Source organism: Haemorhous mexicanus, chromosome 19 (genome assembly GCF_027477595.1).
Source record: "Haemorhous mexicanus isolate bHaeMex1 chromosome 19, bHaeMex1.pri, whole genome shotgun sequence".
Classification (NCBI taxonomy): Eukaryota; Metazoa; Chordata; class Aves; order Passeriformes; family Fringillidae; genus Haemorhous; species Haemorhous mexicanus.
The window spans coordinates 5,992,465-6,061,916 of NC_082359.1; the positions used below are offsets into that span (position 1 = coordinate 5,992,465).

Below are 69,452 nucleotides of genomic sequence, written 5' to 3' on the forward strand. Positions count from 1 at the left end.
GGGCCGGGCCTCAGGGCGGGGGCCGGGCCGGGCCGGGCCGGGCCGGGCCGGGCCGGGCCGGGCCGGGCCGGGCCGGGCCGGGCCGGGCCGGGCCGGGCCGGGCCGGGCCGGGCCGGGCCGGGCCGAGCCGAGCCGAGCCGAGCCGAGCCGAGCCGAGCCGAGCCGAGCCGAGCCGAGCCGAGCCGAGCCGAGCCGAGCCGAGCCGAGCCGAGCCGAGCCGAGCCGAGCCGAGCGCACGCCCCGCCCCGCCGCGCACCGCCCCAGGAAGCGCAGGGTTTAGCGGCCGGCCCGCGCCGCGATGCATTGTGGGGCGCAGCAGCAGAGCCAAGATGGCGGCCAGCAGGAGGCTGATGAAGGTAACAGCGCCGGGCTGGGCCGCCGGGCGGGCGGCCCCGGCTCCCGCGGCCGCCCCTCCGCCCCGGCCCCCTCCGGCAGCGCGGGGCCGCCTCCCCCGCCGCCCCCCGGCGGGGCGGCCTCCTCCGCGCCCCTCGGCGGCGCCCCGCGCCCGAGCGGCCGGAGCGGGAGCAGCCGGCACTCGGGCCGCGGCCGTGAGGGGCCGCGCCGCCCCCCCGCCGCCGCCGCCGCTCCGCGCTCCGGCAGCGCCCCGCGGACCCGGCTGCCGCCCCGGGCTGGGCGGGGGCGCCGGGCGGGCGCCGCGGGCCTCCCCGACCCCCTCGCTCGGGGGGCTCCAGGGTGACTAAGCAAAGAGGAAGGGACGGGGGGAAGGAAACGCCGCCGCCCGGGGCCGGGGCATCCCCGGGGCGGCGGGAGAGCTCGGCGGCCCTGCCGGGGGAGGCCTCGGCGGGGAAGCGCCCTCTCCTCCCTCCCTCCCTGCGGGGGGAGGTTCGCCGCTCCCCCGCGCTCGCCCCGGTGAGGAACCGTCCCCAGGCGCCCAGGGATGAAATAATTTCGTTTTCGTTGTTTCGGAGAGTAACCTCTTCCTCGTATGAGTAAGAGGTTTATCACACAGAAACATGGACCTGGGTTCAGAAGTTTCTTCATTCGCTGCGGACGTGGTAATGTTTTTGTCTTCACTCTTATTTGTTCTGAACCGTGGATGATACTTGGAAATGGAAACTCGGCCCCGGCTGGGCTTTTACCAAGAGCGCGTATAGTTTATGGTTAAATACCACTCGGGATTATGTTTCTCGTTATTTTCTTTGGGGAGGAAGGTACTTCTTACAAGGAAAATAGTAACCGTTGCCCCCAAAGCACACAAATTTATTTTATGTGCTGTATGTAATTACCAATTAACATCCTAAACTGTAAGCAGCAAGGTTTGCCTAGGACACACTACATAATGGCATAAAATTTATTCACTCTGTCAGAATCCAGATTTGCATGCAAAGTGCCTGTGGGGAAATCAATGGACTTTACAGGCCAGTCCTGGGAAGTGGCGGGGAAAGACCCCGTAAATGTTGAGCAATGTTTCAGCCTTATTTAAAAACCTGCCCCTGTGGGGTGCATAGTAACCCTCCACTGGGATTTAACAGATTCTTGGATGATTCTGTTAAACTTAATTCTTTAATACCAGTTTTACAGCTGGCTTCAAGGCCATGGACCCCCAGTAGGGCTGGGATTTCACCCGGACGTGTTCATGGCGTGTCCTGAAGTTGCATTTCCTTGATGTGCAGATATGTGAATAACCATTATAACTTGGGTATTTTAGAGGAAACCAATAGCTCAGCAGTGCTTCTATAAGACTCATTTTGTTGATTTAAATACTCTATGGAGCATTTAAAAATGAAATATTAGATAGATTGTGTGCAGTATCATTCATATATATTAAAAATCAGTAGGTTTAAACCTTTAATTGTCCTTAAGGATCCTGGTGAGATGGAATTCATTTTTTACTTCATTTTTGATAGCTCTATATTTTCTCAGAGCTTTAGTATCATAATCACCATGTCTGTTGCTTTATGCTCAAATAAGGTTTCCCTCCATTTCAGACATAAAATTAAATGGTTGTTTACTGTTTTTGTAAGGCAGTTTTTCTTCCTGTTCTGAGATAATACATTAATTGTTCAAAAGCACATCCCAACTACTCTGATAGGAATAATATATATTTTCTCCTTTTTTTTTTGTTAATTTAAAATAGGAAATACAAATTTCAAAGGCAAGAAAAAATTGTTCTTAATGTTTTCAGTGCCTCTTGCTTTTTAGCCTCCTCTTCATTTTTACTATACTTCTGAAACATTAGAATTTCAGTCTTTCACTAAAATACACTAAAAAGGAGTTTTGATAATGTGACCTTATTTTCTCGAAAATTGGTGTGGCAGTTGTTTCTCAGAGGGAGTGGTGTGGGAATGCAGGAGACATTGATAACTTACCTCTTTTATTTTCACTTTTGTTTCTGTTGCCTAACATCTGTGGGTTGTTCATGTTTGTGTGGGTTTTATGCAGTTGAGGAGCTGTGGGCTGCTGTGTCCCACAGCTTGCAGAGGCTGTTAAATCAGCAGCTCCCTTCCTGCTCTGGGGAGTGGAGGCAGCCCAAGAGGCTCTGGCTTTGCCATTCATCTCGGCAGGAACAAAGTAGAGCCCTCGTAGGGATGATGTCATCGGGATTGCTGCAGCATGATGTGAAGGTCCAGCCTCACGTGTGTATCAGCCTAATATCACTGTTAAAGTCCCAGATTCACAGGTCCACTTTGATTTAAAGTCTTTCATTGTTGAAGTTTTGCAGTTGGGAAGAGTGTTTGGGGTGTCTTTGTTAGGGTCTTGGAATGATGAGTGATTATAACTAAAGGAAATGGGGCTTTTCACTGTGTCAGTCAATTACCTTTAAAATAATTTAGGATAAGCTTTAACTGTCTTTTCTTTGAGCTAAATAATCGAGCTTGTCTTTGATAAATGAGACTAAACCTTAAACCTTTTATAGTTATATAAAATTAAGCAATTCCTGTTTCCTTAAGGTCTTGCCAACATTTTGAAGTACTGCATTTTTTCTGGACTCAAGTCATGCATCATAGTTATTCATATTAATCACCATGGCTCAAAGAGACTGGATGCAGTACATCCATAATAGCTCACTGGCTGCCTGTAGAAAACTGGGAGTCGTGTCCACTGTCCAGGTGGGAATTGATGCCCTTTTCCATTTGGGGAAGCCATTTGCATCTTCAGTTCACAAGCCTCTGTGTGAAACAGGCATTACAAATTTTGGTACGTTGTACTTGTACCATTCAATTTTAAACATGAATTCAGGTTATAAAGACAACAAGATTGGCTTGTTATCTGAGGGTGTGTTTGAACAAATCACCTTCCCTAGGCCAAAGACCTTTTTTATGGCCTCTTTTGGCCAAGCTTTATCCCATCAAATAGTGCCACCTAACTGAAGTCTTCTCCCCTGATTCACAGCAGCTCCGTGGAGGTGTGCCCTTCCAGGAGTGCACTTAGTGTAGCAAAAACATGGAATAAACATGGCTAATGACTCATATTGCAGTGACATCTGAGGTGGAGGTTTGATCTGTGATCCACCATTACACCTTTTCAAAGAGCCCCAGTTCTTGAATCCTGACTCCTTGTGAAATGTGAGCGGTGGGATGAAGCAGGCTTTGTCAAGGATGTGGTGTTGTGGAGAGTCAGGGTTAAAACACACAAATATGGAGTGATGATATTTGGGAGAGGATCTAAGGCTTCTCTTTGAAAGGGGTACTGGGCTTCATGGCCCTTTCTCATAGAAAGGACCTTGTCTCCAGGCTGTGTGAGGAGAACATGGATCTCCCAGAGACGTGCCAGAGACTTCAAGGGAAGGCTTTGCACAGTTGCCACCTGCTACCATAAAAGAAGCCATTCCTCATGCTGGATCCATGGCTGAGTGCTGTGTGGAGAGGAAGTGAGGAGGTGCACAGGGAAGGCTGTTCTGGTGCTGGACACTCACAGTACTTGCAGGGGTAGTAGTGTGTGGAGCTGAGCAGCACCTCCCACAGGGTGTTTGGGTGCTCCTGGAGAAGGCTGTGCTGTCCCAGGTGTGGAGCTGGGCCCTTCCATGGTGACTGCCTGGGATGGAGCTCAGGCGTCTGTAAGATCCATGCTTTGGTTCCCTGGCTTTTAGATGTTCAAAAGCATCTTTAACAATAGAAATTGAAAACAGATTTAAAGAGTAAATAACTCTTCATGTAGGAAGTGAGGTATGTTGACAATTATTTTAATTTTATTGTTTTTACTCTGCTTCCATAGTTGCATACTCAAACATTTATGCAACTGTTGAACTCCTCCATGATAAAACATAAACATGGGACCACACCCAGGTAGGTGGCCTGCAATCTCCAGGATGCTGTGGTCCTGTAAACACTATAGTGCTCCTAAATAAAGGGATTTTAAACAACTTTGATACTTGAAAAATAATTCTAAATTGATCCAAACTTCAGTTCTTAGTAACAAGGAAAATATGGTTTTGAGTAACATCTGATTGTCCTTAGGCAGAAGTGAGAATATGGGTGCATTTTCACTTTTTGAAGCTGAGAATTGACAAAAGGATTTTAATCAAATTAAAATACTTTGCCAAAAAGTAGAATTGCTCAGTCAGTAAGACATGAGTATGCAGGGTTGTAATGTTGCAGAGGAAACTTAACTGCTGATTCTTAAAAGAACTAAATTCTATTTCTGTTTTTAGTTGGATTTGTGATGGAATTTTTTGTGTGGTAGAATCAGATTTTAAGGTGTTTTAAGACTTCTCTGTACTGTTAATCCAGAAAGTGAAACTGGCCAGTTCCTGATCAGTTTTTTGGAGCCTGTTTGACTTACAGGCATTTTTTAGAGAATGTATTCATAAACAGATAAATAAGTTGTAATAATGATTTAGGGTTCTTTCAGGAGGCCTTTGGTTTTATTTGTGAATTTAATAGTATTCTGGGCTTGATGCAGAACTTACTCAAGTCAATATGAGCTTTTACACTTATTCCCATGTTCTGGAATTGCACTCTTACAAGTATTTGCCTTCACTGCATTTTCCTGTCTGGCTTGGGTTTTTAGAGAAGTCCCAAAACTTGAAAGATGCGTGGACAAAACAGTTAAAGGTTTTTTAAAAGATTTAGTTACATTTTAAGCTGGTGCCACTTTTCTTTCTATTTTAAAACATTTAATTTTTGATTTGAACAGCCCAAATGATTACACAGTATTGAAAATGACAATTTTAAACCTTTAGTGGTTATATATGAGAAGTAGTATGTACTTTTATGGCCACCTTCAGCATTGTATGCTTGAAGATCAGGTACCACCTTTGAAACAGTGTTTTCTCCATTTCATGTGCTGTGTATAACACTTTGTCTGAACATTTCCAAATTACAAATATCATGTCTCAAGAGAGCCCCACGAATGTTCAGACATTTCAGTTTCTCAAGTAGATAAACCAATGCAGCAAGGTCACATGCAAGGTTGATAAAGGAGTGGGGAATGAAGATTGATTTAAATTCTTACTGCAGTCATCTAACCTTTAGTTACGCTCCTCCTGTGCTCCTTTAATTATGTTACTTGACAAAATTAAGGGGTGGAGGACAAGAAAAGGAATTAATCTATTTACTGTCTGCCTAGACTCATCAGTATTACTTTGAAATAAATATCTGGACTGTATCTTTTTACCTCAAAGTAGTTTTTGTCCCTTTGGAGTTGCTCAAGCCCGTGTTAAAGGTATTGTTAGCTTTTAATCTGTGCTGCTTGAAAGTATTTAGTAGCTCATTCACTTTTTTAACAGTACTTGTATACTGCAGTGTTTGCCTGCATAGCCCTGAGGCAGTTAGATCTTTATTATGGGTTTTGGCAGTTGCCAGAAGGAAAAAAAATCCAAAACAACCTCCCCTCACACCCTTAAATTGTGAGTGGTGAGGGTCCTACCACTCCTGAAAGCACGGCTCGTGGAGTGTTACACTGCCGTGGTGGGGGAAGAAGCTGTGTGTAAAGAGCTCCACCACGGAGCCGATTCATTTGGAGTGGCATACGAAGTCTGAAACACTCCTAGTATAAGAAAAGCAATTTCTAGTACAAATTTCAGTCTGTCTAAGGCCGTGGTTCAGGTGCATGCCCTGCTGAGGTGGCTGGATTGTCCCTGACCTCTGCAGCCCTGGCTGCGTGTGAGGCACGGAGCGGCTGCCGGCTTTATCCCCGGCTGTCCCTCGCACAGCTGTCAGCTCCTCCCGCAGGAGAAGGGCACAGGACAGGCCTGACACGCTCCAGTCATTACCACAGCTTTGGTTTTGGAAGTGGTTTCCTGCAAAGGCCTCACATGTCATTTTAAAGAGGAAGATGGCCTGAATAATTTTTGTCTAGTTCTTTAGTGCCTCTGTACTGTTTAATTCCCTCTCTCATATGGTGGGCTTGAGAAAAAGTGGCAAACCATTTGTATATTTATTTTAACTTTTCATTGATGGCATGCAAAGTTTTACCATTTTATGATTACCTCTATATGGGATTCTTGCATTTCTTACTTCACCATCCAATTTTTTAACCTGAATCTAACTATAAAATATAGGTGTTTAATTTTCCAGCAATGTGAAGCTACACTTTTCTATTTTGTTGTGTTAGTTTACTAACATACCTGAATTATAGAGTCATAGTCCTTCTTTTTTTTTTTTTCATCTGGACAATTGTTCTCTGGGCCAGCAGCAGTACAATGCTGTTGTCTGAACCTGGGACAAAAGCTCCTGGAAGCTGCAGTCCCTCTGGGCATAATGGGGGAGATTTGTCATGTGCATAATATTTTTACTATAGTAACTAGAAAATAGTCTAAACCCATTTTCCTTGCCTTCTTTTAGAATGAAGGCACTTGTGATGATGCACGTTTATTCATGCTTAAATACCTACTGCTTGATTAGTTTATGTTGTTTGATGTGTTGCATCTAGTATGGAATGGAATTTGTTCCTTTTGCACGCTGTGGGCAGTGCTTTGCCAGGACTTCCCAGGCCTGTATGTGATGGGAGTGAGCAGCAAACTCAGTTCAGAGCAGGTTCCTGCCCCCGTCGGGACAGAGGCAGTGCGGGACCTGCCCGGCTCTCCCTGAGCTGCTGCTTTATGCAGGAGCACTCAGAGTAAGGCACCGTGGGGATTTGCACTCTGAGTGATGGTAAAGCACCTCGTAGAGCTGCAATCATAAAGGTTATTTTCTTTGGAATATTTTGGTTTGCTCTCTATCCCTATAAATATGACTCATGGGATTATTGGGGGGGGGGGAGTGTATGTTTTCGTGCTCTAAGGAAATAGGATAATCCTCTTAGCTCTTTAAAAAAACCACCCAAACTGTCTGTGACATTGCATAAATGGAGCAGCAGTGGAATTTGGGGATTAATCCATGGGTCTAGACTAAAAAGTCAGTGTCATGAAGATAGTGTTAGGCGTGAGATCAGTATCCAAGCCTCCAGGGTTAAACTTTTGTGTTCAGAGTATGCTCTTGCTTCAGTAGGTGCAGTGGGTAGGAATATAAATGCTCATTTGCTGATACCTGGCTGTCGTGATTTTTGTTTCACATGCATTTGGAATTCTTGTTTTCCCTTTGGGTTTGAATTTTATCATGATGCTAAATTTATGCAAGAGGTTACTGCAAGTACTAAATCTGCCAGTCAAGTGCAGGAAGGTTTGATCCAAGATGAACATAGAGCTGTTTTGGAAGACAAACCACGGACAGCACCTGTAGCAGAAAAACTGATTGTGGTTGTTTTTCGTTGTGTAGTGTCTTTGCTTTTAATGGGTGGGTTTATGATAATTATATCCAGCCTAATTTTGCAAGACACCTGCATCCAGTGCAGAGCTGAGCACTGTCAGAGCACCCTAGTGCTGCTGTATAAGCAACATTTTTCCTAACCTATGCAGCCACCAGGCATGTGCTGCAGTTTTGAAAGCACTGGGAAACTTTTATGTTTTGCTGTGGATGATTTTTGAATTCATATTTCATTAAATTCTCTTTAAAGATAAAATGGCAGAGTTCAACCACAAAGGACTGTAATTGTTGTGGAGGAAGTAAAAGTGGAACCTTGAGGTGTTTCTTTTGAGGTCTTATGAAATACTCCAGGAAGCAGTCCCTATAGTAGGGCTTATATGTCATTTTAAATATAAAAATGCTGAAATAGTTATTTTGGTGCTACCTGGTTCATGAACTGATTAAAAATAGTTTGACTGCTGCAGAAAGATAACCTTGATCAAGACTGATACAGCTTTAAAGAGAGGAATCCAAATGTGTACTGTGAGCTTTGAGGTACTAAACAGAGAGAAAGCTAAATCTTTTCAAGTTACTGCTCTAAACAAGGCTTGATTGCTATTTTTCTGGGTTTGGATCAATTTAAGCTGTTCATGCAGGAATTTGCTCATTTTCAGTTGAAATAATTGGCCCGTTCATTGGTTTTATCCCTGTTTAAAACTATTATGAAATAATTCTTCCAAATCACTGCTCTCCTTCACACAAGTCCTAAGATGCACTGTATTTCTACACCTCACAGTATTGTTAATACTCTGTTACCGAAGGCACTGATTTACATTTGAAATAGAAAACCATTTTTAAATGTAGCCTTTTAATACTTCTGCTTCATTGTGTCTGTAATGATGTTAATAACAAGACAGTTTTGTGTTTTCCTTATATATCAGAAAACAAGAGTTTTACTATCTCGTCTCAGAGAGTTTTACTTTTTAGAGGTGCAAAATTTTATTTCTTATATGTGTGGGTTGCCACTCCACTAATTAAAGAAAACCACATTGACCTTTAAGCATTTTGAAAAATGAATGTGAGCATCTTGCTTAATCCAGTTATTAACTTAGGCTTAACACTTTGCTTTGCTTTTCAGGAGCTTGAAGAAATTCGCAAATGTGGAATGAAAAACTTCCGTAATATCCAGGTTGATGAAGCTAATTTATTGACCTGGCAAGGGCTTATTGTTCCTGTGAGTATAGACTATTCCTTATGAGCTTTAAAATAAAATGAGGATCATTTGTATCTCATAAATCCAGAGCTCAGTAGTGCTGCTGGTGACCATGAAATAATTCGTTATTGTAGGCCTGGGCTGACACATGGCTACTGGGCTGCTGGGAGAGGTGTTGGAAAGGGAAGCAGGGAAGTTTGGTTTTACATTAAGCCTAAAGTGCAAAATCTACATGATCATAGGAAAAAGAAAGGATGTATGAAATACATCCTTTTACTCCTTAATATGCTTTTTTTTTTATTTATTTACTAGGTTTATTACTAGGATAACACTGAGTATTGGGAAAAATTCAATGCAGAGAAAAGGTTTGGGTTTTCTGAAGTGAGCTCTTTAAAAGAAAGGAGTATCCTTGTTTAAGCATTAGTTAGTGCCAAAATAAACTCATTTTACCTAATTTTTTAAAAAAGCACTACAGTTTTCTTAGGGCATGTTTGATTGAAGTAGATAACCATTTTATTAGTCAAATAGAGAGGCATTTTTTCCTGAGGGGAAAACAGAAAATGTGATGTGTTGATTTCTTGGTTGAAAGTCACTTGGATTTTCACCTCTTGTATTTCCCACAGCTGTGGCCCATAGCAGTGGGAAATGGCTGCCTTGGTTCTGAGAGCTATTTTTAGTCTGCAGCAATAGGGGATGGGCCATGGGGGCAGCAGTTGTGGTTTTCTGTGGGTGGTGCCAAAAAGCCTCCCCAACCAGTCTAAGTCTGTCTTTTTATTATATGAGTAAGACTTTGAGACATCTCTGTTGCAGCGCCTCTGCCTCGTTAGTCAGAGGCTGCTCTGTGCTCACATGGCACAGGCTGAGGTAATGGCTGGGCGGTTACACTTCAAATGCTGTGGAATACATTCACTTGGCTGTTTACTTACGTGCCTGCAAGTGATTCCTTGGAGTGGCTGACACTACTGCAAACAAAGCAAGTGGGATCTGACACTGAAATTTGACAGAGCTGAGGAGCAACTCCCTTTAATCAGTCACTTTGTGTTCATGTCTAACAGTTTAGTGCTTTGATAACACTTTGAAGCAGTATAAGGTTCGTAAATATGACTAATAAAACAAAACAAACAAAATACTTGTTTACTCCTGTTAAGATTAGGAATGTGTGGTGTACAGCAGCTATTTTTAACAGTTTCTGCTCAACTGAGGATGAGCGTGGTGTTTGTTTTGCAGAGCTTTGAGGTATCACAAGTGTTTAAATGTTGGTGCAGTGAACTTGCTCCAGACCTGCCTTTTGATTTGTAATATGTCCTGTTACAGGGGAAATAGCCTCAAATTCCCTGCTGGTGTAGTTAAGGGGGAATTTTGTTATGAAATTACTCTTCCTATAGTAATTTCAAATTTGTTGTTTGTGTTCAAAGAGTATTGTAAGTTTTTATTCTGAGGTTATGCTATAGATGTTTTAGTGTTAGTGTCTCTTTAGCTATTTTTGGTACCAGAGTTGATGGCTTATAAATGCAATACATGAGCTTATTGAAAGTTAAACTTTTTTCTCTGTGTTTTTGCTTCACATGCTGTTACCATTTTAGCAAATGTTCTTACTTAGGGTTTAAAGACACACACTTCAGTAGGACTAACCAGTTACTGATTATCAAATGCTATAACTGGCACTTCTTGATCAGCTGCTTAATGAAGGCATGAAAGATAATGGTTATTATTTTTAATAGTGTTCATACAGAATTACTGTGAAAGATTATGTAAGGATGAGCTGTAAAGCTTTAAAAGCTCTTGTTTGTAACATATTTTGTTCTTCAGAACAAATGTTAGTTCTTAAGGGTGTTCACTTAATTGAGAAGCAAATTGAAGATAGCTAGTCAACTTCTTTTCCTGTTCTAAATTGTAGAATGAAGTAGTTTGTGTCCTGTGGGTGGCCAAGGTACACTATTTTTTGATTTCAACATCCAAACAAGACTGTAGACCAGGCTCCTTGTTCATGTGAGAGGCACAGTGAAGAAAATGGATGTTTTTAAGGCAGATCACTTCTTGTGTCAGTTCACTGAACGTCCTCACAACTTACAGCACATGATGAGGAAAGAACAATTGAGCTATGGGGGAAGAGGGCAGTGACTGCCTAAGTTGTCACCACCACACAAGTTATTAGTTCAACATCCAAAGCCTTTAGGATTGCTTGGGTAAAAAGTGATTTTAAAGCTGCTCTAGTTGCTTCTCCCCCTGAGAGAAACGGTGCTGTATTTCTTACACACAACCAAATTCTTCACATGGATGAGCCTTAGATTAATTGTTTTCTGTTGACAGATATTTTAATAGAACACTCCCCACCCCCAAGTATTGATAAATTCTGGAGTGGAATTGATTGCAGGGAAGGGTCTGGTTACTAATGAAGAATGTGTGTGATGATACTTTACACCAACTGGAAACTCTCATCCTTTGATTCTTGTTCTCAGAGTATTTGGAAAAGCTTTATTCCATAGTTACTGTTTTCAGTGCAGAATGGTATTTTCATAGGCTTTAAATATAGCAGTGGTTTATTTTTGTTCTGCCTCTCTTGTTCAGTATCTGAAGCATCAGTATCAATAGTCTAACAGGTTTTTCTAAGTGAAATTCTGGGCATTGTTTTTTCTGTTTCAGCATGAAGAACTGCTTTGCTCACTTCACAGTTCTCTCATCCTGCTCCTTCAAAACTGATCTGATAAGAGTGGGTGCTAAAACTGCATACAAATTGAGAATGTTCTCATCAGCAAACACAGTGAATATCTATCTTTAGTACCAATGAATGCTCAGCAGATTTTTGTGTAGTCAGCACAAAAACATTCTCGAAACATTTAGGGAGATCTGACAAACCAAATTGCTTTGCTGTTCATGCCACCATGTTGTGAGACACACAAAATAACTGTTCAGAAACCCACTTCCCTTGTCAGGCTTGCTGTTAGTGTCTTGGAAAGGCTTTACTATGTTTTTTGAAACACAAAACTGGCAATAAAAGTACTTTCTAGTAAGAGCCTTGAGTTGGATGTGAATGGAGCTGGATGCCTTCTTACCCATAGCAATGTCAGAAATGTAGGACAATGGCAACCTGCTTTTTCCAGGGGGGATGCAAACGTGCAGCTTGTATTGCCTCTCACATGGGTTTTGATGTTTCTTGACACATAAACCTGGCAGTAGTGTTGGTAGAAAATGCCTTTCAAAGAGGTCATTGAAGAGATCAATGAAATCCAAGTCTGTAGATGCTGCTTTTCACTTGTGTCCATTAGCATGTGCCACATTCTTGACATTCTGCCTTCTTGTTGCAGGACAATCCTCCATATGATAAAGGAGCCTTCAGAATTGAAATCAACTTCCCAGCAGAATATCCATTCAAACCCCCTAAGATTACATTTAAAACAAAGATCTATCACCCTAACATCGATGAAAAGGGGCAGGTTTGTCTGCCAGTAATTAGTGCTGAAAACTGGAAGCCAGCAACCAAAACTGACCAAGGTAGGACTCCATGTGGAGAAAAAACTGGGTTTTGAGAAACTTTGTAATGTTTGAATTTAAAGCTAATCATGTTTCACTTGTCAGTTTCCCAATGCTCTGAGGATATATTCATTGTAAGGTTTGTGTCATGAATCACGTGTTGAGCACAGAGTACGACTTGTGGAACCTCTTTTTGTTACTGGAATGGGAGGTACTGGCACTGAAGTGGCATTTCCACCTCCAGGAAACCACAAAACTCTTCATGACTAAGGAGTTTATTAAGGAAGTGTCCTCAGCATACTTTAAAATTTTGCTGGTAGCTTGTGTGGGGGGTTATGCTGTGTTTCTTTTTAAACAGTGACTTTAGAATCCAAAGGTGTTCAGTAAATTCCTGGATGTTTGAAAGACAAGGTCTAAAACCTCAAGGCTCTGTATATTTTATAATCTGCCATGTGGTTCAGTGATTTGAACATATGGCTTGAAATATCATGGGAGTCATAAACAAAATCTGAGATGATACTGCAGATTAACTTGTAGTTCTTAAAAGATCATTGCTGTCAGGCTTGCTGTGTAGAGTGTCTTTGATAAGAATCTAAATATTGTAAGGAAAAAAGTTTTGTTAGCTTCTGTGGCAGACTTAAGTGTAATGTAAGTAAGGTTTTTTCCTGTTGTTGCTTGCAGGAGTTGTTGAGAACTTTGTGTTGTCTGGCAGGTAATGATTAGTTGGGTATTAAGCTTTTATTATTATAAATTTAGAAAGCAAACATCCTTGTAAAAAATGCTTATTTTTTAAGAGTATTAATTCAAAGGAGTAGCAGTTTAGGGCAGTGCTAGAGCTTCAGTGACACTGAAATATCCTGTTCCATAAGAGAAAATACTTCTCCTTTCCAGGCTGTTCTCAATGGTTATTTTCACATGATCTGTGTTCCTGATAGGAAACAATGCTGTACTTAAGAGATCTTTTTTCTGTTCACCCCGTGTGCTAAAAAAGTACTTCTGGGTGTGTGGTCTTGCCCAAAGACAAAACAGGAAAATTGCAGTTGTTTTAGAAGAGGTGAGGCAGCTGAATGTTGGTGAAAATGGAGGTGACAGCAGAAAGAACCTGTGAAATAGGACTGTGAGATCTTAGATTCGTTGTAGATTTATCCCTGATTTTACAGGACAAAGGCCCTTAGGAGAGAGGAGATGGAAGGAACATGTGGAAGGTTTCTGTTCTGTTCCATACCTGAGCAGCTGTCTTGGTGCTGTCAGCCTTTGCTAGTTAACTAAAGGACTTACATGTCTCTACCCAGCTTGAAAAACAAGCTGTCATTAGCTGGAACTACTGAAACAATTGTTTGCATGCAGAAAATAGTGTCTCCCTGAGAAGTAGCAATTCCCTTTTTATCTGAGAGACTGAATAAAAGGTGTGCTAAAATCAGATTTTGGAACTGATCCTGGCTATCAAAATATTGCCAGTCTCTCATGGTCTGCTGTGTTGCGGTTTTTTGTTTGTCTTAACTCTTTCTTCAAGTTGTTTTAATATCAACATCTGTTGTTACTACATGGCTGTATGAACCTGTGACAGTGTTACTAAAACCCTGCTTAAATGTCTGTTCCTTTTCCTTCAGATTTCTTCTTCACTGAAAAATCACTCCTAGCTTTTCTCAATGAAATCATGTGACATCATTAGTACAGTATCAGTGATTGGTTTTGCTCACACAGGTGTCAAAAAAGTGAAGCAGTTGAGTTCATCATAAATCACTAACTTACCTTTCACATGCTAAATGTGCATCTTACTGCTGCACTTTTTGTTAATTTATGCTTAATATTAAAAACAACTGTTAATGGCAGCATAGTTCACAAACTCTGTGGCTGTTGAGGCAGCTCCTGTTCTGCCAGGACTGTTTTTTCTGGCTTGTTACTGTTACTAAGGTTATTGAACACACATTTTCTCTGTAGTGTTTTTGCATGCTTTGCTCAGTGAGAAGAGATTGCCACTCAGTGTTTCTGCTGCTTTCAGCAATGGGATGGCAGTTGTTGTAAGGCCAGGACTGGTGAGTTACTGTGAAGGAAGCTGGTATCAATTCTACATTCCTTAGATAGTTTGTTGCTATTTAAATTTGGATTTGTGCTAAGAAATGCTTCTGTTTAGCAGTTTAGAGACAAATATCAGATTTGGGCGTGGCTTTGAGTATTTGTTTTGAGGTTTCTTCATGGGTGGAAAAGACTCAGATCAGTGCCCCAAACAAAGCCACAGATGTTCCAGCATCTGCTGGAGTGACCATCATTGTATGAACTTGCATTCCTGCCCAGAGAAAAATGTAGCAGTAAATGGCACTGCGGGGTGTGAGGTTCACTGTGTAAATGTCAGGTGCACTTCCATTTCCTGAAGAGTGACTTTTCTTTGGAAAGCCACAGGGACACTGGTGACATTGCTGTGAGCACCTTGCCACTCTCACCCTGTGGTTTGCCCAGTACATCTCTACTGGTGATTGTCTTGGGAAGTTGAGAGTAAAGGAAAGACATGCCTGCTGTTCATAGGTGTAAGAATCACAGGGAAATAAAGCTGGAAAAAAGGGTTTCCAGAAGAGGGTCAGGCACAGCTGCATCCCTGTGATAGGTGTTGGGAAATGCTTCATGGTGCAAATTCCATCTTCACCAAATCCCTTTGGTGAACCTGTCTGAGGACTTTGATTCATTCTCAGCCATAGGAGAGGATTTTAGATGGGATGCCAATTCCATGGGAAATCATTTGTAGTGCACTTTGGTCTCTATTCATGTTGATTTTGTTTACAAATACGATTTTCTGGTGTTCATTCATGGTCATTGAGCTAAATCTTGGCATATCACTGCAGCTTACTCACGCCCTGCGCTTGAAAAGGCCCGAGATTTATGGGGATGTATTTAAATGCAGTTAAAGCTCTTTCCTTACAGGGGAATTTTGCTTACATTTTGATTTTGAAAAATTACCCATCTAAGCCTCTGACGGTATTTATACTTCTTTTGACAGTAATCCAGTCCCTCATAGCACTGGTGAATGATCCACAGCCCGAGCACCCCCTCCGGGCTGACCTAGCTGAAGAATACTCTAAGGACCGTAAAAAATTCTGTAAGAACGCTGAAGAGTTTACAAAGAAATATGGTGAAAAGCGACCAGTGGACTAAAATCTGACACAAGTGCTGTCAGCAACCTATGATAGAAGATCGGAGCAGTGCATTTGAGACACCCCGTAAAGCAGGACTCTATGGAAAATTGACAAGTGCCACCTTTCGGTGTGAACTTGTGGCTGTTACTAACTTTCTACAGTTTTCTTAATCAAAAGTGGGCTAGGTAACCTGTAAAGAAAGGATTAAAATTTAAGATGTTCTAGTTCTGCTTTCTTTGTTTAAAAATCACTGCTTCAATATACTTTAAAGTATGCTGTTTTCTTTTTCTTGTCAGAATTTATCAAAAATATCTTAGACTTATATTCTGCCCTTAAATTGAAAAGGTTGTGGCTGTCATTTCTTATTTTTCCTTGCAGTTCCCACTATCTTGAGTTCGTTCATTGAATTTTAACCCCCTCCTCAAAGTGATGTCTTAGGAAAAATATCCCAGTTCCGGCAGAAAATGATTGAGTGTTTGGCAGTTTCATTTACTTTTCTTTCTAAATGTTGCACTGTGCTTTGTGGGACTTGTTGCAAGTTCCCCCGAACTTCAGCTTGTAACATAATAAACAAATTCCAACCCACAAAACCAATCAGAAATAATGTCTGGGTCTGATGTAAATCTGGCCAATGTTTATTAAATGGGGACACCCGAGTTTTTGTGTGCATCATTGAATTAGAATATGGCTTAAGTTCTGCTCTTGGAAAACTTTGGGGAAAAAATCTGTAGCAAACAAGTAGTAGAATGTGATTGCAAACTTCCTTCACTTCTATCTTTAATACCTATGCAGAGTAGTAGGAAACATGCACAGAACAACATTGCAACCAATCCAGGAGAGTTCCAGAAACTGGGGACCAAGAGGTACCAAAGTGACAAACTGTCTTTTGAATTTGAAATCATTATTTTGGAAACATTAATTTTGAATTCAAGAACTAAATCTGACAGCACCACTGTCCTCTCTGAACGTTTTCCCTCAGAATGCGTCAGGAGCATCTGTGTTTGTGGGAGGGCCCTTGAGCTGCTCCCAGCCCCAGCACGGCTGCGAGGCCAGGCCTGAGCAATAACAGAGTGTGCTTGGCTGCTGCTGCTGCTGCTGCGTTCAGCACACGGGGCAGGGGCTTTAGTGAGTGTTCAGTGTCTGCAGTTCATCAGCCCTGTCAGGGAGAGCCGTCCTGCGGCTGCCCGGGCACTCCTGCGCATGCTGAAGGAAAGGAGAGGGAGCCTTTCCCTTCAGAGCTGAGCATCCTTTGCCTGTCTCTGCTGCTTCTGCTGCCTTTCCTCCCCAGCCCAGAGCGTGATCCTAGCTCCACAGTCAAACTGCCACACAGTCAACCTGCTGTCTCCCCTTCTGCAGCTGGGGTCTGCTACTGAGTGAATGGATTATTTCCAGAAATCCATCGGTATCTGGGAGCACATATCGTTTCGATGTGCAGGAAGCTGAGTTGAAATAACCCTGACACCTAGGTGGTTGCCTGTACTCCTAAATTCACTTTTAATACAGCCTCTGCCTTTGCAACCTTTCAGAACTAGTGTGTCAAGCAGTAGATCTCTCTTGGTTTTAACGTCTTGTGTATTTGCTATTTCCTTATTCGTCCCTCTCCTCTGGCTTTCATTTCCAATTTAGTGTAAACAATGACAGCCCAGTACCTCACCTCTGTTGAAAGTAAATTTTTTTATGAGTTAGGGAGCTAAGAAATTTTATGTTTAAGTGTTCTTAGACAGATTCTTTGGCAGGTAAATAAAGTTAAACCACATTCACCTTATTTACGGAAACTCGCATTTCCTAAGTGTTTTCAGGCTTGTGAGAGCACTATTACCAAATTTTCACATCTTTGTGTCTTCATTTGCAGAAAGTTGGTACTGATTTTGTTTCTTTCACGCTCACTCAGATTCATAATAAAATAATGCCAAATTATCTGTCAAACTGAAGTGTGTAACTTCTGCATCACCTGAGTCACTGTACCTTTGATCATGTCTGTTGGCATGGAAACTTACCATTCTCTAAATTTTATTTGGAACAAATCTGTAGCACTAGTTTGCTGCCCTCGTTGCTACTCAATAGTTACTCTGTGGTTGTAAAGCCTCTCAGGTCAAAGACTGCGCCCGTCTGCCTGGCTGTGACCGGATGCCGCGGAAGGGACGGAAGGGCTGCGAGCGCGCAGGAGCTCCGGCTGAGCCGCGCCAGCCGCTCCCCTCCAGCTGCAGAGCTCACACGAAGACAGATCTCGCTATCAGTTCTCTTGTTGTGTTCTTCATAGTCCAATTGCTAAACTGTGAGACGTGTAAACAAAGTGCTGGCGCGTGTCTGGGGCAGCCTCTGAACAAAGGGATCTGGCTGGCACCTGTGTGGCTGAAGGCTGAGGAGGAGAAATCCAAGTGCGAAGTCCTAGGATAACTCAGGAAATCAAGCTCTTGTTCTCTCTGGTTCCCTAAGCCATGCTGAATTTTAAATGTGCAGTTGAACATCCACAATGAAAGCAGCACACTGGTGAAACTACACCCAGGAGTACTGGTATAGGCTTTCTGCAAGTCCATTCTGCTACCCTAATAAAAATTGCTCTCAAAGGCTTTGTGGCATGGTTTTATTTTCACAGAGGTCTGGGAATTAACTGGGATTGTAGTAGTGTTTTAATTTCAACTTGGGTTGTCTTTAAAGCTTTCACAGAACTACTGAGAAATTTCCTTCTCTCCCTATATTTTATGCAATTGAAAGGTTCCCTATTGAGTAGTCTTTTAGTAGTTCGTTATTCATTTTACTAATTAAATGTAAATTTGGGGTTTAATGCTCTTCATTTGAAAATAACAAATTTACAAAATCTGTTTTTCACAGTATGGTGCTCGGGTAAAGGCTCCCCCCAGGTCTTCAGTGCTCAGCTGCAAGGACATGCATGCAGAATTCCACAAGTGTGTAACGTCCTGATGGGTGCGATCAGAGCCAGTCCAGCGCTTAGAACGTGAGGCAGTTTAAATGTTTATAATTATTAGTTATTATATTTTTAGGTTTAAAAGTATCCATGAGGACGCGGTGACAATTCCATATCCGATGGAGCTCTGCGTTCCGGCAGCGGCTGCAGTGCGGCCCGGAGGGCGCGGGGTGGCGCTGGCCGGTACGAGCGCTCCGCGCGCGGGGCTGTCCCGGTGCCCCCCGGCAGCGGCTTCGGGGCTGGGGCACCCCCGGGGTAACTCCTGCCCTGCTCTCACCCGGCCCCGGCTCATACCTCCAAGGCATTTCTATAATATAGGAAAGAATCGGGAAAAAGATTTTCTACAGCATCCTTGATGTTTTTTCTACTTGTACAGGACAGAAACTTCCTGATGTGTTCTAGGAAAGGTCAGACAGTTCCCACTAATGACCGAAAGGGAGGCCCTTCCAGCGGTGTGGGAGCAGACAGGTGAGTGGGTTTAGTTCACTCACCAGGTGTAATTAAACCCGAAAGCCTCCTCAAGCTTTGCAATAGAAAAGGTCTGTGTTTATTTTTCATTTAAAAGAATAATGATGATACTGATATTTTTTATATTAAAAAATACGGTTAACAAAACCAATTATGTTAAATAGATCACTCTTGTGCAGAGAATTTCTCCCCACGTGAAAGTCCTTACAGGAATGACGGGGCTGCAGTTAAGAACATATCAGCACTAGTGGGACTTGCTGGAGTTCACATGCTCTGGTGACAGGAACAGAAGGGACAAATACAGGGACCTTCTCCACTCGCAGCCGTGCTCGTGGCTGGCACAGCTCATGGTTGTTCTGAGGGGCAGTGGGTGGTGCAGGACCAGTTGCTGCTGCTCTCACACACAGCAGTTACTTTGCAGGAGTTGCTGCTCCTGCAAAGTCATCCAAAAAATAAGGAGCCTCTCCCAAAGGGCTACAGCTGATGTTACTCTCTTAGGGGGGTTTAACACCAAGAGGCAACGTAAATAGGCAGGCACAATTCCTGCCGGCTGAGGCGGCTCCCGAGGCAGCTGCAGACCCCACTGGGCCACGTGTGACCCGAGTGCTCTGACCAGAGAAGGGCTCCGAGGGTGACATTTCCCTGCAGCCCTCACCATCGGTGAGCAGGTACGAGTGGAGGGGCAGGGACTGGCTGCTTTCAGAGAACCAGGTGCTGAAGGTGGCCCAGCCTCCTGTGGGTGACCTGCATTGAGCGGCTGCGCCAAAGCAGCACCCACTCCCCAGCAGGGTTCTTGTTTTGCTATCAAGTCGGAAAGGAGAAATGATCAGACCCCTCAGGGGGCTGTGCTGCAGTGTCTCACAGCCAAGTCTGTCCCCGTGCTGCTCCTTTGCTGGCAGGAGCTGAGCCCAGGGAGCGTGTGCTGCACTGGGGCACTGCGGAGAGAGTGTCACAGAAGGAGTTTGGCACATTCTGAGCAGATGTTGTGGCCTTAAAACTGGCAGCTGGGGCTCTGGGGTACTGCCTGGAGCTGCTCACAGGGTGGTGGTGTCCATTGCCAGAGTGTTCACACCTTCTGAGAGCTGTACCAGGGACTGTGACACTGATAACAGTGATCTGGCTTCTCTGGACATTAGCGATTGCCTGTCTTCAGAGGGAGGATGGATGGATGGATGGATGGATGGATGGATGGATGGATGGATGGATGGATGGATGGATGGATGGATGGATGGATGGTCATTTATTTAAAGATCTTTGAATGAACACAGCTGAATGTTCCTGCTCTTGTAATGGCTCTGCAGCTCTGGCTTAATTAATGTCTGGAGTTCATGGAGGCGTTCCCAGGACTGTGAGAAATCATCTGGTCCTTCCCCACAGCCCCCGACGGGTGGGACACTGGGGTACCCCGGGTGCACCATCAGCTCGATTGTCACGGTGCCGCTCTGCGCTGCCCTGGCCGGGGGCTGCAGGACGGCGCTGTCGATGGCGCTGCGGATGCTGCTGACAGACATGTTCCTGCCCATGGTGCTCAGGCCTATGTAAATGTCTGGCCACCTGCAGCCAGAGGAGGGAACGCTGCTGTTAATGCTAAAGAGGCAGGTAGAGAATCGTGTTACGTCCAGTGGATTAGGAATCAAAATTTACCTAAAATTTAAGATACAAAATTGGGAGTAGTTTAAAAAATCTTTTAACTATAAATAAAAGTAAAACCAGAACTTTTCCTGATTGAAACCAGAATCCTATTTCAAGCAGCAGTTCTGCAGGGACAGCAAGGCCCAGCACAGCCCCAGCACTGTTTGGCATCTGTGAGCTTACAGGTGCATTTTATTGTCCCAAAAGCAAAGAGCAATGCTGAACTGAGAAATGCCACACTATCAAAATAAATTAATCCTGAATAATAACCCTCAGCTAAGTAGAAACAAAAGTGACTGAAATAAAATGGCAACTACCCAGCTCAAGAAGCCTTCCACCAGAATATGTCAAAGAGCCATAATAACTGGACAAAATGTTACTCCTAGAGGACACCACCTACACGCTGCTTCTTAGCTTCACACAATTCTTTGTTCAAGTCTGGCTGCAAGTGTCAGTTCTAAGTGTGGCCTGGATGAGTCCAGGAGAGCTGAGCCACTGCATGTGAGGGCAGAATGAAAATGTTTTCAGAAGAAATCAAGGCTGGAGTCTTTACCTCAATGATCACAGAGGAGCCCAGCTCAGCTGTTCTTGAGAAGGGAGAAATACCAGCCTGCTGCTGGTGTTCAGAACCACTGACATACAAAAAAAAAATCCCAGAAGATAATGTTTCCAGTGGACTGAGGAAGTAATGACATCTGCCCCAAAGGACAGGTGACTGCAAGGGTCTCTAGTGAAAGGCCTTTAACCCATAAAACAGTCTAAGCTTTTAAGAGAAGGATTTTACTGGGGGAAGGGCTGAGCTTTCAGGGTTTGGCCTGAGATGCAGGACACTGACAAGGCTGTTTGCTTACAGCAGTGATCACCTGCTATGGTACTACCAGCTCTCAGAGCTTATTGCTTCCCCTTAACAAATACCTGCTTCTAATTAGTCTCATTCCTGCTACTTAAAATCCTTTCTCTACTACAACAGGAAGATGAAAATTTAGTTAAATGCTTTCCTTAGATAATATTTTAAAAATTCCAGCATTGATGCAGCATTTCTCCTGGCATTGCAGATGCAGCTTCACTAGAAAGGCTGAGAAGCATACCCTGAAAAGAACATTCCTAATCAAGTGGAAAGTGATTCATCTCTCTTCAAACAAAACTTGCTAAGCCCTTGTGCCCCTGGCACTTTTGTGCTCCTCCTGAACATTTCTCTAAATCCAAAGAGGAAAGAGAAAGATGGTGGTCCACTTCTAAAAGATGCTATCAGGAACTGATACAATCTTAATGTTTTACTACAAAAAAGGATGAGTAATACCTGTCTTACCTTATTCCATGCTTTGTAAACACATCCACTGTGTTAAAAGAATCTTCTTCTACTCCCAGGTAAAAGTCCATCAGGGATGGTGGAATCCAGTCACAGTTATGCAGGCCTGGCTCTATGGGGACACGTGTGTACTTAATCCCATATTCCTCTAACACCTCTGCAAACACATGCCTGACCTCTGTAAGCAAAACCAGAGACTGCAGTCAGGAGTTGGATAACCAGCTTCTTGTGTCCCCTGCAAGCTGTTAGCACAGAGGCTTCTGTCCTTTCTGTGTTTAAGAAAACAAAATTCCATTTGGTTTATCCTCTGCTGAAATCCATCTGTATGGGAGTCACCTTCTATACTGGAAGCATTTCTCCCTGAACCTCTACTGTAGGTGCCTTTCTTCCTTTCAGCACTGAGCCTTTAGTCCAGCCCCCCTTCTAAGTGAGTGACTCTGGTCTTACAGTGCACCAGAGGTGGCTGCACTGTCAGGAACAAATTCTTCATCAAGTCCTTGTACAGCCAGAGCAATGTTATCTGGAGGCAGTCAGTACTGGAGTGGGAAAACCTGGATTCTTTTCTCACTCCATTTTCCATCTCTGTACAACAATGACTTCATTTGCAAAACAAGGACAGAAGATCCATGCTCATCTCTAAAGCTGAGACCTGCAGTCAGGGACTGGGGTGGGAACAAAACAGGCAGGATGGAGTTCTGTAGCATCTGAAAGAGCCACCAGCCATTGCAAGCCCTAACACTCCAGTTTAAACTGCCCAGTCTGCTGCTGGCTTTGGTCTGCCTCCTTCAATGTGGGTGAGAGCATGGAATTAGGATGCTGAGGAGAATTACTGGTCCTTGGAGGAAGAGGTGTAACCTTGGCCATTTGTGTCATTAATGGCCTGGTGGGAAGGCCCAGGGCTCCAAGCAGAGTTTGGGTCTGGGCAGGACTGTGGGATCAGGTGGGAACATTCAAACTGCAACAGCCAGCAGGTGTCTCATGGTGGGGCTTATTGCCCATACAGGAGCTGTGGCAGGGGGAGTCCCCTCTAAGCTGACTCTTTCACCTGCTTGGTGCAGGAGAAGATTTCCTTCTTACCTGGGAGAACATGGACGTGCTGGTGGCCATCCATGTGAGGAGGTAGGTGACCTGTCAGCTCATGGAACAGCTCCACCTGGGCCTTTAGCTCCTGCTTCACCTGTGCAGCAGAAAAGGGTCAGAGCAAGACCTGGCAGAGGCTGAGAGCAGGGGAGTGATGGGGCTGCTGGGACCCCACTGAGCAGGAGTCAGGACCCAGCTCTGGGATGCAGGATGTGCTGTGGTTGTACAGGGATGTGCAGCACTGCTGGGCTACCCAGAGCCTCCCTTGGGCATTGGGCTCTTTGTGGTACTGCTTATGGGGATGATGCTGATGGGGATGTTCTAAACACAAGAGGATATTTGAACACCCATTTTTGTTTAAAATTGATGCAGTTTTGATCACCTGAACACGTTCATCCTTGCTCATGGGGCAAAACCAGCCACCTCCCTAGAGAACCAAAACTTCTCACAAGCTGATGAAAGGGCTGGTACCTACTTAGGGCTTTTCTGTCATTTGCTCTTAACTGATCTCTAGGTTCTTTGTAAATACCTGTCCCAATGTCCCTTCTACCTCCTCAGATAAATAGTTAACAGTGTATACAGGCACTGAATCAGGGAGGAATGGGTTCTCAAAGGCTGCAGAGCCTTTGGCAGAATGAGGCTCAGGACCTAAAAGCCAGCTCAAGCTGCACAGGCAGCACAGGCAGGGTTCATTTTAAGCCTACTCATAGCTGGGATCTGGGAAAGGTCTTCAGCTGTTATGTGCTGGGATAAATGCAGGCTGATTTGTATCAGGAAGGCAAGTTGTACAGCTGTATGTGGCTTTCTCCTACCTCTGACATATTCAGGAGACCTTTTGATAGAGCTGTTCTGAATCCCATTTTTCCATGGAAGAATCCATCTTGGTTGAGCAGAGAAGAGTTTGTCTTGAGCACCTCACACACAGGGGAGCCCTCGGAGAGGTTGGCATGCAGGCCTATTGGGATGTTGTATCTGTAAGAGAGTGAAATATCTGCCAAGCTTTGCACCTCCCTCACTGTGGTCAAAAAGGGGGAGATTAAAGTGTAAGAACCAGACTGATCTTAGAGGTGTTGCAGTACTCACTGGGGTACATCTTTGTATCTCTGCTCTTCCAGAAAGGATGGCAGAGTGACCCCAGCCAGAGCAGGGCATCTCCAGGTAACAACCCTGAGCACTCTACCCAGGGCCAGCCTGTGAGTGCCCCCAAACCCTGCCCCCATCCTGGCTCACAGCACGAGCTATCTTGGGCTAAATGCTGTAACTGCACTCCAGGAACTGCAGGCACTGATAACCAACAAAAAATCCAGATCTTGCAGCTTTCTCTAAAGTGCTCCATTAGCCCTTGCTAGGTGGCCCCTTGAGTTGTTCACCCTCTTAAAGATGGTACATTTATGAGACGTGAGTTTTACTTGATGACTCCTAAAGCTGCCCTTAAGTAGAATCCAGTAATTCCTCTATAAACAGTGCCCAAGGAAGCTGTTATGGCAACAGCACAGGCTACAGGTGTAAATACAAGGGGCTGCAGCTGGAATTGCCTGCAGGCCAGGCTTCTGTCTACTGGAGGAATCACTCAGTAAGTGGCAAGGCTGAGCTGTACAGAGCAGCATCTCCCTGGCACAGTCAGAGAAGGATTAGTGCAAGGAGGCCCACAGTGAAGTGTAGAGCCTTGCTAAGGAGTCTCAAGGGTATGATTGATTACCCAGTTGCATGCTGTAAGATTCTAAAAAAAAAAAAAAAAAAGGAACTATGGAGTTGGTGTGGCTGCAGAGCTCCCCCCAGGGCTTAGCAGAGTGCTGGTGTTTCCTTCCTGGTCTGTGCTGTGGATTCCCCTACAATGAGAACAGGACTTGTGCATGTTTGGATTTGTGCTGGGTCTCATTAGCATTTCTGGAAATCCTCAGAACCAGTAGCCAAAATGATGCTTTGAAACTTTTTCCAAGACAACCCGTGGCCTCTGGCTGACCCAGTGCATGGATGACAGAGGTGCAATGTTCCATCTGTGCTGCCCAGTCTGAGTCATGGTGCAGAGTGAATTTCAAGACAAGAAGTCTGTGATGCTTTAAATCCTTCTTGGAACTTCTGCAGGGAGCTGTTAAAAGTGGGTGTGGTCTGTCCCTGACACAGCCCTTGTACCAGGAGGAGAAAACAAAAACAATCTCCATTGAGGGAAAGGGTACAAAACTGAGACACCTGAAGCTGACTGGTGAAGCACCAGCTCACTGGAGACAGGACTGTGGATGGATTGGACCACGTCAGAGTCATTTAGCTCATTCAGGTTCTAAGGTTTTGGCCCTTGAAGGACTGAAAGCCTTTTTTTTTCCTGGTGCAGTCATTTGCTAGATACTACTTCTCAAAGACATAAATGTTAGGAGTCAAATTGTATGCACAGCTCTGTGGAACAAAATTAGTTCTTTGTGTGATTAAGGAGCTTGAATGTTTGTTTAATGGAGCAAAACAGCTTGTGGAGAAAAAGGTCCTCTCTGGCTTTTCTGATCTGGTGATTTCTGTGCAGCAGGGCCCAATTGTTTCACTGATGATAAATGTTCATCATAGCAGGGGCCTGAGCACATGTGCACACCAACTGCTGGCTAGCACAAGAAGTGGAAGGTGGCACTGGGGGGACAGGCTGCAGGGCAGCACAGGAGGCAGCTACAGTGCAGAAGGGTTGCTGTGGCAGGAGGGCTTCCCCTCCATCCTGTGACTGGCTGGGCACTCTGCACAAGTCCAAAGGCAGAGGGGAAGCCTGTGGTTTTCTTCTGGTTTTCTTTTAGAAATCCACCCCAGATTCTTTACTCTGCCTCTGGGAAGCTCTTACTGCCTCAGCTGGAGTATTAATTGTACCACAGCCAGTGCTGTTTGCAAGAAGAAAAGGATTCCTGTGTTACCATGAATCAGCAGATGGACTTTTTCTGTTGAGTACTCTCTTTCTCATGTGTTGTGGGAGGGCAAGAAGTGAACAGCTGAGCCTCTCAGTGTTGTCTCCCAGGAGCATCAAATGAACTGCCTCCAATTGTGCAATGCCCCAAATGCTGTGAGGGAGGCTATTTCCAGGAGAAGGCAAGTCTCTCTGACAGGTGTGGGACACCAAGGAGCCAGGGGCTGCACTGAGGAACATGAGAGCAGCTCCTGGCCAGGGCTGAACCCAGCCCCAGAGCTGGGGAATGCGCAGAATGTGGAAGTGCAGAGAGAGCTGGCCTTGTCCTGGGGTAAGAGGAGACCCTGACTGTAACATTAGAGTGTGTTTCAGAGCTTTGCCTAACACCAGCTGAATATCTTAATAGTTTTCTCGTGGAGTCAGTCCTGGTTTGACAGACTCTGCATGCTGAGGCATCTGGAGAGGAACTGCTGGTGTTTAATGGCTCTAGGATAGAGGCACTGAAAGCAAAACTCCAAATGCTGCACATGAGAAACTTGTTCAGAAATATTCATCTGTGGGAGATGCACAGAAGAAGGCATGCTGGGGAGGTTGTAAGGATATGGGGAGAAGGACAGGTCAGTGGGTACAGCAGAGGTCCACTACAGGCTTACAGGGAGAAAAGTCAAGGTGTGGGAATATCCTGAGAGGGCCCACTTTTCAGAGCACATATGATTGTTTCTGCTACAGAAATATACTTTGCAGTTGCCCACATCTTTCAAAAGACTGTAAAATAGCTGCTCATTTGTTGGCTGAAATACTGAAGCAGAGACGAGCAGCTCAAGCAGCTTACATAGCATGTGATGCTGCCCTGGGACCAGAGCTCAGCTGTTGTGGGTTTGGCCTCATACTCCTCTGCCCAAGTCCTTTCCAGATGGGACAGGGTGAGCCCTGCTGGTCACTGCTGGTCATTAACTGCCAATTGCTCACACAAGATGCAAAATAAAAGGATTGGCATTGGGATTCAGGCAACAGTTTAGTTTCTGTACACAGCTACCATTGCTGAAACAAAATGATGTGAAGAATCTACCTGGTGTCCCTAAATCCTTTTTGGTGACTCTTTGAAGCTGCAATGACCCTTCCAGTCTGTTTGGAGAGGCCCCTCTGTGTCTGCAAGTCTGTCCCAGTGCCCCAGGGAATGCAGAGATGGAACAGGATTTAGCACGGGGATTCACTTCACTCCTGACAAAGCCACGGGACATTGGCTACAGGTGTGTGCTCCTACAGCAGCAGCAGCATTAGACTGAGCTGCTGGGGAACTGGGGAGAAGAGACTCAGGCCATGGAGGTCAATGCACTAGAGAGCTGCTTGCACTGAAAGTTGGCTGTTACCTCTGAGGGTCTCCTTGAAGAGGTGGGGGGAAAAAAGGAGAGACTTGTGCAGGAGGAAATACCCTTACAGCAGGTGCTAGAAGGAATTTACCCCGGAAAGATTTCTGAGTCAGTGGGCCCAGTCCAGTTATCAAAGAGAGAGGAAATACAGTCAGTTAAACTGCTTAAACTGCTTCCTTTTCAAGTAGTTGCTTGTTTTGCCACACGAGTGCTCAGAATAAATGTGTCTGCTGAGGCAATGTGCAGCTGCAATCCCTGTTCATTGACCCTGGAGATGGGCACTGCACTGAGTCACTCTGGCTGGTGGATGAGTAACAGTGTTCTGGGTCCTGCCTGGCCATGCCACAGGACAGTTGCAATGGCTGTGGCAATTATGAAATTTGCCAAGCACTGGTCCAATTGCCTTGCTGAAGGCTGGATGCTCTGGCATAAGCACGGCACTTTACCCTTTCCCTTAATGGATAAACAGATCACAGCTTCAACAACCTATTGTATAATCCAGAAATTTGTATCATCCAGGAAACTGCTGATCATCAGGTTTCAGCCCAAGTGTGACTCAAGTCAGAGCCTCATGTAAATATCTGTATCCCATCATCTCACTTCAGTGAACACCCAAGTGTCTGAGGCCAGAAAAAGCAAGGCTTTGAGTAAAAATGTGCCCTTCTTACTTTCCTCATGTTGGCATTTGTATACTTCCTCACACACACTTTAACCATTCAGTAATATCTGTCTTTCATCAAATAACATATTTTCTTGCTCTATTACTGCTAAAAACCTATTTCTTCTGCCAGAAATGCTCTAAAGCCTCTGCAGTGTTGAGCTGGTGCTGTAACATAGCTTAGGGACCCAGGTTTCTGTTGTAATTACATCTTTGTATCAAGAGCAGCTCCTGTGTCTGCAGCCTTACGTCAGTAAAATGGGCTGCTGCCAGTAAAGTCAATATGATCTAGGATTCTAGTGCAAGGCTTCAGATTGGGTCCCACCCCTATCCAAACAGTTGAGCAGAGGAACTGTCTGCTGTGTGATTAACAGTCACATACATGGGTTGATGAGAAAGCACGAGAGATTTCTAAATTAGTCAGATGTTAACTGGGAGGGTCAGAATTAAGTCACAATTTACACACATATTTTGCAATTAGTGTTGATGGGAAAGGAAGTGAAAACACAGAGAGTAATTAAGTGTGGCTTTGTTAGATCCTTCTGTTACATGTACCCAGATGTTATGGGGCCTTCAGCTGATGTTCAGTATTTAAACTGCAAAAAACCACCCAGGAAGACTGAGGTTGTGTTCTAAAATATGTCACTCTTCATGAGCTATTTGGAAACAAATGGAAAAAGGTCCTAAGGCTCAGTGACACCTGAGTTGTTTGATGTAAAGGGGAGGGGTGGGAGATATAGCAGCAAACTCCTTGAAGAGGTGGGGGGATGTCTTAGATGTCTCTATTTCTATCTCCGTATTTCTAAGGAAAAATTAAGGTACTTCTTCATTTCAGGTTACAAAATAACCTGTTTCTGGGAAAGGCTCTGGAATAATCACCAGGAAGTCTGGCTGACTTCAAGGCAGGGCCTGTTAAGTAGAAAATTGAGATTATATTATATGGATAAGCAGGAAATCACAGTCAGTTAAGGCCCCATAAAGAGAAAAGTTTTGAGTTACTGAAAAAACCCTCAGCCCACAATGGCAGTCTGTTCTCCCACCTGCTGCTCTGGTTATGTTCTGCTCTGGCAGATGCTATCAATAGGTTTGTCATTTGGTGATGGATCAGGCCTCTGCTGAAACTTCTCTGTTGCCAGAAATGAGTGTGCCCCTTCTTTCAGCGCAGCTGTGACAGTGGATGAGGAAAGCCCAAGGTGCTGAGCCTGAATGTTAAGGAAGGTGTGTTTTTTACTGCTTAGTTCTGTTGTTCTGCAGTTGGCTTGTGTTAGAGCTGCTACAAAGATCTGCTGACTACCATCACATGTCTGCCAAGGCTTTTAATCAAGGCTCGGGGCAACAGATGGCATACCCAGAAACTACAGAATTATTGTGAAAATGAAAGGAAGAAAGAAACTTCAGAGGAACTGTGTTCCTTTCTGAAGGATGCCAAGTCCTAACATTGTAGGGCAGCATGAGGTGCTTAGGAAGGAAAACTTGTCTACTTATTAATTTGCTCTGCCTGTGTCCAATTAACTTAAAACCAGGTGAGGAGTGAGAGCTTAAGACTTGCAGCTACAAGCAATCATGTAATAGACAGTTTATCAAGAAGCCATAAAAGCAATCCATCGCTCTGACAATCCTGGCACTGTGTGTGAAAGACCAAATTCCACAGCACTGGAATGTGCCCCAGGAAAGGACAAGCTACTTGCTTCAAGCCTCTTCTCTCAGCTGGGGATAGATCCACTCTTCCTGCTTACGCCACTGGTCAAGGCTGAATAGGGGAAGACAAACATGGGGAGAAAAAAAAACAACAGGAAGATTTTCATCCATAATAGAAAAAGCCTCAATATTTATGGTGGGATGGGAGATGTCACCAAGCAGGGGAAAGAGGGAATAATATTGGCAAGGCAGTCAAGCAAGTGATACTTTCCCATTTCTGCACCACAAGATGAGGAGGACCCAATGACATTTCTAGCAAGTCTGACCTATTTGTCATCTGTGTAGAAAGAGTTTGCGTCAGCCTTTGTGACATGAACAAATATCTCAGGGTGACACAGGGCTTTGTTTATACACACAGGTGCCAATTAGCAGCAGCTGAACCTGGGCTTGCATTACAAGATGAGGAAACCTCTTCACACCTGCTAATGCTCCTGCCATGGTTGGGTAGGGCTGAATACACCTGCAGAGTTACACAAATGAGGAACTGTAGAACCTGGGCTGCTGATCTTCAGAGCTGGCAGATGTTCCCAAAGTCACCCTGCTTGTATGCTCAGAAAAGATTTAAATCCATTTCATTCACATTGACAATTCAAAATTACATTTCCCCCACACCCATTCTTCCCCCCCCCCAAAATCAAATAATCAAATTGTAGCAGCAGGCTGCAGCCTCTGCTGTCCCCTGCCCTCCAACCTGGCTTTTCACACCCATATCAGCTGCCAGCACCAGTGTCATGACCTGGATTCAAAGATGCTTTCTAAACCCCTGATTACATGGCCTACTTCCTGGCTATGGAAATGAGGCCAGGTGGATTCTATTTAAAAGTCTGCTAAAGACCATAGCTAAAATAGCTGACAACATTACCAGACCACGGGGACTTAAAGGTTTCACAGTGGCTCTGTGGCTGAGAGATGTGCTGGCTTTATCTCTGTGTTTTATGTTTCATTTGTTAATAGGATTTTAGGAATCTTACTGGTGTGGTGCCTCTCCCCTTCTCGTTGCCAGGCAGTTCCTCCCTCAATGTTTGTGGGGAATCTTTAGCCTTTTTATAGACCAGATTGCCACTAACACAGCACCCTGGCTTTCCTCCACTACCCTGCTCCAAAGAAGCTACAAGCAATTTCCAAGTACCCCTAAAATCACAGCAAACTGAGGAGAGATGCTCAGTGAGAACAAGGTCAGCAGGACTTTCATGAAACTCTTCCCCACAGCAGCTGCATTTGAAGCATAAGGTCTCAGTTTATGTACCAGCAGTACAGCTCCTTTCCTTTTCTGCTTTCCTAAATTGTTTCTCAGCCCTGATGTTCTCTTTTTCAGGACATATTCCTGCTTCCAAGCACCTGCCCACACCACAGCTGAAGCATTAGCTGGGTTTTACCTCCTAAACACAAATAATGCTTCTTACTAAAGGATTTGCTGGACTAGACTATGAGACTGACACATAGCATTTGATCCACTGCAGAGCTAACTGTGCCAGCAGCCCCTGAAGCTGGTGAAGAAGTAAAGGTGGTAGGTACAAGGTATTGTCCCTTTCTTAATGTATGCATTTTTACAGATATGTTTATCAAGCCTAGAATTAATAGAAATATTGATGTGCTTTTTAAAAAAGGTTTACAGGGTGGGGAAAAAGTCAAGATTTCCAATGCCCAGTTTTATAAATGAGCCTTTGCAGAATCACACCTTTGCCTGATTCTGCAATGAGCCTGGCTGACCTTGTGTTCAGCCTGGGTGAAATGGATCAATTAAATGAGATTTAAAGACTTGTGCTTTTATGCTCTTATAGTTTTAGGGGTAGCAGATTGGTCTGAGTATACAATGTGCACTTTCCTTCTGATGATGCATTTTTAGAAGTGTGGAAAGAGAAAGTCTAACAAACCCAAATTCTACTAGTCAAATAGTGGAAATGGCTTCCTGTCCTGAGGGGGGGTGGGGAAAGGTGCAGTAATTCTAGAGAAAGACATTACTTGTATCAGTTAGCAGATCACTGGTTTTACTATGAAGACTCTTAGTAAATGTGTCTGAATAGTTTTCCTGTACCAGCCTGAGCTATGACACAGTGTTTATTCTGGGGCTACAAAATACTAAATTTTCCAGGCTTGGTTTTTTGCGAAGGCTGTCCACAAAGGACCTAAAGAAAGTAGCTTACCTCCTTGCCAGCTTGGCTGCATCTGCTGCAGCACTTCCGTTGACTAAAAGGGACACGTTAGATATCGCGCCAGCCAGGAAACAGTCCACAATGCCTTGGTTTCTCCGAGGACAATAGCCAAAGTCATCTCCAGTTACTATTAGCTTCACCTGAAGCATCCTTAGATGTCATCCCTGGCAAAAGAAAAAAAGTAAAAGGAGGTTAAATCGGAACACTCGGCAGCCTGCAGATCACAGGCAAACAGGAAAAGAGAGGCTTACCGCGGGCGAACCCAGTGGTGACTCAGCCCCTGACTAACTCGTGCTCCACCTCAGCCCGCCGCAGTCTCGCAGCTCGCTCTGCGGTAGCATTTGCGTGTGGCCGGCGGGCTCGCACCATCCCTGCCTGCTCCTCCCCGAGAGCAGCAGCCGTGCCCTCCCCTGTGGGGCCAAACCCTTGCGTGCACTGTGTACCTCTGGCGATGAGAAGCGTGCGAAATCTCAGGGACTTGGTGGAACGATTTAACCGATCGAGGGTGCGTCAGAGGGTCAAATTCCATTCCCGGGCCCACCCTCGCCCGCGGTGCCCAGTGAAATGGCACGGGTGCGGATCACCTGAGGCAGCCCTGCAGCCGTGACGTCTTTGCGGTCACCGATCCCCGGCTCCATCGGGCGCGGCCAGAAGGGATGGGGGCCGCGTCCCCGGAGAGAACCGGGACGGAGCTGCCTCCGGCGGCCCGGCCCTGCCTTCCCGCTGCGGCGGGAGCGCAGGGCCCCGCCAGCCCCCTCCCGCGCCCGGGGCGGTGCGTACCTCCGCTCCGGCCCGATCCGGGTCCCAGGGCCGCCGCCAGGTGTGGGCGGCCGCGGCCGCCGCTGCCCCTGGGGGGACGCTGGCCCCGGCGGCGGAGCTGTGCCCGCGCCGCCCGGCCGCGCATCCCCCCTGCCCGCGCTCCGAGCGGCCCCAGGCGGGAGCTCCCGCGGCCAGGCCAGCACGGGGCGGCCCCGCCGCAGCGCCGGCGCCTCCGAGCGCGGCGAGCACCGGGGAGGCCCCGGCGGCGGCCCCTGGCGGCGGCGGCCCGCAGCGCCGCACGGCCCGGTACGGCCCGCCCGGGGGACCCGCGCCGCTCTCTGAGGCGGTCTCTGCTCCAGATCCCCGAGGTGAGACCCGCCTGTGGCAGAGGGTGGGACAAGCGATTCAGTTCGTGCTCTGTGCTGGCTTCAGCGTGAAACTGCTGATCCCAATGATGCCATGGATGTATAATCCTGCAATCAGTGGCTCTCACAGTAGCCACTTGCTTGTTTTCCCCCACCTTGGTTTGCTGGCAGTGTGCACTCAGTCTGACTTCAGAGCAGCAAACCCTGGCCAGGAGGTCCCATGGCTCTTGGTGCTGGGCTAGAGAAGGGCAGGGAGAACACACAGTTTCACAAAGGGCAGCTTCTAACATGCTGTCGTTCAGTGCCGGATGCCAGCCAGTTCTCCATCAGGCTGCATGTAAAATCTTATTTGTCCTGGCATTGAATTGCTTTTTCTTACTGCAGAAAAGCTACTCTGGATCTACCAGAATGAAAGTGAAAGTGCCAAGTATTCAGCTTGAAATGGAGAGTGGAAGATACTGCTAGCCTTCATTTTTCACCTGTGGAAGAGGATGAAGTTCTATCTAAGCAGAACAATCCCCTCCTTGGTCTGTAGTGTTATCCGAAAACATTCACCCACTTCTGATATTGCAGGAGAAACAACAAACAAAATGTTTGAGGTAGGGAGAATGGCAGCTCAGAAAGTGCCATGCTAAAATGTCCATGGATCCAGGGTAGCTGTCTTGGTGTTTGCTGTAACTTGTTCCAGGAAGCAGGGATCACACTGGGACTGGGACTCCTCCATGGATGATGGTGATTTCCACCTCTGAACCTGTGCCAGCATGGAGGTAAGTCTAGAAACAGCTGACAAGCAAAGCACCAGCTTCCTGAAGAGCAACCAGAGTGAAATGGGTTGGAAAAGACTTTAAGGGTAATTTCTGTGGGAATGAGCTGACAATCCTGCTGCTTAATTCATGTATAAAGAAACCACAGCCTCCAAGTGTCTCCTTTTTCAGCAGAGTTCAACTCCTAAAAGACAGCCAGCGTGCCCATGCCCCAAAGTCAAGGACATGACTTGTAGGCACAGCCAGAGACTGACCATCTTCAGCAAAGCAAGACCCATCAGTTTGGAGACAGAAGCACGCTTCAGCAGAGGAAACTGCACCCTGTTCACACCTGAAGTTTGAAACATCTGTCTGGGCACATCAACACCTGTGGGAGTAATGGTTTTCCAGGTCTGTCTCCTAACAAGGAATTTGGAATCACTGAGTTGAGGTAGGTTGCAGCTCTGTTGATCTTTAGGCTCTCATCAATTCCAGTCCATGTAGCAAACTGCTACAAAACTTTGTTTCCATTAGCCTGAGGGCACTTTGAAGGGCAGCTAAATTTTGAATGATAATTTGTAAGTTTATTTTGATACTTTGAAGGAGAAAAATAAAAGCAGAATGGGTGATAGCAATATTATTAATGGTAGAATTTGGTTCCTAGGCTGTGCTCTCCCTATAGGCCCCAAAATGGGCAGCACTGGGAGCATGGGAGACTTCTCTGCATCAAGAGGGGACATCAGCTGTTTGTCACTTTCTTACTCTTTCTTGCTCTTCCCTGCTCATGTAAATGAGCAATGACTACTGGAAATGATGGTGAGAGCTGGAAGACAGCCTTCTACCTCTTCAGTGACATTTTCTCTTAGAAAAGCCTTATATGAAATGAAATTCAAAACAGATCATGCTAAAATGCTGTAGACAACTTGCTAAATCTTCATTCAGGCAATTCCTGTGAGCTTTTCTGTCATTTGGTAGTTGTTTGGTTCTGTTACAGAAATGTTTTTGATGTTCTGTAAATGTTTTCAATGCCCTTGGCATTTCAGAGGGGATATTCGTGCACCTGCTACTTGCTTCCCCTTCTGGGAGATGAACGTCACAGCCTGCCCACGTTCCCCAAGAGGCTTCACTTACTGAGGAGTGCTGTTACTGCAACAGCTGAAGTCAGCACAATTCTGAAGTAATGTCATGAATCATAAAATAAGCACCTCCTCTCTTTGCCAATGCAAACTCTGGGGTTTTCTGCCTCTTTCTAGAACTGCCAGTGCTCCCTGACTCTGCACAGGTGAGAGGCACAACGTAAGAATCTTAGACAAAGATTGGCTTCTCAGCCTTCTTAACCTTAGTATGCATTTAATGCTATTAACAGTAACATCCTTCTTAAATATTTAATGCACTTCCTGGAGGATTTTCTTTTCTGATTTCATACCTGTTTATCCAGCTCTCCTTTCTGCTACTGGAAGTAAATATTCCCCAGCAAGCAAACCTCACCCCTGTGCCACATGCCCTTAGCAGCAGTGCCCCTCTGCAGCCTGCACTCACAGCTGGCTGCAGCTGACCCCCACAGAGCCCAGAGGTGAAAGGCCCTTACAAATTCAACCTGGAGCTGAAAGGCAAGGCAGACTTCCTCTGGACAGTCTCTTCTCTGCAGTGAAGACAGGCACATTGGCCAGGATTTCTGGTGGAGCTGCATAAACCAGGACATGGACTAAGGAGAGGCTGCATCTTCCAGCTTAACTAAAACAAAACACAGCTCCTCCTCAGCTTAGCTGCAAAAGCCAGCAGGACCCCTCACCATCCTCAAGTGCTTCACTGCTTTAGAGCTTGAATATCTATACCTGAACTTTGAGTTAATCAGTAGAGATGCTGAGGTTTCCTGTATTTCACAGAAGTATTTTCCAACAATTACTGCTTCCAACAAGGCATCTGTTTACATGTTGACATAAAAAATGTGTTTTCTTTTTCTTGTTCCCTTGGCTGCAGTTAGTTCATTTGGGATTACAATGGTAGCACAGTAGGACTTTGTTTGTCTTTTCCTTACATGAAATTTTGTTGAAAGTGTGAACTCTAAAAGGCATTGAAAAGAGACAAAGCAAAATCCATTTTTTAAATGAAAATGTGTAAACATTTTCTTTTCTATCCCAGCCTCAGAGGTTTTGTAAATCTTTGAAGTTCAGTGGCTTCTGTAGAAATGCTTAAACTACAGTTTTTCATCCATAGAACAGCTTCCTCCATCCTGCATCAAAAAGGGCTGAAACCCCCAAACTCTGGGGGATTTCACTCTGCTAAGAGTGAAAGGCTTCCCTGGTAACCATGTGACATGGCCAGGCAGTACCTGTCACCTTCCTTCATCCATGTCTGAAACACCTGAATTTACACCAGCACAAAACAATGCCTGCAAGGTCTGTGGTCCTAGCAAGGTGGCTGAAAGGCAAAATTTGCCATTGTGACCTTCTAATTAACTTGACGCTTGGCATTAAATTATGGAGGACTGCTAAAAGCCACCAAACTCAAATCCCTCCTGATGCAACTAGCAGGCCTCTGGTCCTTGGTGATACTTTGGCTCATGGATGGTGAGGTTTTATCCACTCTCCCTTTTTTCAGAGGGTTATTTTCTCTCTGATGCATTTCCTTATATGAACTAAACTACAGCATCTGTGACTTCTAACTGGGGTTGAGATGATGTAAAGCCTGCACATTCCTTTTCCAGATATCTCTTTGCCTGATGTCGAGGTCTATTAAAATATACAAAGACACCTGGTCAAAAAAGAGTTGAGATGGGGAATATTTCTCCTAGACAATTAAATGATGGGTCCAAAACAGGTACTGTTTAACTATGCACATTAAAAGCTAAACCTAGACTATCTGATTCCATTAACTCTTTGATTAAATCAGGAATTCAGTTTGACCTCTCTGAAAGTTATTATAAAAGCTGCATAGATGTTCTGTGGAATTTTCAGAATTACAGTAAAGTTTATCTACCATTGAGACAGATGTCTAGAGGTTTTTCAAATCCTATGAAAAACTAAGTTATTTTAAAAGCTGCCTGAACTGATGTAATATATATTGCATTTTTACATGCTTGTTCTAAAGTAGAAGCTAATCATCAAAACAACAATTCCAATCCATGCCTACAAATTCTAAATAACTTCCTCAGCTTCAACTTACACTGTCTAGACAAAAGCAGAGTTATTGATTATTGCAAATGTTGATCAGGAGTCATTAAAACAAATTAAAGATACCAGAGGCAGGTCCTTATGTTAAGGGGAAAAAAAGAATTAATGCAAACATGGGTAACACCTCAGCAGTGTCACTACACAGGAAAGTTCATCTGGCAGATCACTTACAGTGATTGTTGTCACCTCCCAGCATCACTGAAACCATGTGAAAAATCCCAGTTGATGGAATGGAAATGCAGATTAATTCCTTTGGGGTTCTGAGGGGAGATCTCCTGCTCTTGAAGGACAAGCATCAGGCAGGAGAGTGGCTGAGAGATGGTGACAGTGACAGACACATTGCCAGGACTCTGCAGAACTTCCCAGGAAACCCTCTCTACCTCAAAGACTAGAAAGAGAAGACAGCAATTAAAAAACATCAAATCTCCCCCAGATGAAAAAAATCTTCAATTTAAATATGTAAATAGGTATATGTTAATACTTTTTTTGTCAAATGTCTTCTGCTTATTCTTACATTATGTTTATATCTACTGAATGAAAAATCTAAGCAAATTATTTTGGTTATCTAATCCTTAAACAATTTAGGCTGAGTGATAAGAAACTGGAATTCTATAAATTTTTGGCAAGCCATTTTTTATCACTTGGATTTCTCCCTGGCTGACACATTTTATCATTATTACTTCTGTTCACTGTTTGTATGAGGCTTAGGGGTCACAGTTGGAAGAGCTCTGTTGCAAGGCATGCCAGTGGAAACAAATGTTTCATCTGAAGTGAGATTTATAACCAGCTGTTCCTCAGTGTGGAGTGAAAGGAGGAGACAGAAAAAAAAGCACACAATCTTTGCAGATCTGATTGTCTACAGCTACTCTGTTGAGTTCAGTAGAGTTCATCTTTATTGACATCAGAGAAGGGACCAGATGCAGAGAAAAGCCAATTGAAGAGCTCATGTGGGCTTGTTTCTGTATCAGGTACTAATGCCTTCAGAACTGTCCCTGTCTGTTTTGCCTGAGGTTTTGTGGGTCTGAGAAAGAGCCCAGGTGTATGCAGTGTTCTCCATAAATCAAGGGCTGTCTATGCCAAAAGATGCACCAGTGCATTTTGGAGTGTGGACCGTGCCCAGGAGTTGCCAGCTTTGCTGCCTTAGCTGTCAGTAACTGCTCCAGTCATGCAAAGCACACAGAACGTTTAAAGCCAAAGGAAGTTTAAACAAAGGCCAATATAAAAACTATATCATTTTTCTATAATCAGTTGCTTTGACTAAGCATACACCCTCTGAAATTGTCTTGTGCCACAGATTTCTCATTCCTGCATGTTAAAAGCATTTGGCACTACTCAACCATTTGTTTCAGGGAGGGCCAGGTTATAACTATAGCTGCCCCTGAGTGGAAATGGTAGGAGTTTCCAAAATGCTTGAAAATCAATTGTGCACAATGATGGGGGGTGGGGGTGGTGGTGTCTGAGTGATTGAAGGCTTTGTAGTTACATTTTACATTCTCCCCTTTAACAGCACTGTTGAATTATTTTGTTTCTGTGCATAAACAAGAATCATAAAGAGATTCCCATCACAAAAAGCTGATGTTCCCATGACCAAGGTGAAGCCACATAATTTCTGAGGCAATTTTACCTGGAGCTTACAGCAATCTACCAGAAACAATAGAGGGCCCTGTGGCAATGAGGTGCTTGTTAATTGCTGTGGGTGTTAGGCCTTGATGGCACTTTGCTGGCAGCCGTTCTAACCCAATTATGTTTCTAAAGTGGGACTGAAAAGCATTGTAGGGAGCACCGTGTAAACTGTGCACTAAATGCACTGAGACTGAGCGACCTCCCAGAAAGACAGACAGGTGCCAGCTAAAGCCCCATATGATTGATTTTCCACGGCTAAAATGGCAACCACAGACATCTGGTTTCACCCCACTTATAGCAACAGAAGCAATACTGGGATGGTGAGTTTTGTTTCCCACAGAAAAGGGCAGCATTTGTGTCCAGGGGTCTGCCCCCCACCCAGGTGCCTGTGACCCCCAGTGGGCTGCCACCCCCCAAAATTCTGAATGGGGCAGGATGTCTCCCAGAGCCAACCTGCCACCACCAAGGAGCAGGGCTGCCCTGGCAGTGCCAAGCACCTCCTGCAAACTGACATCAGGAAACTGGTTGTTGTTGTCTTAGTTAGAACAGCAAGGCTGTTAGGAATGATGTAAAAATTTGGCATTTGACTATCAGTGGGGGAGCTTTTGCTTCTCTGTGAGTAAAGCTTTATACCTCCAGCACTAGGAATTGAGTTTTAGGTCCTGAGGAAAGCACACTGTGTGTGTGTGTGTGTGTGTGTGTGTGTGTGTTTATAGACATGCATGTATGCGACCTGTGTTTAGTACTTGGGCTTATTTTAATGCTGGTCTGGCATTTAAGTCAGAGATTTTTCTCAAATGTAGGTATAGCTATGGAAAACAGGCCAGAGCCAGCACAAAAAAACTAACCATTTGATTGAGAGATATTACATGGGCAGGAAAAAATCTCAGAGCTTCAGGACTGGTGGAAGAGAGAGTCAGCTGAGCATCTTATGATGTTTGCACTACCCAGCAACACTAATGGGCTTTCTAAATCATCTTGCAATATCAAGTGCAGTGTTTTAGTTCTTTGCTGTTGCAAGGACAAAATACCATTATTACAAAGATGTAAGTCACAGGATGGGAGCCCTTCTACCTGTTTCCTTGCCACTAAGATCAAAATCGTTTGCTTTCTTGAATTACTTTGAATTATTCACAGTTTTACATGGGACTCACACAAGGCTGTGATGTGGTACATGGGTAAACCCACTGAGCTGTTTCAGAGGTAAAAGAACTATGCCTATAGGAGTTCAAGTGTCCTTTGTCAATGACTGCCTCTTACTGAGATTTTTTTTGGGGGGTATTTCTTCAGTTTGCAAAACTATGCAATAAAGGACAGTATGTATGTTAATTTATGCAGACTTTTTCCTACACAATAGAGTTTAATAATCACTTAATTATAAGAACTTTGCAAGAGATTGAAGCACAGAAGGTGAATTTTGGGATCCAAAAGCAAAAATGTTATTGCTACAGCCTAATGTTACAGCAACCATTGCTAGTTCTTCTTTGTGTAGTGTTTATGCTCTATAATTAGAAGCTCTAATACAATCCAGAAATTACTGGAGCTGTAATTATCATCCAAGTCACTTCACAAACGTGAATTCCCTTTGTTTTTCACCACTGTGTTACTTTTCTCTGTAAATCCCCCAAATGGGTAGGTATTTACTCCATTCTAAGAGCCAGAACTGCAGGGAGGAGCAGAGCTAAATGTGCCGCCGGCCAGCCCTGAGCTGGAAGCGGCCTGAATGGAACAGCAGGGGCTGATTGACCTGACAGTGCAACTGCGGCTCCCCGAGGCTGGATCTGAACACTGCCCGTACCTGGGCTGTGACCTCTGAGCCGGTTCGTCTCTGACACTGCTCTCGCCGTCAGGACATTTGTCCTTCTCTGGCTCTGGTAATAACCGCACGGTCCTACCCACAGCACGTTTTCCTCCAAGGCCCTTTAGCAACCCCTCAGCCTGACCTGGCTGTAATTGTTCATACAGCCCAGACCACGTTAGACGAGAGGGTAGCAGTGACAAACCTGGCCTCTCCTGCTACGTTCTCGGCAAGGGCAAACTGCAGAGCCGTGTCAGCGCTGCCCCAGGGGTGCCCAGCAGCCGGAGGTAACACCGCTCCGGGCCCGGGGGCGGCGGCAGCGCAGCCCCGTGAGGGAGAGCGCCCGCAGTTCTCCTTCGCGTCCACACGCGAGGGGGGCCGCCACGCCGCGCTCTCTGATTGGTCACTTCCCTCCTTGCCGGTTCGCCGTAGCCCAATGAGAGTGCGCGGCGGTGTTGGGGGGCGGGAGGGGATTGGCTGAGCGCGGCGGTGGGCGGGGCGGCCGCTGGGCCCGCGCGGGGGAGCGGAAGCGGCGCGCTGAGGGCGGCCGTGGCGGCGGGGCCGAGGGGTCTGAGGGGGTGGCGGGGCCGGCCGGGTGCGGCGCGATGCGGGGCGGCCGCCGCCTCTTCCCGCTGCTGCTCCTGGCACTGCTGCCCGGGCTGTGCCACGGCAAGGAGCCGGCGCCGGGCGCCGTGACTTGCGGCTCTGTGCTGAAACTGCTCAACACCCGCCACAGCGTACGGCTCCACTCGCACGAGGTCAAGTACGGCTCCGGTGAGCAGGGCCTGGCCGAGGAACTGGAAAATGGCGGGGCACGGGCTGTGAGGGGCCGAGGAAGCGACGGGGGACAGGTCGTGCCTGTCAGGGAAATGGCGGGGTTGGGCAGGCAGTGAGGATGGTGGGGAAGGTGGAGGAAATTGGAGTGTCCCGATGTTCGTATCCTTGGTGCAGAGGGAAACGGCAGGCCAGGGAAGGATGTGGTGTAGGGATGGGCTGGAGACGCGGCGGGGACAGGGGGATACTGAGGCCTGTGGGACAGGAAGATGTGTCAGCTGCTTTGTGGGCCCTGGATTTGGGATGTGGCAGGGGTGCTGTGCCCTCGTCCCTGAGGTAAACCCTGCTCAGTGTCACGGCCCTCAGCAGTGCCTTCCAGTGTCTGTTCTGGCAACGAGGGTGTTGGTCTGTTGGGGAACACTAAGACCTTGATAGTATTTTTGATAAAGGTGGGATGGTGTGAACAGTACCTGTCATGCATCAGATTTTTTTTCTTGTGTTCAGCATGAACTTTGACAGTTTGCATCAGTTAACACATGCTGTGTTTCACTGCTTCCATCTGAAAGATGATTTGGTACCTGCATTCCTTTTGCAGGTAAATGGACTGTGGGAATAAACCATCTTGTAAACATGAAGGCTGACAACATTCAAGCAAATTTCTGTAGTTTTCTCACATCTTTTTGAACTGGGGAAGCGGGATAAGTCTTGTGTCATTTAATTTTATTCAAACAGGAAGTGGGCAGCAGTCAGTGACAGGAGTTGAAGCCTCAGATGATGCCAACAGCTACTGGCGGATCCGTGGGAAGAGTGACAGCAGTTGCCAGCGTGGGACACCAGTGAAATGTGGGCAAGCCATACGACTCACCCATGTTAACACTGGGAAAAATCTGCACACTCATCATTTCCCATCACCACTCTCCAATAACCAAGTGAGTTGGTTTAAATCTTAAGCTTTTGTAAAAGTAGTGCATGCTATTGACAATAGTCTCTCCAGTGACTTGGGTTTTTGGAGAATCAGGCTTGACTACCAGCTGCCAGAAGCAGTATGTCTGTGCATATCCAGATTTGAGTATATTCTGCATCTTAAAATGATGTATTTCAGTTCTTGACAGAGGTAATGTAGTATGTGCCAGCATTGGTATTTTACAGTACTTTTAACAAATCTGCTTTTTTTTTATTTTTCTGCACCGTTGCTGCTGGGAAGGCTGTTCTGAAATGCTTGGTGTTTTCTAGATGCAGATGATTGAGTATCTCCCTCAACATTGTGAAGATTGCTCTAGAGCCAGGCAACTAGTCATGTGTTATAATGTTAGGCATTCCTATGTCCGTGTTCCTTGGGGATCCAGTCTATTAGTCTCAGTTGTCTTCTTGCTATTCCTGTTTCATTTCACTGTTCATATTTTTCTGTCCTCCTTCCACAGGAAAACTGAACTGTTCTTGCAATCATACTTAATTAGAATTTTGTACATATCTAGAAGAGTGTAATTTCTAACTGTAATTCAGCCCCAGAACAAATACTTCTCCAGGATGGAAAATGTCATGTAAATAATGCAGTTGTTGGAAGATTTTTGTTGTTAGTCAAGTCAGTTTTCCATCAGGCTGTGTAGATGGGTTGTTACATTCAAACTTGGAAGCTCTGACTCTTTGTGGAAAAATACTTCTTTCACCATGAGTAAAGTGGCTGAAACAATAAGGTTGAGCTTATTGTGTAGGGTGTCTCAATAATCTGATTATTAAAAGAAGTGGGAAAATAACATTTCAAATTAATTGTCCCAGGGAAAGATTGACTCTGAAACCTTCCCCGAGTTTCATTTTTCAGTGTAGGCACTTCATATATTGTCATCAAGGTAAGAATGTTCAACTATCATTGTGGGGTTTTGTTTTGTTTGGAGTTTTTTCAGCACTTTTTGCTCAGATTACAGGTTGGAGTTTGTTGGCACTTTGTGTTCAGATTGTCTGGTAGAACCTTACTGCTTCTGGCTTCAGTAACTGTTGACAAAGCAATACAGCAGCACGTCTTTCTTTTGAACTCTGCTGAGTCTGTGGTTGATGTTTGTGTGTCCTGGAGGTGTTTGCTTACACTTTCACTTCAGGAAGCTTGTGTCTCTAACAGGAAGTAAGTGCCTTTGGGGATGATGGCGAAGGAGATGACCTGGATTTCTGGATTGTGCAGTGCAGTGGGACTTACTGGGAGCGGGAGGATGCCGTGCGCTTCAAGCACGTGGGGACCGAGGTGTTCCTGTCCATCACGGGGGAGCAGTACGGCCACCCCATTAGAGGCCAGCGGGAAGTTCATGGCATGCCTGCTGCCAACCACCACAACTATTGGAAAGCCATGGAGGGAGTCTTCATCAAACCCAGTCTGGACCCTGCAAAACATGATGAGCTCTGAATTGACACAGAATCCAAAATGCTTCGTTTGACTCCAGTGTTTGGAGATGCTAATCCTTGGTCTCTTCTAAGTCCTGCCTTGCCTGAGTGACTGATTTTCTGTGTTACTGAAGGGCACTAGTTCATTCTAGGAATGCAGCACTTCTGTGGGGAATGGCTTCTGCCAGCTTTGGCCACTGACACTTATTTGGTGAAGTCCTTTCTGAATTTCCAAGCTTTATTGGTGAAACTAGTTCATACATCTGTTAGGTTTTGTTGTCATTTGTTTGCTTGTTACTTTTTCTCAAATTTGAAGAAAATGAAAAAATGAAAGTAGTACTTTTCTCTAGTCTCAAGTACAATAAAACTTTGTATTTTGTAATCTTTTTCCAGCTATAATTAAATATTTAGAAATTGATTTCTACATCCTAGTGAAAGAATGTTATTGATGAGGAGATGGATTGAGTGTAGAAATGGAAAAATGGTTCTGAAATACAGTGTTTTTTGAATGATTTGCAGTCAGCTATTCAGTCTGGGTTTAAAAAAGGTAGCCATTTGAAAATTGCATCCAATGTCTTATGAGAGTTTCATTCTGTATTGTATTGGAAGAGTTGAAAATATTGTGTATGTTGGAGTAAGAAGACAAAATTTTAATAGTTTTACTTTGTCCAAGAAATTCAGATGTTCTAGTAGCAGTGGTACAGCTGATTGTCCATTGGTAAGGCTGCTCTGCTGTATGAACAGGTGCAGAAAACTCCTGCTTGCTTAATTAATATTGGAATTTTACAGAGCTTCTTATGGTGTAATAGAACATTTAAATTTGGCTTACTTCTGTGTCACTCTACAAGATCAGTATGACAATCCAGGTGAATAAATGGTGAGGCATACACCTATGTGGGTTTTTTTATGTGTGAATCCAGAAGAGCAAAAAAAATCTGAGACAATGGTTTGGTCATGGATTTCTGACAGAGTGGTATGCACTGGAGTGCTAGCAAGGGATCTTCACTGAACAAGTTAAGAATTTCTGTGTTTCTCTGTGAAAAGGAATTAATTCTTCAGTGCATTTTTTACACAGAGTTACTGGAAATACTGATTAAAATTCAAAATACCATGTATTTGTGATTTTGTCTGAAATTGAAAAGCTCACCAAATCAGTGAGAAAAGTCAGAACATTCAGGTGTTCTTGTTTCCGTGTGTAAATAGTTTACTGATTATGGTGCTCATTAGTCAATCAGTTAAAGAAGCAGGGAACTGATTTACTGCTCTTACAGCTCCAGCTGGGAGCTGCAGTGTCGGTGTTGTGTTGAGAGGGCGCAGTAGGCAGTTGAGTTCAGCTTTACAAATCCAGCAGGCTGCTCTGTGCACCTCATGCAGGAGTGCTGCCCAGGCTGGCTCTAGGCTTTATTTAAGGATTTCCTGCTAGGGAAGATGTGTCCAAACCCTATGGAACAAGGAACCTCTATAACAGCATTTCTGTGTACCTTGCTATTTTTCTTCAAAGGAAAAGGGAAGAATGTTTTTCTAGTAATTTTAGTTGCATGTGTGTATTTAAGGATTGCAAGCATTTTGGAGATTAAGTAGACTGGCTTTTGCTGTTTTGTATTAGAAATAAACTTTCCTGTGATTAATATTTCAGGTTCACTCATACTCTTGACTAATTGGTATTGAGGTTATAGCTATAAAAGGATAACTATTTTAAAACAAAACAAACCTGCATAAACAAGCTTTTCCCTTATTAAGGACAGCTTTCCTTTTGAAGGTGTTATATACATAAACACAAAAAATGTGATAGGATTTGACAGGAGGAAGAAATAGTCTTGGCAATGAGTTCTCCAAGTTCTCTAAGAGCTAAAATGCTTTGTGCCTACGCCAATGGACTTAGTGTTTGTGCACCTGAATTGGCTGAGAAGGGGTAGAGCTGTGGGGCTCATCTTGGTCTGTGTGCCAGGTACTATCCCCACCCAATGATTGTCTGTGCCTGGATGTTTCTGTCCCTGGCAAGGGTGGTTTTCAGTCTTATTTATTATGCTTGAGTGGGATCTCACTGGACCTTTGGCTTTCTGTTCTGGATTTGAACCAAATTGGTTTGGTGAGGTTGCGAAAAAGAAAAAACTGACTTTTAGTCCTTATTGCTTACTTTCTTATGTTCTGTTTTGAAAAATATTTGTGCCTTTTGTTCCTAAAGAACAAGCTGCCACACACAGATATACCCATGAATGCCTTATTTAAAGACATGTTCAACAATATTCCTGTGAGCTGAGTTTCCTCCACTTCTGATTCTGACCAAAGTGTAAAAGTCGTTTAGCCTTAATATTTCACTTGGGTGTGTGTCACAATACTTGGGGGATTTTGTTTGGTTGGGATTTTTTCCCCCAGTTTTTATCGCTGTAAGTGGTGGTCTGAAGGAATCTCAGATAAGGCTGTTTGAAGTACATCTTACTTTGGAAGGGTCTAATATAGTACTTCAAGAACTATTGGTACCCCCAGCATGCTGAATTCTGGCTATAAAAGTCGTGTTAATGTAAGAAGTGCAAAAATTATAGCAGTGAAAAATGATGGATTGTGCTCCTGTGCAAGTACTGAGATTTCAGAGTCTAATTCAGGCATTTTTATTTACTTTGGCTGCTCATTATTCAACTTTTCAGTCCTGCCCCCATGGGTGAGGATTAGAGACTTGGAGAATCTGGTTTTGTATTGCTGTGTGGTGGTGTTTGTTTTCCATATGATTTTACTGTCTGCCCAAAGCTGTTTGGGCTCTAGGGTAAAACATGAAATACTGAGAGATGTAGATTTAAAAGTTGGGAATGCTGTTTTGTTTCTTTATTTTCCTTTATTTTAAAATGATACATTTTATACCTTCTGTCAAAATTCTCTGTATGCTTCAAGGTTAAATGAAACCAGTTTATTTTGTCTTCTGATGCTAGCAGAAAATAATTCTCTCACATAAGAAAGAACAGGTTTCTTGCTTTTTTACTACAAGAACTCTCTGAAAAGGTGCACCAATGTTGCTTTGTACTCCTCCTTTAAGAAACCAGAAAGGCTTTTGGGGAAAGAATTAGAAGGATCTGTATTTATAATTGTTCTCAGCGGGAGTAGTTGCTAGTCAGTCTTTGAAATCTGTCAAATAGTGCATTTTACACATATGTATATATCTAGTTCAATATGAAATGACAAAGAGTTCCTTAGATATGTTAATTTCTAGGCAAGTGTGTGCCTACAGATATTTTTACTCTATTTCTGGAAGCTCTTTAAAGCTCTGTACAACTGCTCTGCATATGAACGCTTGCCACACACTTTGACTTTTTTAGTCAGTTCTGGGTTTAGTTCTTCCAGTGTGCTGGAAGGGATGTGTTGCTCATTGATTCTTCATTCTGAATGTTGAGGCTAAATATAAACCAGTCTTTGTATTTAAATGGTATAACCATAATTTAATTTATTGTGTTTAGGAATACTAATTGGATATATCAGTTCTTATTAGGTTAAATTAGCATATCTTTTTAAAGAGGAAAAAAATACAGTCGAAACAAGCCTGTAACAATGACTCTTACTCAGCAGTACTTGTAAGCCTGTTCGTTTTGCTGAATCTTTTCTGTCTTCTGCCTGCCTTCCCCAGCACTGAAGCAGTGGCTGACACTGTAGATGCACCAAGTTTCACACCTGGCCTAGACAGAGGCTGAACTGTAGCAGTGTCTTCTTCCAGCAGCAGCATCCTGCTGGTGTCTGACTCCCTGCTTGGCATCCTTGCTGCCTCTTTGCTAAATTCCCTGCTGGCAGCTGAGAGCCTCTCAGAGATTTGTGTATGTAGGGTGTCTGATGCTAATGCCCCTCTTTCCTAGGTTGGAGTTTGCATCTGTGCCCTTTTGGTTTTGCAATTTTCTCTTTAAAAACATCTCCTGTAATCCAGCCCTGGGCCACCAATCAATTATCTTTGATAATTAATTGCTTCATAACTTGGCTCTTTCATCATCTGCCTTTCAGGAACTCATGTGTTTGGGGTTACAAGACAGCTCTTGTGGTTGTGTCATTTAGCTTTTTAAGGAAGCAAAAGAAGTTAAACAGGAATATTTGAAGCTAAGGGAGTGCTTTCCTCTTCACTGTGCTTGGTTCTACCCTGTGGGGTAGGAAGCACAGGGCATGGTTTTCTTCCTCAAGGAAGAATAAAACATTCCACCTTACCAACGTGGAGTTACATAGGATACACAAGGCAATTTGAACATTACCTTAGGGTTTATTATGCATGCAGGTCACAAACAGTAATAAACTTTAAGCATTTTGAAAAACCATAGGAAGCTAAAGGAGTAAGTATTTCATACCTCTTCCTTTTCCTTCTGGGATATTCTAAGCATCTTACTGCTCCCATGTTTATAAATTCTTTGGTAGCATGTGCAGTATTTACACATAATAATTTTTTTTTTTTTTCTGTGCAAAAGAGGGAAACCCAGCATTACCTCCTTCTCATCTGTTTGCTGAATCAAACTTGCTGTAATTGCAGTAATGCGTGGAAATTGATTGAGACATGGTCAGCCAATTCCTCTGAGGACAGTACTGGTTTATTTTGGGCATGTGTGAGCAAGGAGGGAATATAGTGAGCTCCTTGAAAAGAAGACGTCATCAGCTGCACTGTTCAATGCTTCTTTCTATTTAAATTGCATCAAATTGAACTGATTATAAAAGCCTTTTTACTATATTTGGGATTGTGCTAATTCTAAATTAGCATAATGTTCACAGTGAAATCCTGTGATAGCTCTGAGACTGATTCAAGCTGCTGTTCTGTGAGGGATTCATCTGTCTCCTGTCCTTTGTGAAAATGGTGTCCTGCTTCATTGGGATAAGAAATGTTGGAAGCTGTATGACATCTCAAGGGTCCCGAACCCTTATGAAACACATTACAAATTAATCAGAATGTGTACAAGCTGTAAAGCTATGTTATTACTTCCTATGTGCTTTTTTTAAATTGCAAAAATAATGTGTGGATGCTGGCTTTGGCTGTGTGGAGGACTGTCGAGTTTTGGCTCAGATCTGTGGCTCTTCACTTGATCCTCGTGATGGTTATGTATTTATCCACCTCGGCTTTATTTTCTGAGTACTAATAATTACTACAAGTGTGTGCTGTACTGAAAATCGAAGTAGGTGGGGTGAATCTAAGTGCAACTCAAACCACAGCTGAACATAATACGCGGTAGGTGCCCGATGTTATTTTTCTTCTGCTGATGCCCTCGCAGCCCCATCTCTGCCTGCCCGGCCGCCGCAGCCTGGAAGGGTCGGGCTGACTTCAGCCGCCTTCCCGCGGCTGCCTGGCTTGGCCGGTGCCCGCAGACAGCCCCTACACGAGAGTTCTCTTCTGTGCGCTTAAATGCTGGTGGCGACTGTGTCCTGCCCAGGGAACAGTCCTGTGGGTGAGCTGTATAAAAACTTTCGTGGGGTGGATGCGAGCAGGGCCGTTCTGAGGTGAGAGGGGCGGGCGCGTCTCGTTCTCTCGGTGCTGGAGCCGGGAGCCGCGGCCGCTAGTCAGCGCTGCTCCCCCGCCTTCCGCGCCGCTCCCCGGCGCTGCCTGCCTGCGAGCCGTGTGCCTTTGGCAGCCCGGCGGGGTTTCAGCAGCGCAGCTTTGATCGCCGCAGATTTATACTCTTCGGGGGGAAACAAATAACATCCGCTTCCCCCGCGTTACACTGCTAAGGCGATCAGCTGCTGCAAGACCGCCCGTGTGCGGCCGTGCCTGCTTAGGTGCGCTCTGCCAAGTCATGTATTGCTCGGTTATTAGAAGGGACGTTTAAAACATTAGCATAAGCTCTGAAGCGGTGCTTCAAGCGTTTCTGTTTACTATTTTTCTTTAGGATCGTTGAAGTGCGGCCAAGGATGAAGTCTGTTTGCTTACAGTATACATTTAAGGCAATTATCTGTATTGTAAAATTAAATACCGGTTTCTGCTCGGTGGGGGAAGAAAACGCACAAAAGGATCGCTCAAAAAGGAGATCTCCTTGTCCTGTCATGTACAAAAACACGCATTGCATTTCGCAAGATCTCGACAGTAAAAGCTAAAACGAAACGGTCTGTTCCTAGCTAGAATAGGCTGCACGTCAGTGGTAGTTACAGGAACACCTCTTATCCCTAACGTAGCTCACCTGGCTCTCCTCGGCTCTTGCTGGACCGCTTCCCCTGGAGTAGATCCAGTGCCATCCGCCGAGGATTCCCCTTTGGCATGAGGATGAAAGCCGAGCTGCCATCTCTTACCGACGTCGTATCGGTTTGCGAGCGGCTGCGAGAGTTCTCCCAGCCATCCTGCGGGGATGCAGCTCCCGCTGGCTTCGTGGGTCACCCACATCACGCCCTACCAGCAGTCCTCAGTGGGAACAGCAAGCGGCGAGTCCAGCTCCCCTTCCTACCAGCGCAGTTATTGCTGAGGGCTTTGTTCTGGTGCCAAAATAACGTGTTTTTTTTTTTTTTTTTTTTCTGCATGTCTGCCTGGCGGTGCAATTTGGGTTCCTCAGCATCCGCTGCCTGCCGATATTCTTTCATGTCTAGCGGAAAGATGCTCTCGCGCAGGAGCCTTCAGGGATTCCGGGTACCAGAATTTGCGTGCCAGCCGCTGCAAACGGCGATCCTTGGGTGCTGGCAGGAGACCCTCATTCTTATAGTGAAATTGTTCTCACGGCTCACTCTACCCCTATCCCTCTGCTCTCTGCCGGGCACGATCGGCGTCTCTTTATTTAGCCTCGCCCGCCGCAGCGGGGCGTGGAGGGAGCGGGGAGGTCCCACGGTGTGCGCCGGCCCCAGCGGAGCCCCCGGCTGCGGGCAGAGCCCGGGCCCCGGCAGAGCCTGGGCTCGGCGCTCTCCCGTGGAGGAGCTCCTCGCGGCTGGGCGCGGCAATGCTTGGCTGCAGGGCCGACGCCCAGGGACGGGACTGCGCTGGGCAGTGCCTGTGTCCGATGGGTCGGCGGAGAGGTCGATTCCTCCGCCGCCTTCAACCCGACTTCCTCTGGCCAGGCGGCACGTTCAAAGCCCAGTAGCTCAAGAGCCCAAAAGGCTGCAAAACCGAATCGTTGTGCCTTCTTGTGCCGAGAAAAAACAGTGGCGACTCAGTCAGTACCTGCCCGGGAGAGGGAGCTGATAGGCTCGCGGGGGCCCTGAGTGCTTATCCCGCATCAAGGACCCCCGCAGGCCTTCGTGCTTAGGGTTGTTCTAATCGTGCTTTTCTACGGCTTGTGAGAGAGCTTCCGGCCCTGTCCGGCTGCTGACGCTGAGAGAAACACGCCGTAATGCATTCTCAGCAGTTCCCATCCTAGTACAAACCCATCTAGCTCGGTAACTGGCTTCGGCGGGCACACGGAAAGTGATGTGGGAAAATAATCGCATAGGCACTTGTTTAATCACCTGTCTACTCCGCTTGTATCGTCCCTGCTTGTTCAAAACGGGAAGGGTCATGACGCGTGCCAGCAATATCTTACAGCGAGCTGGCGTTGAGTGTGCTTGTGACTCCTTTGCTGAAGGAAAAAAAAAAATATAGAGCTCTTATAGCATTAAACCTGTGTGGGTGAAACAGACCTCGAGAAGTGCAGAATGCAAGGCTTCTCCTGAAATTGCACCCAAGGGAGCACCATCTGCTCTCTCTTGCAAATATTATACTTTTGAACACATTACCTCTGCCTTTGCTGGGTGAGGATGTGCAGATGATTACTGTCGAGCTCCAGGCAATTTTCTATAAAGCTGCACAGCAAAACATTTTTATGTTGTGCAGCGTTTCCTCAGCAATACAAACCCACGGTGAGATTGGCTCTCAGTCGAGCTTAGAGACTTCAGTCTCAAGGGCAAAATAGTTTAAAATGTTAAAATATTTCTCTCTCTCTCTATGTGCACTGTTTTCCCTCATGATATGGGCGGCTGTTTATTGTGAGCAATTAACTGAAATCTTGCTTAAGAAATCCCAGCAGCCTCGGAGCCCCTCGGTCTCGGCTCTGGGGGAAATAGTGCTTCGTGACGCCCCTTAGGAAAACTGCCATTCCCAGGGCTAAAGCCGGGAGCCGGAGAACAGGAGGGATGCTGCTCGGCAAAGGGCGGGGAGGGGCGATCCGACCGGCGGGAACACATTCGGTCTTTAAGGGGTAAATTCGCAGTTGGGAGGGCACAACTTCCCTTCTCCCTGCTCAAAAAGGTAGGGGTACTTGCGATATTTTGGAAGCGGCAGCTGGAGTTGAAGGGACACCGCCCTCCGGGAGAGCAGGAGTGGGTGGCAGAGAAAAGCCTGAGATCGCTCCCAAGACTGGAAATTTGACACAGAAGCTTTTTTCGGCTTCCTCCCCAGCGACACCCGAAAGCCGAGCCGGGGAGCGAGTGAACCCCGCAACTCTTGTTCTGCCGGGAGGGGGAGGTGGGGTCCCGAATGTGGGGAACATCAGAGCAAAGTGAATGTGCGTGTCAGTGACGGAGAACGAGGGTTTCCGAGCCCGGCGGTGTCCAGCAGAGCAGGGGCGGGGGCTGCGAGGGGCAGGGCGCAGGCGTGGAGCGGACGTACAGTGGGAGCTGGCCGGGGGAGGGTGGTTCAGCATCTTCAGCACGAACCTGCTGCCGGGGCGCCTCCTGCTCTGCCCACAGCACGCTCCTGGTTGGGAACCCCGGCGGAGCTTGCGCCGGCTGCGTGCCGGGGCACTGGCCCCACCGGGGAGGAGATGCTGCGCCGGGCGGCGCTGGGAAGGCTGGTGCTGAGTGGGATGCTACATTAAAAGACGCTTTGAAGGGAAGATAACAATATATGCCGAATGTCGCTTTTCTTTCCAACCTGCTTTCTGTGCTTTTCTGCATAGAAAAGTTGCCCGGTCTAGATTGTTGTTGTCAGAAAACCACCTTAACACTAGATCGTATTTTCTTATATCTGGTGCCTTAAGAAACCGAAGGAAAATTGTTGTTCAGTGTGAGACGCTATGGTTTATACTGAAAGAATTCCTTAGTACTTAACCTAAAATAAAATTCCATCCTCATAAAGTGTTAGCTAAAGTTCATGGATCTTTTGGAATGAATAGGTAGAGCTATGCTTAAGGTACTGAGCTGGAACTGATGAGCAGTACTCAGTTTGTAGCTGCAGAACTGAGTGATCCCAAAAACGTGTTGATGCTTCTTCGTCCCATCTGGAAGAGAAAATTATAGGTTTTCTTTGCCTTGTCTGTGAGCAATGCTCTGGGTTCTGCGGCAGGTGTCCAAGAACCCAGCAGGGAGAGTGGGTGACATGCCCAGGGCTGCCCAGGTGAATCCCTGCCCTTCCCAATATCCTTCTCCCGCAGCCGCCCAGAGCGGCGGAAGATCACACGTTGCCTCTCTGCTGTGGGCTGCTCGGAGCAGGTTAAAATGGCGACGGCCATCCTGTCCCTCGAAGGCAGGGACTTCTGTCTGTCCCTGTCCGGCTGTCCAGGGGGTGTGGGAGTACCTGGGCACGACCGCTACCGCCCGGCTGAGGGAGGCTGGGAGTTCTGCCGGGAGCCAGACCCTCTTTGGCCTGGGGTACTGTGCCCCCTGCTTCTTCTCCGCCCGGTGCTTTCACTGCCCGGACTAACCGGCTGCAGGTGGGAGATTCTCACTCACTTCTTTGAGGGAAATGCGGTGTAACACAGTGCAGGGGCTCACCCCCAAGAGCCCCGGAGAATCCGGGAGGTGCTTTCCCGGCGGCACGGTCGGAGTAGCAGCAGGCTCCCTCCAGGCTGGTCTCCGGGGCATTTATGTGCATCAGTGGATTTAAATTGAATAGAGAAGAGCCAGGGAAGGATGTTCTTGGATGTCGGGCAGAGGTATTTTGGGCAGAGATAATCGGAAATGTGTGACTGAATAGCCTGAGTAATACTTACTCCTGCTGTGTCGTCCCCGCTCCCCCTCTAAATTTATGTTTGTGTGCCCCCAAGTTAATAAAAAAAAATCAAGACGTCTATGTCGAGGAGTGGTTTTAGCCGGTGTCCCCTTTGCCCACGCTCTCAGCCTGTCCTCCCCGTCTCTGCTAGCACTGGCGGACGTGACTTTTCGCGTCAGCCTTTCACGGAGGGGAAGGCAGTGGCTTCAAGCACACCTTCCCCCACGGAAGGGGGGCCGCCCTCTGCCTCCCTATATCACGGGGTGGGGGGGAAGATCCTCAGGCTCGAAGCCTTCCTTTTGGTCAGAGCCCACGAACAAAGCGGCGGGACCGACTGTCAGCGGGGTCCTCTCATGAGCCGCGAGCCAGGGGCCCTCGGAACCCCAAAGGATCGCTCTGCGGGGGCCGGTTTCACCCGGCAGCAGCTGTCGGGCTCAGCCGGCTGCGGTGCACTGGCCTTGGCCGAGCACCGAAAATGAGCCCCCGGCACCGAAACCCTTTCTCCCCGCCGGCGGCAGCGCGTCTGGGGCTGCCCGTGCCGCTCGCCGCGCCGTCGGGGCAGCGGGCGCGGAGCGGAGCCCGGGGAGCCGCTGCGTAGCCGGACGGAGAAGGCAGGCTGGGGCTTTACCCCACCCACTGTAGTGCCGAGACCCATTCATTCAGGTAGTACAGGCTTTAAAGAAGACCCCTTACCCCACTGTCTTCCATAATACAGGGTGCAAGTGGAAAACAGTTCGTCTTCACTTCTCCCGATTTAAATTCTCCCACCTATAATTAAATTAACTCCTGCTTTTTTTTTTTTTTGTGTGTGTGTGTGTGTGTGTGTGTGTGTGAGATTTCGAAGGATGGGAAGGAGATGGGTCGTTGTTTAAGTTTTCTTCCTGTTAAAATTACGTTTCAGTGAGGTTGTCTATGCGTGAACAGGGAAATGAGGGGGAGAAGGGATCTGATCAGAGAATTCAGACATTCAAGCAAAACCACTCTTTCACTTGCTCCAAACACTGCTATAAATGTCCTAAGTTAATCACTTGGCGTTTGGGGATAGGCAGCGAGAAATCCTTAGCTGTGCTCCTTCTTGGTGTCTGCAACAGCTTGCACACAAAGATGACCTCCTTACTTCTGTAAGGTTGGTGAGAGATCCCCTTTTCCTTCAGAATGGGAAGTTTATTTTCTCCTTCTCTCAGAACACAGCCTCCCTTTTGTCTGAATTTTTCAAAATAATTTAGAGATGTGTAAAAGGTGTATCCACTGTGAAAAGAAAACAGTAACAGAATCTTGTGCTGGAGGGCTCTGTAAACTCAGACACCATCACCCCAGCCTTCTTCTGAAATATGACAGGAATTCACAGTGGTGGAACAAACCAGTTTGTTTCTAGCGCCGTGTGATGGTGGCTTTTGTAGTCAGTGTAACTCCCCATAGATTTTAATTGGGCAGACTGCTCACAAAGACATAGTGGCTCCTGACAAAGGTGTTACTTGTTAGTGTATCAGTGTTTGAGGAAGGCAGGGCTCTGCTATTTGTTGCAGTAGTAGCAGGGTGACTCCATAAAATATTTTACTTATTGCATTCATGAAAAATGAAACATTCAAGTTTGCACCAAAACAGCAGCTTATCCCTGTCATCTGATTACTCTGTGTCTCAAAATGTTTAAAAGGCTCAACTATCTCCCAGGTGAATGAGTAAGCAGGAATTTTACAGAGTCACTGTCTGATGCTGAGCCCAAGAACTGTGCCTAGTTTCATGCAGTGCCACAAAGACTATTTTGGTTTGCCCCAAGGAACTTCCATTCTCAATTAGCCACCCACCCGCTGTTCTGCTAGTTCCTTATGGCAGAGATTCCTGCCCATGGAGCTTCTGGTGACAATACACTAAAGAGAAGAGCACTGTTTTAAAGCTCTGATGCTTTGAGACTTTTCTCCCCATCTGTTCCCTTCTGAGCAGAGGGATGCGTCCTTTGCAAGAATGCAGGGCTGCTAGATCCAAGCTTTGCCTGGGGAAGCTTTCCATTCCCAGGAAGGGTTTAGCTGGAGTCTCAGAAGTTGTGTACAGATTTAGCCAGGCTTCAGCTGAAAAGCTGGATAGATAATGCCGTTGTCAAACCTCCAGTGGAGCAGTTTGGCCACCTGCTACTCCCTTTGGATGGAAACAGGATGTTTACTGGAGGGCTTTTGAGGAAGGGAATGTACTTTCAGGTACCCCATCTGAACAGGTTTCTCTAGAGGACTTAACAGTATATACCTTTTGTCCTGATCAATTACAGCTAGGATTTAGATTTTTTTTTTTTTAATGTGCTTCATCCTCTTTCTTAGCACTTAGTTTGTTGTAATTGCTGGAACATGTCCTGCTCAGTCTGTGCTGAAATGAATTCTGAGGACTGGATGTGGAGCCAGGGGCAGGATATGGCCCTAAAGCCCAGCTGTTTGTGCTTCCTGCAGGGAAGTGGCTGTCTATGGCAGCCCTTCTACAGGCAATGTACACCCTCTGCTGCAGTGGAGCGAGTGCAGTGCAGACTAGCAGATCTAGGGAAAAAAATTCTATTGTGCCTTGGTTTTCAGCAAATATGCTATGAGCTACCTAGTGGTATTAGGTCTAATCATAGGCCTCAAAGCTGTGGCTGGATTTATGTTGATCACTTTAAAACAAATCTCACAGATATATTTAGTAGAAGAATGTGTAAAACCCCAACCCCCAAATGGTATTATGTAACCAATACAGTATTTAAGTGCCCCCTGTGTAAACTAAGTGAAAAGCCTGCTGTTTGCTTTCTTTGCCTCTGTTGTGTATTGGTCAACCGAAGCCGGGTGCTCTGTTTGCTGTTCTGATTACTATTTTAAAAGGAAAGATCCATAGGATCATGTTATCCAGAAACTGAAAAAGAGTTAAACCCCTCTCACTGGGCTTAAGAGAGGGGTCTGGGGCTGAGTGAGAGCCCTCTCGTGGGCTACCCAGGGGTGTCTATTGCCAGGGGAGCTTGTGCCATTTGAAAGCACACATCAAGGATACAGCCCTGCACAATGTACTTTGTCTCTTTATTTTGGCATGTGTGGTGCAGCCGTTGTCAGCGGCCTCTGCAATCTCAGCCACACGGTTCAGCTGAGCTCAGCAAAGATGAAGATGTGTTAGTGTAGGGTCAAGGAGATGGTGGGAGCTAGTGGGAGAACTGGGAATGTTGCTGCTGCTACATCTAGAGCTGATATCTGGTGGAAACAAGAGGTGGATTTCCTCTTGCTTTGAACCAATAGGACTTTGTAGGCTTTCCCCCTAATTTACTGTTATTGATCTGCCATCAGCTCCTTGCCCAGTTAAATCCTTTATTCAAGGTGCTGGATCTTAGGAGCACAGTGGTTTCCCATTATTGTTATAATCTTTTGCCAAAGAGAGATTCCCCCTTCTCAGTAATGCACCAAAGTGGAAGTAATCGCTCTTTTTTCTTCTTGCATTTGTCCTTTCCTGTTTCATTCACCGATTGAAAAATGGCTAAAGAGCAGCCCCCATTTCACCTCCCCTTTTCCCTGATTGACTCAGCAGCTCCTGGGACAGAGAGAGGAAAGGGGCCTCGAGGTCACAACCTTCACAATCTTCAAAGCCCCTGCCGCTTCCAGCAGCTGTCACAGCTCTCACTGACCATATCCCCAGAAGGTCAGCAAAAAAATAAACACTGGGGCCCGACAGGTCCCCTTCTCATGCAAACTGGCCATTTCCCTCCCCAGCTCCCATTCCATGCATAGATTACACATTGGAGACCCCCTTGGATTTGCACAGAGCTATGCAAGAGCAAAATGCCACAGAAAATAAAAGCAGAAGGGCTTCCTGGGCAGGCAGGGTGGGAAAAAGAAAAGCAGCTTCCTGAGCTCTCCATGCCCACCCACAGGCTGCTGCAGCCATTTTGTGTGCGCAAAGCCTGAAGGTGAAGCTGGGGAGGGGGCTGACTTTTCCCTGGGAGAAAGACTGCAGGGAAGGATTCAGCTTTTGTATCTGCTTGTGCATGTGAGGGATGGAAGATAGAGAGAACCCAAAAGAAATAGGAAATTAAGCATAGACTGTAAAAGCCTTTTCATCAGGATTAGATTGCATCCCTCTCCGACAGCCAGCCTGCTTTCTGCACTCACCTTCCTCTGTAAAAAGTCATGATGAAGCAGAAATAGTGCCAGGGAGAAGCACAGGTTCAAAAGGCCAGAGCAGGAAGGTCCTTTTCTAAGGAAATACCCCTCCCAGCCCTCTTTTATAGAAGTATCCATTTCACCATGACCACTAATAATCAAAGGGCTATTTCCTGGCCTTCCCAGATGCAAAGCACTGTTCTCATCTCCATTATTGCAAACCCTTCCCCTCCCGCCCCACACTCACTTCCCTACCCGTTCTCTCCCATGGCTGAACCCAGCACTAGGGCACGACTGGAGTTTTTCAGGCTCCACAGTGAAGGAAGACGCTCGTTTCCTATTCGCATTTTCGGCCTCTCCCCACAAGACCAAACGGGTGAGCAGCACACCGGATCGCAGGGCAAAAACTCGTCGAGGGGATTTTTATCTGCGAGGGGCTGCCAGGGAGGCAGGAGGGGCTGCTGACCTGCAAGAAAACCCCAGGAAGAAAAGGCAGGGACAGGGGACTCGGGGGTCACTTTTATTTATTTGGTGTTGGCCGGGTACAGCAGAGGGGCTGCCCCAGACCCCGCGGAGCGCGGCCGGGGCCGGCGGGGCGGGGCGGGGAGCGGCGGCGGGCCCGGGGCAAGCGGTGCGCGGAGCCGCTCACCTTGTCCTGCCCCTGCGCGCACGCTCTCCGCCGCTGCGTGTTTAAACAAAGAAAGTTGCACAACCAAAGTCCGTCCGTCAGTGTCGTGTGTATCCCCTCCGCCCCGTTAAGGTGGCTCTCGGGTGCGGCGGGACGTCCCCGTCCCCGCGCGCTGTCACCGGTTCGTCCCCGGCTCTCGCCGCTCCCCGGCGCACTGACGCCCTTTCATTATTGCACTGCTCGCTGCGACCGTGACAGTAGTGCAACAGGGAAAGAGGGGCAGCCCGGCCGGTGGTCCCAGCGCTGGCACAGCAGCTGCGGCGGCTGCCGGGCTGGGGGCACAGGGGGAGAGCCCGAGTGGGGTGGAAAGATCCTGGCTTTGTACCCGAGCTGGCCGCCTCCCATAAGAATGATGCTAGGGGGCGGCTCGGGGCGGGGGGGGGGGTGGTTAAACCGAGGGTAGCGGCAGCCGTACAAGGGGGAGGCAGCGGGCACGGCCCCGTAGGATGGCTCTGGACCCTGCCCCGAGCCCCGCCGCCCCGGGGAGACGCGCGGCAGTGGCCCCGCGGCAGCTCCGCCGCGCCCTGATCCGGCCCTCAGTCCCCTCCCACCACCCCTTTCCCTGGGCCCCTGAAGTCCCGAAAGGGACCGCGGGGACCACCTGAAATGGAAGGCAGGGCCACCCACTCGGCCATCCCGGCTGCTGTCAGCCCCCAGCTGATCCTCACAAAGCGGAGAGGAGATTTAACACCCCCATCCCTGCTTCGTTCCCACGTACCTCAGAGAGCAGCTCTGGGGAAGGGCCGGAGGCAGGGCCCGGCCCCGCTGCGCCACCCGACCCTGCTGGAATAGCCCCGGGTATTCGGGACACGGTCGCGGAGCCCGGCGGGCCGCACTCGCCGGGCAGAGCCATGAGCTTTGTTTCGCCGAGGTTATTGGGATTAGAGCCTCGGGCTCTTTGTGCTGTGCTCTGATTTGCACCACACTGGTTTTCGGGCTGGGATCAGGCAAAGAAACAGCAAGTATGGCTATGTATCTCCTCCCATCCTTTGGTGGGTGTTTACATCAGTATGTAATATAGACACCCTTCAAACGTCTCAGAACTCATACTATTTTAGAAAGGAACCATGATGGGCTTCTCTGGTTTCAATCACTGCTTGTGTTTTAAACACGAAGCCGTTTTGAATCCTGTGTGATAGCATCAAAAATATGCCCATTACTCACAACCTGAGTCACCAGAATAGCACAATTATTTGTCACAAATAACATCTCTGTTCAATTACTCGCCTATCTAACAATACTCAGCGTTTCACAACTTTTCCCTTAACTTGGTGGGCATACAGGATTATTTTTTCCTGCTGTGGCTTTCTTCTCTCCATGAAGAATAACCCTCAAAAGAAAAGACCCTATAAGCAATATTGCACTACTACCCTGATCACAAAAGCAGAGGCAATATTGATAGGGTCTCATCCTTAAGGTTAGGAAGCTGGATAATGTGTCTTGCAGCAGGTGACTGGAGGGAGCTTCATTCCATGCCTGCAAATGGGGAAGGGGTAAAAAGTTAGAAAGCAGTGCACTGTCCTGTGGATTACAGCACCATGTGCTCCTGGGAGAGTGGGGATGCAGGAATGGGGTAAATCTTTGACCCACAGAATCCGTGCACGGGCACTACCCCTTTGTCCCAGGACACATTTAACTCCAGTACCGATTTCATCCAGGTTTCTGTACCTCCATCCCCAGTTCTCACTTACTTCTGTGTAAATTTCTCTCCTTTATTAATAGCCTCAGTCAATTAGCTGCCTAGCTGTCAGAGGCTGGGAAGTGCTATTTATTTGATTAACTGATAGTTGTATTTTGAGCCTCTTAGTAACAGGCATCAAGCCCTTAGAGAACTTCCTTTCTAGGGCTGTCCTACTTGGAGAGCCCAGTGTTTTAAATATCCCTCCCTTCACTGGAAATCACGGGATTAAGTACACACCAAAAATTAGAAAGCAAAACAGGATCTCCAGGGCTGGCTCTCCAGCACTGACTCCACATTTATGCACACAGGTTAAACAGTGTTTGGAGACGCACGCGTGTTTTGCCCTAGCTTGTTTTGTTTGGCTTTTTCTTCTCTTCCCCCTCCCCAGCACCTTTTCTGTCCAAGGCTGGAAGGCACAATCTTCAGCTGGGGCTGGCTTAGTGTTGAACACACTAACAGCCACAGAAATTACTCCCAGGGAAGGGCTGAGACACCTCCAGCTTCAGGGGTGCTTTGCCAACTTGACTCTTCCTCTGCACTCGGCTCCCAATTAACCTGCCCCAGCGCATTTGTCACGTAGGAACACTTGAGAGCCCAGAGGAAGGGGAAGGAAATTTCATTCCCAGGCCATCCCAAACCAGGGAATCAGGTCATGATTTTGACACATTAAGCTTCTCTTTCCTCAGTCTGCTTTCCAGTGGATTAAATTGGAGTGTAATGAAGGGACAATCCCCTAATTCATGGATTCCTGGCTAATTTATCCGTGCCACATTGATCTGGTCTTTGCCATTGGAGGTCCCTGGCTTTTGGCATGCTGGTGTAAGGCAGCCTTGCATCCTCTTTGATACTGCCTTGCTTGCCAAAGAAAAAGGATCTAGGCAAGCTCCATTCAGTGTCTGTTTTTTTTTCTAATGCCCAATAATCAAAATCTCCAATCTGTCCCAATCCCTCCTTTTCTCCATCCTTTGTGATGCTTGTGGAAGAAAACAGGGATCTTTTTTCCACATTATTTATTTATATTAAATCTTTGCTCACACTAATTAAAAGGCCACATTCACAGAGATTGCTGAAAGCAGCTCAGAATTCAGCTTTATCAAACTTCTGTATTCTTGTTACCTTGGCAAAACCTCAGATCTAATCCTGCCATTGCTTCTCAACAATCCCTGCAACCTAGACATCCAGCTGGACTGAGAACGTAAAAAAAGATGCAACTAGGCTCAGCCTTACCTTTCCATCTATTCCCGTCCAGTCTATTTTGTTTATTGTTTACCATGTCTTTTCCACTCTTCAGCCTCGATGTTATCTCAAACAAGACTTAGGACATACACACAATTTAACTTCTCCAGTGGCCCAAGAGACAAACCTACTGGCAAGCTTATAGTGGAAACACACAATCTGCACATGAAGCGATGTTACTGATGCACGGAGAGCGTGGGGGAAAGCACGATTTGACAACTTCCTCACAACTTAAATACTTCAGTAGTTGCAGAAGCTACAACTGGCAGGGGAGGGTAAGGGATGTAATTAGAAATGTCAGCCACAAGTTCCAAGCAAAGGCAATTAAGTTACTTTATGTTTCTGGATCTGTGCTGAGAGCCTAGATGTGTCTCAAAAATGTCCTTATCTCTAAGTGGTGTATTGGCACAGGCCTCCCCACACATTGCCTTTTTTTTTTTTTTTTTTTTTTTTAAACAAAACAGGAAAAATAAAGACTGAATCAGCCTTCAATAGTATTCCAATAGTGTTCCACCTAGTTTGCAAATGATATGCAAAACCTGGGTTGCACTATGTCCTATAGCACGGAGACTCTCTGGAATGTATATGGGGGTTATTTTAAAATAAACGTTTAAACACGAGATTATGAAATGCATGCTATTTATACACTGTGAGGCTCAGCATCTCTAGATATGTTTAGAAACCTCTCTTGCCTTTAATCACAGTTATAGAAACTAAATGGAAATGTCACCCAGACTAGTATAGAAATAACACTTTATATGTTGCTCAATAATGGAAGCTCTTTTTTTGGCAGTGAGTGTAGGGGAATCTTACTGTAGTGGAGCCTTTGCTATGTGTTTAAGTCCCCTTTTTCTGATGTTAGGAGACAAATAGACTGAAGTGTCCTTACGATGAAGCGTTGGGATAAATAAAGTAGTGAGCTGAGTCTCTGGAGCTGAGAGGCCTCTGCTCTTTGTGAGATCAGAGCTTGCCTTCCCTGGTTTAGCTTAGGGAGCCATTTCTCCTTCCCTTTGTTGCTGTTTTGTTTGTTTATTTTTCTTGTGGTTAAAGATGCCACTGGGGCAAGTGGTTTTTTTACATTTTCATCTCAGTTACAATCTCACAAAACACAGAAGGGTACAGTCCAGCCTTGTTTCCCTGGTCACAGCCAGTTCTCTAGCCTGAGGAAAGGAGACCATTTAAAAGACATCTTGCAATTAAATACGTTATATAGTTTACAATATATTTTCTGCAGCGGAATTGACACTATCACCAAAGGTCAAAGCAAACACTTTAAACAGATGTAGGCTGAAAGTTGATTTAGAGTTTTCCATCCTATTTAATAATTTTATCATTGTTTTAAAACTGGGAAGTGTTGCCTTTTTAATTTTTTTTTTTCTTTTTTAAGAGGGAGAAAATTCTTAGCATTCCAGTCCTGGCTCCTTAAGTCTATCTAGCAAGTTTGTACAAATCTGTCCAGAAAAAAAGGGGATTCTTGCTTCCATGCAAGAGTCAACTTGTCCAGGTGTGAGACTCCAGAGAGTAAGGGTTGATAATCCTCTCTGAAAACATCACCTTCCCAAGTGTGTTTCACCCACCGAGCTCAGGGATTCTGTCACCCATAGCCACTTACCAATACGTTCCCCTTCTCCTGAAATCAGGAGGGATTACACTCCAGAATGTCCTGCCATTTGATTCTTGTTCATAATATTTAGTTTGTGGGTTTCAATAACCCTTTTCTCAGCAGCAATATTTCCTCGGCTGGCAGAACCCAGATCTGCGTCAGTGAGCTCCATTAAAAGGAATGACAGAGCTCCTTAAACAGCCCAGACTTTGTAACCCCACAATACGGCTTTTCTGCATGGTGTTTACCAGCACTCTGCTGTCTGACGGAAAAAAAAAAATAAAAAAGACGACTTATGGTACTAAATGCAGGAGGAAAATAGGGCTAAATACTATCACCCTGGAAGTGCCGATCCCACTGCTGGCCCTGCGTGTACAGGGCAAGTGAAAGGCCTTGTAGTTGCCTTGGCTGGGGAAGAGAAGATGTAAGGCTGATCCTGAGCTCCCCCCAAAGAACTCTCTCCCCCACGGCAAGGGCCAGACTCCCCCCACCACACACCCAGCGGCCCCCAGCCCGCCCATGCCCGCAGGGCCCGGGGTGTGGTCTCGGCACGGGGCCCCAAGCCCGAGCCTGCACAGCCGGAGCCAGTGGCACGGCACGAGGGGAAGCGGCACCTCCTGCCCCCGCCCGGCCGCCTCCCTTCCCCAAACCACCCAGGAGCGTCCAGAGCAGGAGCGACCTTAACACAGATCTAGCACTCAATGCAATGACTCAAAAAGTCCCCCTGAAAAAAAAAAAAAATCCCTCTGAAAACTTAAACCATCTGATTTCACTTTCCGCTCCAATTGGTTGTGTAGCCAGGGCGCAGGTCTGGCCTCCTCCACCACACTAATACCCTATGTGTGCTGCCTCCACAGAGGAGGGGTTCTTTTAACAAGTTTATGCAACAACAGGATGGAGGCTCTGCCGGAGCCCTTCCCCCCGCAGCCCGACCTGATTCCCCGCATTCCTCCCGCGCCCTCCCCCTCCGACCCAACTGGAGACAAACTCTGGCATCTCCACACACATGCAAATGGTTTCCCTTGCACAAATACAGACTCCTGAAGGGGCCTTTGCTTCCGAATCCCCCCTCTTTTTTTTTTTTTTCTTTCCTCCAGTGCCTTTTTTTTTTTTTTTTTTTTTCTCTGTTACATTCCTCAGCCAGGCAGGGTTAAAAAAAAAAAAGAAAAAGTGGGGAAGGGAGGGTTTGGAATGTGTAACCTCCATCCCAGGCCCAAATCTGCAGGGAACCCCTCACACCCCTGGGGCCTGCCTTTCACAGAGCTGGCGCTCAGCAAAGGGCGTTTGTGGGCTCCATTGCCCCAGCCAGAGCCAGGAGCCCTCAGAAGGTTGTCCCTCTCCCTTTCCAAATGGGATATGGTCCTTGTCATCACACAGGCCTTTCCCTGTATCACACGCCTCAAATTCCCCCCACGCCCAGGGGAGGTTTTGAAGCGTAGTGACCATATTATTTTTAAAGACATAACTTCATGCAGGAAAATAACTACGCATCTATTCCCCCTGTGATTTCTCCACCTCCAAACAAGGCAGGCTCACATGTCTGAGAGGCCATCTTACAGCCCAGCATTAGCCCCACCAAGGCTTTCACTAGCACTTATTTCTATTCGCTGATGGGCTCACACAAGCACACACACACACAGAGAAGAACAAAGCATTGCCCTGCTCCAGGGTGGCTTCCAGTTCCTCACTGGTCCACCCTCCTTCCTATTCTCCCTGGCCAGGGGCAGCAAAGGGCCCTTCATGCTCCCACTCTGGTCACTCTTACACTCCTATTGATGGCGAGGGGGGAAGACACGCCCTAGCAAATCCCTCAGAGATCTCACTCTTTCCTACCTCTTCATTAATCAAGAATTAGAAGGAAGAAGAGGGGAAGTGCCAAAGCTAAATAGACCTCCCTGTTCCCTAACACACACAAAAATGGCAACCGTGCTACACTGCAGAGATGGATGAAAAGAAAATCTCTAGAGAAAGGGAGCCATGGCGGCTCGAGTTTCCTCCACTGAGGCCTGGGAATGCACCGCATGGGCCACCAGCACCATGCCTCCGGTTCAGGCATGGAGGGTTAGCCTTCTCCTCTGGGTGTGAAAGAGACACAGCCTTCAGCTCACCCCAGAAACAGAAGGGCTGAAAAGGTGTCTTTTGTCTGCTCCCTCGGTCATTGGAGAACTGGAGTGCGTTATTGAGGATTCGGCTTCTCCTCAACTGTCTAAAATGGGACACGCTCCCCCCCTTAGGATGTGGTCCTCCATTTTCTGCCTCCCCATGGCTCACTCACCAGCACGGCCTGGCCTGGCTTGGGATGTGCTGTGCAATCTGAAAGCACTCGTTTACCTAGATTTGATTTCCAATATGACGGCTCTCCCCACCCCCACCCTTTGCTCCCAAGGTAACAGCTCAAGGCTTCAGGAAAAAAAAGAGAGAGAGAGAGAGAGAGGAAGGTCCCATCCCCCAGCCCTCCAAACCCCTTTCTTAGCAGCTGCAAGCGAAAATACCACATCTGCCTCCAACTACACCGCGAGTGACAGTCACCAACATATTGTTATTTAAAGATCAATTCTGAATGCAGTGTTCCTGTTCCTAGGCCTACATCATCCTTGCATCTCTCAGCCTCGCTCCATGTTGCTGTTGGGAAGTGCAGGGACAGACTGTCTTTCAAATCCTATTGATTATTGTTTAGGTATCTTGTACTATTTTTTTTAAATGAAAATGAAGGTATCAATATTCCTTTAATCTTAACAGTAATTTCTCTAAAAGTGAAATATGATGGAACTTGAAAAATACGTCAATAGGAAGCAAAAATTAAATTGTCTGTAAATACATGGGTGTATATTAAAGTGACTGAATTCTATACATAACAGTAACATCCTTAGGTTCATAAATCCCTAATTTTTAGAGCAGAAGGAAGAAAATAGTCAAAGCTGGTCAGGATATTTTTAATGGTGATGATTGCTCTGAAGGAGGACAAGAGGGCTTTAAAATGTGAATAGGCCAGCTTTTTATTTTACAACTTGGACACACAAACCCAAGCTAGTGGCAGAAAGAGCAATCCATTTTGTACACTGAAGCAGTCAAAACGGGGAACAAAACCCAAGGAATTTCCATACAGACCACTCAACCCAAACACAAAATAAACAAACAAACACAAGGGTAGGGATTTTTAAAAGCAATTTCTACATGATCTTGGCATTTTAATGCTCATTTGAGCCTTTGTGGTGGAGGGAAGAAATCAGAGTAGGGGGCTGGTTCCCTACTAAAATGCATTAAATAACTACAGAATGCCATAATGTCAGGGGCTGGGTGTGCAACAGTAACTGATCATAAAGGATGTATTAGGACTGGAACCAAATGCTTTGACAATATTATTGCACTGCTTTATTTGTGCAGACAGTAGTGCAACATTGTCAGAGCCAGCGATACCAGCAGCCACTGTCACGTTCTGCACAGCTGTCCCTGCATCCTTTTGTAAGGGACTGTTACATTACAGTGTTAACCACAATAACGTTTTTATGTTTAGCCCCAATAAAACTCTGCATGACAAAGTTTATTTGCAATCGTAATTAGACAAGGTAAAAAAAAAAAAAAAAAAGAAACAACAAAAAGTTAGTTTAAAAAATGACAGAAAGAGAGGAAAAAAAGGGATAGGGATAGAAAAAGACCACTGTTAGTATGGCTTGTTAAACAAACCATTCAAGTCTACTGCTACATGCCCAGTATATCTAGGCACAGTACATTATAAAGGTTTTATACAATAAAATATTTTTCTACTGTAATGGAGAATAAAACAAGAAGGGATGTAATTCAGTATCCCCAAATGTATGTGCTTCCATAAAACCCAAATTGGTCAGTCAATGAATCTGAACTAGACAATTTAAATAAATCACAGAAAGTGCCAACCCTTTCCTGTGCCTTCAGAAGTTTTCTTAATTGTGCTGTGATTTTATCATGGTTGACCAATACCGGTGAAAAAGCCTTGGGGGTGTGGTGCATATATAGAATGGTATAAATACACAGTGCTTTGATTTGCTATGGAAAATGATGAGACCTGGGTACAAAAATATCTAGTGCCTGTGCTTCAATCTCACACATATCTGTGTGTGTGACCACTCAGAAATTGCAGCATAAACACCACAGATTCCTAGAAACAAATCAACAGCTTTAAATCCCTGTAGACATTGATAGGGACCACCTTAAACATATAGGAGAAAGTTTCTCTAAGGGAAAAAAAGTATAAGGAAATCATAAAAAATTTCAGTGTAGATATTGCATGGAAGAGTGTAGAAATTAGTAACTAATTACTCACAAGCTAAACAAAGCAAGTAATGGGATGCCTTGAAAGCTCTCAGAAATGTTTGGTGCTTATGTCTGAAATAGGATGTTGAAATTATTCCAGCCCATTTCTATAGACAGACACATAAAAATGTATAACCCAGAATCTCTCTCCTTATTTAAAACCACTCCCACATGTATAAACCCTTATTTCACACACGTGCATAAATACACTGGAGGAGGCATCTATTTTAGGGTTGTTTGCCCACTCTGAAGAGGGTGGGCTGCTAAAGGGGGTCATGTTTCTGCCAGCCAATGCCCTTTTAATATTGCACTGCTCATCATAATTGCCAGTAGTACAACAGAAAAAGGGCTCTGGACAACAGCATACTTCAGAGACTTTCCAAAATAAATGATAAATCAGTTAGAAACTTCTCCAAGTGATGGCTTCTGTGCATGTTTTAGTCTAAAACAGATTTGTTACATTCAAAAAAAAGGAGTTTCTTTAACAACCACATTGAATCAATGTCATTCTTTAAAATTAGATTTTAATATTTCATAATTGCTTCTTTAATTAACTTCAGCAAGAATTTAGGTAAGCTTGCTTTAGGGACTTTATTTTCCTTATCAATAGTAAATGTACTGCATTAGAGCATGTGAAAGCAAATACCAGAACTGGGATTGTCCTCCTTGCATTTTAGCACCCCAGTATTTTAACAAAGTAGGTATAATGAACTAAAAGACACAATGGAGGATAAGTTAGTATCCTTTCTCTTGCTTTCATCTGAATCAGCTATTAAAATAATTGGTATTTATTACATCCATGCTTCTAGTACCTTAAATTATTCACTTCTACTTGCTAAGGAAGTCTTGCTATTTTAGAGGCATCTAAACAAGCTTTCAAAACAACTGCCATCCAGCAGTGAGAAACCTTTAAAAATCACCTACTTGCATCATGAAAACATTATTATTGTAATTTTTCCTTTTTCAGAAAGAATATATGGGTAGTAAGGAGAAAACATCAGTTAATCATTACAAATCAGACATTCCAAATAATTTTAGCAATAAGGAACATTTAAAAGTCAACTTAGTCTTTAGGCTCAAACTGTTTACCATTTGTTTCTCTAGACAATTTCAAACTTAAAGCTGGAAAATGTAACTATTTGTTAAATAAGAATCACTTGAGAAATTACAAAATTATTTTATTTCAAACAATGCAAGAAATTCTATGAAAAGAAATCCAAACTTGAAAACAACTTTCCATGAACTGTATAGACAAGTAAGAATGGTACCAGATGCTAAAATAAATTAAACAAATTCAGTTCTGGGGCAGTTTGGGCTGAGTGAGAAAATTCACTACATGAATTCTATTTGTCACTCTATCACAGTAGTATTAACACAAAGCCAATTGATTTGGAAACGTCCCAACCCAATTAGAATCTTAAATTGTATCATTCCTGTTTTCTCTCTTCATTTTAAGTTTTCCTCCTTCTTTTTTAACAATAATTCACCCCAATCCAGAAACATAGGCTGTTTTGGGGATGTTTGTAAAAAAAAGGAAAAAAGAAAGAGAGAGAAAGAAGGAAAGAAAAATAAAAGAAAAAAACCTAAAAGAATTTGCGTTAAACCTTAGGAAGTTTTTTTTTAATTCCAGAGCCCCAAGTCTGTTTGAGGGTACAAGCTTTCCTTACACAACTCAAAGACCACACACTGGAGGGAAACGGAGCGGAATTGGGGCAAAGTGCAAGAATGCCAAAGAAACACTTTGGGTTGCGCACCCTGGTTTATTGCAAAAACTCCGGACTATTTAAGCAAAGCATTACTTTTACGAGATTTAAATATTAAGCCAATATAAATAGTGGCTGGAGATAGCATGTGACTTATTGCCTCGCTCTTTGAGGGTTTTAGCAAAAAAAAAATCCTAAAAAACAAAACAAAAACCAACAAAAAGGGGGAGCTTCTAAAACAGGATATTTTAACAAAACAATTCTACTTGGTATCTGGACAGATAGGAGTTTTGCTATGTTTAAAAATGTGAATAGTATTTCGCAGGAGGAGCGCTGTGGCACAATGAGAGCGGGCAGCAGCCGCGAACCCTCCCGTGGAACAGCCCTCGCGCGAGCTGGGGGTGGGGAGGGAGCGCTCGGCTCCGGCGACGGGAATTTCATTCGTGGGATCCCACTCAGTTTCTCAGGAGCGTTTGCACAGGTGAAATGTTTGAGAGGAGGAAAAGGGGGGAAAAAAAGCTCACCACTATATAGAGATCTCCAGCCCAGCCCGCCGGCACTCGTCTCTCTCCCGGCGCTGCTCGGCGCACGGGCGATGCGCTCCGTGCCGTCCCCGCTGCCGCTCCGCTCCCGGCGGGCACAGGCGCCCATTCCCCACTCCTGCCGCTCCCAAGTTTTATCCCCAGCCCCGCTGCCGCCCTCGGCGGCTCCGGCCGCCCGCTGTTTTCAACGCCTCGTATCGATCGCACGCCAGAACGCAAACCGACCGGCCAAACTTCACTCGGGGAATCGCCACACTTACAATGCGGGAGCAAAGGACTCCCGCACAGCCCGCTCCGCGGGGAAAGCTCTCCGGGAAGCGCACGGCCCCGCCGGGGAGCCTCCGCACGGGAGGTGGGCGAGGGGCGCCGCGGTCAAGCGGCTCCCCCTCCCCCGCCCGGCCCCGCGCTCCCCGTCGGGTCCCCCCGCCCCGCGCCCTCGCTGCCCCGGGCGGGGGGCGCCGCTCGGCCCCCGTCCCGCCGCCGCTCGCCCCGCGGGCCATTGTCAGCGCCGCGCCCCCCGGCACCCAGCGCCCCCCCGGGCCCGCGCTCCCGCCATTTCCGCCCGGGCG

The 69,452-nt window shown here is 45.9% G+C and overlaps 3 protein-coding genes and 2 long non-coding RNA genes across 10 annotated transcripts in view; 3 read left to right on the plus strand and 2 right to left on the minus strand.

Annotated features, from left to right (window-relative positions):
* Nucleotides 1-274: 274 nt before the first annotated feature.
* Nucleotides 275-18,004, plus strand: UBE2L3 (ubiquitin conjugating enzyme E2 L3). Of its 2 annotated transcripts, none has more exons than XM_059863444.1 (4): nt 275-356; nt 8,764-8,859; nt 12,144-12,330; nt 15,302-18,004. In XM_059863444.1, the coding sequence occupies exons 1-4, from the start codon at nt 330-332 to the stop codon at nt 15,454-15,456; spliced, it is 465 nt and encodes a 154-aa protein (XP_059719427.1). In that variant the 5' UTR covers nt 275-329; the 3' UTR covers nt 15,457-18,004. The 2 variants fall into 2 exon arrangements, with proteins under 2 accessions (XP_059719427.1, XP_059719426.1); XM_059863443.1 differs by lacking the exon at nt 275-356 and adding an exon at nt 960-1,016.
* Nucleotides 18,005-20,052: 2,048 nt separating this feature from the next.
* Nucleotides 20,053-31,755, minus strand: YDJC (YdjC chitooligosaccharide deacetylase homolog). 2 transcript variants are annotated; one of them, XM_059863442.1, is made up of 5 exons: nt 31,598-31,755; nt 23,665-23,824; nt 22,850-22,949; nt 21,773-21,950; nt 20,053-20,385 (listed from the first exon to the last, which is right to left on the minus strand). In XM_059863442.1, the coding sequence occupies exons 1-5, from the start codon at nt 31,753-31,755 to the stop codon at nt 20,076-20,078; spliced, it is 906 nt and encodes a 301-aa protein (XP_059719425.1). In that variant the 3' UTR covers nt 20,053-20,075. The 2 variants fall into 2 exon arrangements, with proteins under 2 accessions (XP_059719425.1, XP_059719424.1); XM_059863441.1 differs by having other exon boundaries at nt 20,053-20,418.
* On the plus strand, nt 30,150-36,460 carry LOC132336203 (uncharacterized). 4 transcript variants are annotated; one of them, XR_009488819.1, is made up of 4 exons: nt 30,150-30,628; nt 30,769-32,111; nt 33,115-33,924; nt 34,517-36,460. It is a non-coding gene; the product is annotated as an uncharacterized LOC132336203 (long non-coding RNA). The 4 variants fall into 4 exon arrangements; XR_009488817.1 differs by lacking the exon at nt 30,150-30,628 and having other exon boundaries at nt 31,973-32,111; nt 33,115-33,497; nt 33,666-33,924; XR_009488816.1 differs by lacking the exon at nt 30,150-30,628 and having other exon boundaries at nt 31,973-32,111; nt 33,115-33,497; nt 33,669-33,924.
* Nucleotides 36,461-40,638: 4,178 nt separating this feature from the next.
* On the plus strand, nt 40,639-44,841 carry SDF2L1 (stromal cell derived factor 2 like 1). Its single transcript, XM_059863938.1, has 3 exons — nt 40,639-40,841; nt 41,574-41,770; nt 42,955-44,841. The coding sequence occupies exons 1-3, from the start codon at nt 40,673-40,675 to the stop codon at nt 43,231-43,233; spliced, it is 645 nt and encodes a 214-aa protein (XP_059719921.1). The 5' UTR covers nt 40,639-40,672; the 3' UTR covers nt 43,234-44,841.
* Nucleotides 44,842-58,996: 14,155 nt separating this feature from the next.
* LOC132336249 (uncharacterized) overlaps nt 58,997-69,452 on the minus strand; it is a 10,760-nt gene continuing 304 nt past the window's right edge. The window contains exon 2 of the long non-coding RNA XR_009488831.1: nt 58,997-59,304. This is a non-coding gene — a long non-coding RNA (uncharacterized LOC132336249). The remainder of the gene's footprint in view (nt 59,305-69,452) is intronic.

Coding starts and splice junctions, on each gene's coding strand:
- UBE2L3 (XM_059863443.1), top strand. CDS start 975: ATGGACCTGGGTTCAGAAGTTTCTTCATTCGCTGCGGACGTG. Junction 1,017..8,763: donor CTTCATTCGCTGCGGACGTG/GTAATGTTTTTG, acceptor TTTGCTTTTCAG/GAGCTTGAAGAAATTCGCAA. Junction 8,860..12,143: donor GGCAAGGGCTTATTGTTCCT/GTGAGTATAGAC, acceptor TTCTTGTTGCAG/GACAATCCTCCATATGATAA.
- YDJC (XM_059863441.1), bottom strand. CDS start 31,755: ATGCTTCAGGTGAAGCTAATAGTAACTGGAGATGACTTTGGCTATTGT. Junction 22,950..23,664: donor GTCTCCTGAATATGTCAGAG/GTAGGAGAAAGC, acceptor TCTGCTGCACAG/GTGAAGCAGGAGCTAAAGGC. Junction 21,951..22,849: donor GCACGTCCATGTTCTCCCAG/GTAAGAAGGAAA, acceptor TTTTGCTTACAG/AGGTCAGGCATGTGTTTGCA.
- SDF2L1 (XM_059863938.1), top strand. CDS start 40,673: ATGCGGGGCGGCCGCCGCCTCTTCCCGCTGCTGCTCCTGGCACTGCTG. Junction 40,842..41,573: donor CGAGGTCAAGTACGGCTCCG/GTGAGCAGGGCC, acceptor TTATTCAAACAG/GAAGTGGGCAGCAGTCAGTG. Junction 41,771..42,954: donor CACCACTCTCCAATAACCAA/GTGAGTTGGTTT, acceptor TGTCTCTAACAG/GAAGTAAGTGCCTTTGGGGA.